This window comes from Populus nigra, chromosome 1 (assembly GCF_951802175.1).
Source record: "Populus nigra chromosome 1, ddPopNigr1.1, whole genome shotgun sequence".
In the NCBI taxonomy this organism is placed as follows: domain Eukaryota; kingdom Viridiplantae; phylum Streptophyta; class Magnoliopsida; order Malpighiales; family Salicaceae; genus Populus; species Populus nigra.
In genome coordinates, this window is record NC_084852.1 from 18,486,704 (window position 1) to 18,543,682 (window position 56,979).

The 56,979-nt window shown below is 31.9% G+C and overlaps 7 protein-coding genes and 1 non-coding gene across 9 annotated transcripts in view; 5 read left to right on the forward strand and 3 right to left on the reverse strand.

Annotated features, from left to right (window-relative positions):
• Window positions 1-198, forward strand: part of LOC133689230 (actin-7) — a 3,043-nt gene extending 2,845 nt beyond the window's left edge. The window contains exon 5 of the mRNA XM_062109022.1: window positions 1-198. This exon is cut by the window's left edge and continues 382 nt beyond it. The gene's annotated coding sequence lies outside the window, so the exon portion shown is untranslated.
• Window positions 199-7,966: 7,768 nt separating this feature from the next.
• On the forward strand, window positions 7,967-8,083 carry LOC133681215 (U5 spliceosomal RNA). Its single transcript, XR_009836464.1, has one exon. It is a non-coding gene; the product is annotated as a U5 spliceosomal RNA (small nuclear RNA).
• A 174-nt stretch (window positions 8,084-8,257) lies between these two features.
• On the reverse strand, window positions 8,258-10,336 carry LOC133681125 (fibrillin-5, chloroplastic). The gene is made up of 7 exons (XM_062104239.1): window positions 9,858-10,336; window positions 9,612-9,727; window positions 9,407-9,529; window positions 9,165-9,263; window positions 9,005-9,049; window positions 8,726-8,799; window positions 8,258-8,609 (listed from the first exon to the last, which is right to left on the reverse strand). The coding sequence occupies exons 1-7, from the start codon at window positions 10,150-10,152 to the stop codon at window positions 8,525-8,527; spliced, it is 837 nt and encodes a 278-aa protein (XP_061960223.1). The 5' UTR covers window positions 10,153-10,336; the 3' UTR covers window positions 8,258-8,524.
• A 4,735-nt stretch (window positions 10,337-15,071) lies between these two features.
• On the reverse strand, window positions 15,072-17,048 carry LOC133694714 (protein BOLA2). The gene is made up of 3 exons (XM_062116387.1): window positions 16,890-17,048; window positions 15,545-15,567; window positions 15,072-15,442 (listed from the first exon to the last, which is right to left on the reverse strand). Exons 1-3 carry the CDS (start codon window positions 16,950-16,952, stop codon window positions 15,247-15,249), a joined length of 282 nt encoding a protein of 93 aa, XP_061972371.1. The 5' UTR covers window positions 16,953-17,048; the 3' UTR covers window positions 15,072-15,246.
• Window positions 17,049-24,214: 7,166 nt separating this feature from the next.
• LOC133692318 (trihelix transcription factor DF1-like) lies at window positions 24,215-26,691 on the forward strand. Its single transcript, XM_062113183.1, has 2 exons — window positions 24,215-24,652; window positions 25,062-26,691. The coding sequence occupies exons 1-2, from the start codon at window positions 24,423-24,425 to the stop codon at window positions 26,338-26,340; spliced, it is 1,509 nt and encodes a 502-aa protein (XP_061969167.1). The 5' UTR covers window positions 24,215-24,422; the 3' UTR covers window positions 26,341-26,691.
• A 1,730-nt stretch (window positions 26,692-28,421) lies between these two features.
• Window positions 28,422-29,351, forward strand: LOC133680815 (uncharacterized). The gene has a single exon (XM_062103815.1). It carries the CDS (start codon window positions 28,522-28,524, stop codon window positions 29,122-29,124), a length of 603 nt encoding a protein of 200 aa, XP_061959799.1. The 5' UTR covers window positions 28,422-28,521; the 3' UTR covers window positions 29,125-29,351.
• Window positions 29,352-34,700: 5,349 nt separating this feature from the next.
• LOC133680901 (uncharacterized) lies at window positions 34,701-40,120 on the reverse strand. 2 transcript variants are annotated; one of them, XM_062103927.1, is made up of 7 exons: window positions 39,764-40,120; window positions 37,890-37,919; window positions 37,543-37,641; window positions 36,837-36,948; window positions 35,768-36,059; window positions 35,592-35,646; window positions 34,701-35,073 (listed from the first exon to the last, which is right to left on the reverse strand). In XM_062103927.1, exons 1-7 carry the CDS (start codon window positions 39,914-39,916, stop codon window positions 35,005-35,007), a joined length of 810 nt encoding a protein of 269 aa, XP_061959911.1. In that variant the 5' UTR covers window positions 39,917-40,120; the 3' UTR covers window positions 34,701-35,004. The 2 variants fall into 2 exon arrangements, with proteins under 2 accessions (XP_061959911.1, XP_061959912.1); XM_062103928.1 differs by having other exon boundaries at window positions 39,770-40,118.
• Window positions 40,121-45,845: 5,725 nt separating this feature from the next.
• LOC133694914 (uncharacterized) lies at window positions 45,846-49,473 on the forward strand. Its single transcript, XM_062116606.1, has 2 exons — window positions 45,846-46,550; window positions 48,682-49,473. The coding sequence occupies exons 1-2, from the start codon at window positions 46,299-46,301 to the stop codon at window positions 49,204-49,206; spliced, it is 777 nt and encodes a 258-aa protein (XP_061972590.1). The 5' UTR covers window positions 45,846-46,298; the 3' UTR covers window positions 49,207-49,473.
• Window positions 49,474-56,979: the final 7,506 nt, after the last annotated feature.

Here is a 56,979-nt window from a genome sequence, read left to right on the forward strand (position 1 = left end):
GATGCTTGTAGTCGGTGAGTGATTGTGATGATGCTTTTCTATTTTTATTTTTTTCCATCTCGACATTTGAAGGGTTTATTTTTTTTTCCTGGGAACATTAATGTTAATAGTTATTGTATGAGAAATTTTATGTTAGTGTCAATTTGCTTTCATAAACCCTATGGAAATCATATTTAATACTTTTGTTTGAACTTTGAATTGATCTTTCAGTCCTTTCTAGACCATCTTTTTGGGTGTTTGTTTTATGCCGCTGTTGTTTTCTTGAATGTTTCTTTCTGCCGTAGAATCTGCCTGCCCGCACGCCGCCTTCTTAAAAGACTTAATTAGCAGCATCTAAATTTAATATTGCTGAGAGTATTAAGTTATTCCCTCCCTTTAGGTATCATCTCGGGATAGAAGCGATGGAAAAATTATCTAATCCAAAAGTGTTAAAAGATTTGCTTTATATCTGTTCTTTGAACCAAACACGATTCTGTTTCTTTTTGGTCCTTTCTGTCTGTCATGGGACGATAATTGAGGAGGCCGAGAGAAGCTGGGATTGCGTGACTAGAATTTGAATACTGTTAATGTTCAAGGGTGGTCAAACTAAAGATTCTATGGTCTTCATGTTGAAGAAGTGGATTTAAATGAATAATTTATTTATTGTGATTAAACCACAAGGAGACGGAGAGGTGAGTGTTGTTGGTGGAGGAATAATTTGTTTATTGTGATTTGGTTGGTGGTGGCAGCAGGGTGATAGTGCTTTCCATTTTTTTTTTATTGTTGACTGGTCAAAATAAGGAACGCAAAACTAAAATAACATGGGATATTTTAATGCTAGCAAGGTGCTATGTACAAATCTTGAATCGATCCGCTCACGGGTCTTCCATAGATTGCATCGCTCTGGTCGCTGATGAAATATTTTGGATAAGCGTACCAATAGCATGGAGGGAAAAAAAGATTATTCAACTTAATTGGATTTCTCAAGATGATAAAAAAGTTTATTTAATGAAAAATATATATTTTAAATTGGAAGAATATGGAATGGACAGAGTTCAATTTTTTTTGGAACGGTTGCGGCAAAAATGATAATGAGAAAAACAATCAATTAGTTTGTTCCATAGTTATTAGACCCGGTTCAGACGTTGATTCTGCTATAAGACCGGGTTTTAAATTTTATGAGTTAATTTAGATTAACTTGGGTGAAACCGAAAAATAAATAGTAATTATTTATCACCCGCTGAAAGTTATCTGCTCTGAATCTGATCGCTGCCCATCCATCATGAGGAACTCCAGCTGTAGTCTCCTCAAGGTGGATCAACGAGATTATATCTTGAAGGATCCTTATTGGGGTCAAAATTCTCAGATCCCCATCCAACCACGTAAAAGCTATAGCCATGTAAATGGATGGGATGGTTATCAGCAGCTAATACATTTGTCCCTTGAAGAATGATCTCAACACTTGCAAATGTACTCCAAAACCCACCGGCTTGTTTTTTAATAAATTCGATTCAGTTCAGCCACCAAGTCGATTTTTTGGGCCGAATCGAGTTTAATAACTATAGTTTGTTCAACGACGTGAAATAAGTTGTGTATAACTCTTTTTAGTAACTTAGTTATGTAATCTGTGTTCCACCGCACGTTGAATAAAATATCTTTTGAGCAAAGTTAATCTGCAGGTTTGTATTCATGTTTCAAAGAGGAAAAACCAATGTCGAATAAGAAAAAAACAATATAGAATAATGAAATAAATAAAATAATTGAAAAAACAATGCTAATCTATTAAGCTTGCGATCCAAGCCATTTGACTAGAAACAATAAACTTAAAAAAAATTCTTAAAGTCTAATCTTCAATTAATTAAATATTAAATGATGATTCTTTTTTTAAAAATAAATCAAACATACAAACAAATAGCAATTATAAGCCAAAAAAACTTAAGCATGCTTGGGTCAACCCACTAAACCCACATGTCAAGTTATAAGATCAAAATAATCCTATTGATTGAAAGGAAAACAAGGAAAATCATGAACTCAATTAAAAAAAACCATTGTCGAATCATGAGAAGGAAAAAAAATAAGTCCTAAAAAAAACTGATATCATCCCTTTTCCCAGGTCATTTGATTGAAAGCATCAAAATATGGAAAAACCATGAAGGATCTTAACAAATTAAATATTGAAGAATGAATTTTTTGTTTTACAAAATCAATTTTCTTTGTCATAACCTTGATCTCATGCATATTGAAAAGAACATGTTTGAAAATATTTTCAACACGCTTATGGACGTGAAAGGAAAAACAAAGGACAACATCAAGACTATAATGAATATATGTGTGTTTGTCAAAGTAAAAATATAGAGTTGGTTTATGATGGGTCATGGGTCATAAAACTCAAAGTCAACTTTGCCTTAGATAAGAATGCACAATTATTTGTTTACCACTAGCTTAAGAGTCTGTATTTTCCTTATGGACATGCTTTGGACATGTCAAGGTTGGTGAATTTGAAGGATTGTAAATTGTATAGAATGAAGAGTTATGATTACCACATGTTTATGCAAACACTCATTCCACTAGATTACCAGGATTTATTGCCGAAGGGGATATGACATGCACTCATGGAGATCAATCACTTCTTTAGAGATATATACTCCAACAAGTTACAGACACAACACATGGAGAGACTTGAAACGAATATCGTCTAGAAAATTTACGAACTTGAGATGATATTGTCTCCATCATTCTTTGACTCAATGAAGCATTTAATATAGATAGATGTATCCATTCGAGAGGTTAGGGATTACACAACATCGTAGTTAAAATTCTATTGTTTTTTTTAATTCAAAATATTCATTTAATTTCATGCATGTAATTGTTCAACCTTAAGAGAAAAGTAAAAAAACAAGGTGCATGTTAAGGCTTTGATATGCGGGGCTTATATTGTTGAAGAGATCTTAACATTTATCTCGTACTATTTTGAGCCTCACTTGATAACAAGAATCAATCGCGTTCTACGACATGATGACAGTGAGGAAGTACCTTCGAGTGAGAACTTGTCAATATTCTCTCATCTTTAATGACCTTTACCAAAAAATACTATAGGAGAAGATATATGACAGAAATAAAATTTAGATAAACGTATAATTATGTGCTACTTTATTGTGATGAACTAAGACCTTTTAATCAGTAAGTATATATATAACAAGTCGTTACTTTTGAACAATTTATCTCTTATGCTAATATAAACTGATAGATTGTTGAATTCCTCGTAGGCAATATCATCAATTTTTATTGTCCCAACACCCATAACTGACTAAATCTCAAATATTTTGATTATAACATGAATAATTTTCCACGTGGTTCAGAACATATGTAAGGAATGTTTAATTAGGTATACTTAATTTCATTACATATTTCTCGTTAACTGTGATGAACATGTAATTCTTATTCCAGGTTTATCAATTGGAAGAGAATGTTGGTGTTACTTTGAATTTGCTAAACCCGGGTCCTAAAAAAAATATGAAATGCTATAAAAGGTATTTCATTAATGGACAAGTGTTTCTGTAACAGTCCGGCAGCGCCAAAGAAGCATGATCAAAGTTGAGGCCGGGGGAAGAAATGAAGGAGGCGTGTGGGAGAAGACTTACCTGCAGCAAAGAAATTAAGTGAGCAAATGTATGGTCAAGATCGGACAGGAAGCACTTACGTGGAGGGCTGAGATGAAGAGGCTCCTGCGGCTGACAGCTGGCAAGGGAGTAAGTTCAAAGAAAAACGGCACCGTTTGGGAGAAGAACAGAAGTCCAAATACGGCACAGTTTGGGAGAAGAAAAAAGAGTCCAAATATAACACTGATAAATAAAACAGCTGTCAATTCTATCTATTCTCAATTAACCGAGAGTGACAATAAAAGGGAGAGGGAGGGGCAGCAGATAGGCAGGAAATTGCTTTGAAGCAAATCTCATTCACCCAGGAGGCCCGGGCTACCTCGAAGCTGCCCAGAAATCTAGATTAGGGTTTATCAATTCAGCATTGTTCTTTCTATTCAGTTTCTTTAAGATATTTGTCTTCAACTTGTTATTTCAATTTTTCCCACTTACCTGTAAGCTCAGGTTAAAGAAAAGCCATAATAAGAATTCCAGTATTTTTTCCATTAAAACTACCAAGACCATTACAGTTTCATACTGAATAGTATGGTCAGGGTAGCAAGATATACAACAATTAGGTTTGTGTTAAGAGATCGACTTCCAATGAGTTTGAAGTTGACTATTATAAGAAGTTAAAAAATATCATTGAATTGCAATATCATAGCGAGTAGAATGAAGTCTTTTTATTCAATTGTTATTGGTATGATATCACTGGCAAAGGAATCAGAGTAGATTCTTATTATGGTTTGGTTGAAATTAAAACAAAGACTAAACTCTGCAACGTTGATGATGTCTTTTTTTTACCAATCAATGCCAACAAGTTTATTACACATACACTCCTTCCTTTAGAAAAGATTGTTCAAGAGTTGATTGATTTTTCGTACTAGAAACCAAAACCAATAGTCATATCTAGGTTGTTTAGGATGGCAACAATGAATTAACAGTGAGAGATGATGTCTTTCAACTTGATAAGTTAGTTGATCCATATTGAGTTGCTCTGTCTAATGACTTAGAAGAAAATTTGAATTTTCACATTATCGAGAATACTTTGGTTAATGTTGACGTTAACGAGTTCAATGATATTTTGAAAATCAATAGATATGCACAAGTTGATAAAGATGATGATAACGATGGATTCAACGTAGAAGATTGCGATGGAGATGACAAAGTTGAAGAGGAAGAAGAAGACAATTCTGATTAATTTGCACAACACGAATGTGTAATGCCATAAATTATAATGTAATGACAATAACATTAATTTATTATTAAATGAAAAGTAAAAATTAATTTCATATGATTTTAATATTGTGCTGTGATTTTAAGTATTTGTAGGATGGATATATAAGAAATACATATATAATTTGACAATAGAAACTGTTGTACACCATTGGAAATATCGATGGACTACAAAATACCAATAGATACATTAATGGATTAAGTCCTTTAATTTATGTATATGCCAAAAGGAAAGTCAATAGCACATTGTACGGACAATATCACTGCTAAATCTTCTAGCAGCGATTCTAATGACTATGAGTCGTTAGATGCTGACCAAAAAATAGCACATGAGACTCAGGCAGCCATGCTTGACATGGGCTCATCGAGTGCATTGCTACCATGTAGAGAGGTGATCCCTTCATAGCAAAATCTATTTTCCTGAAAGTATCGGGCTTAATGGAAGAATGACCCTTCAATGTAAGTTTGTTTTCCCTTTACAACGACATGTTAATAATTTTTCAAAAATTAATTTCAATTAACGAATGCAATTTCAGGTTTACAAACATAAGGCTGCCAAAACCATAACATCGATGATGAAATCGTCGATGAAATTTTATTATTTCAATAGAGTCAGATCTCCAAACATCCTAAATAAAAACTTATGATTGATACATGGTTCAGAAGGTTTAAGGTTAGTATTAATTTAAATATTTTTTTATGTTAATTTGGTTAGTTTATTAATTTTAATGAAAATTTTCTTTTACAAATTGTAATTGCAAGGAAAAATTTGAATGGGATAGAGCTGACAACTCCATTACAATGAGGGTTGGGGAGAATTACATTGCAGCTAGGTAAGATTAGAATCAAAATAAAGTTTTTTTTTTATCCTTTTATTCAATTTTATTTTTCATTTACTGACAGATAATTCCTTTGTAACATATAGGTTGCATGGGTTTTTTTGTACAAGGCATAAAAGAAAGCAAAAAAAAATGCCAAAAAAAAGGAGCTTCCAAGATGGAAGGATGTAATGATTTAGAAGGACGATTTCATATCGTCGTACTTCTCAGAGGATGTGTGGGAAAAATATATCTAGCATGTGACGTCCAAACATTTTTTGCGACGATCACACTCTGTATGAAGAACCAGGACCATCATGTTTACTGTTCTGTAACCACACACACCATCAGCTCCATTTCATTCATTTTGCATGCGAAGTGGATTGTAAGATTCTGTTTTAATTACATCCATTTTTTTATTTGTTGTTTTTTTTTATAAATATATTTAACTAACAATAATTTTCTCTTGCAAGCTACGATTCTTGGAGGCGAGCAAAGCCCGATGGAACTTTTTGTGGAAACACACGTGCGGATTGATGACCACCAATAAAGGGTGCATTAGCTTATGGATAGTCAAGCTCAACACTTTGTGGTATGTTGGTTTTGAATTATTTTCTTCTTAAGTTAATATTATTTTAAATTTGCAGACTTTTTTTTTAAGGATACATATAACACTCGATTGAAGGAGAGATATAGAGACAATCATTTTACTCATCTGGATCTCAATCTGAATTTGTGGTTGGAGGCAAGATCGTCTGGTGGACCCAAAAGAAATCGGGTGTACGATTTCTCTAACACTATGGTTGAGGACTTGCAGACAACCTATGGTGTTTCAACTATTAGGTTCTCTTAATCGGTTTCAAGCACTCAAACTCCAGAGTTCGAGGTGATTTTAGACCAACGAGTTCAAGCTCGGACGACCCATCTTGGTGCTAATTATAAACGACTCAGTGCTGAGACGACCGAACTTTGCTAGTTGATAATGGAGATGAGATCACATATAAGTGATACATGTTCTCCCTCTTATTGGCCCTACGGTCCCGGAGAAGACCTACCTCCTCCTCCTCATCCAGTACTTCTATTTTAAATTAATTGTATTTGAACTTATAAATGTTTAAATTTGTAATAAATATTTGATTTTTATATTAATTTATTTTCTACTTCTTTTTAATAGAATTTTTTTAAAAATATATATTTTTAAATTATTACTGACGGGGTCCTTCGCTATTTTACTCATTGACAGAATTAGAGACAGTTTTGTTTGATGGTTATATGTCAAATTCACTTAGGAGAATATTGATGGACAAAAAAAATCACCGATAGAAATACTGACAGAATGAAACGGATAAATTTTATTTTTTTACATGCTTTTGCCGTCAATAAATCCATCAATAAAATTATTACTGACAGACTTATTGATAAACAACAAATCACCAATGAGAGTTTTTTCAATGAAGTATTGTCATCCGTGAGCCCGTCAGTAAAATTCATGCTGATGGATTAATAATATAAATACTGACAAAAAAATCTAAAAATTCCAGTAGTAGTCATAGCAGGACTCATGGGAGAAATACACCATCAATATCTCGAACCGATCTTCGAAAGGATATTTTCCATTCTTTACACAAGTTGGAGGATCCTTTTAATTGTTTCTAGTTTGTAAAAAATGATGAATTCTAAGATTTTCGCTACGGTGTTTACCTCTGTCCTGGCTTACCTGGAGGCTGGCTTATCTGCTAAATAAAGAAATCCCTTCTACAAGCATCGTGCTAACATTGGAACGGAAGTTATACACGAACTTAATGTTCAAAAGACTCTTTATGACTAAATTAGCCAATGCAAGAGAATTTTTTTTTTTTTTTTCTTTTGCGAGAGGAGAGGAGAACTGTAAAAGAATGTCATAGCTTGAGGCTCAAGGTTACAAAATATGGCCTTATCCCATAGGGCTTGTTGTTTTCCTTGCTGCGGAGCGTCATGGTTTTTGGTCCAACTTGTTTAGTGTTGGGGTTTAAAGAGATGGATTGGACTCCTTTAGATGGGATCTCAAAATTGTTACGACTCATATTTAAACATGAAAGGGAATTCATTGCACATGATATCTGTCCCCTAGTCAATGGAAGTCGACAAAAAATGGTAATATTATCAAGAAAAAGATGATGGTATTACGATGGCAGAATATTGTAAAGCAAAGGCAAGAAAATATAAAGCTGTAGTCCCACATCGAGAAAAGAGACATACAAAAGCTAGCCCTCATTTCTATAAAATGAAGCATGTCGTTAATGGAAGAAACCATGGAGCCGTGTGGTGAGCACAGAGCGAACTGTTCTTTCGCCTTTTACTAAAGAATACCGTGTGCTCTCCATTGATAGCGGCATACCTCTATTTTTGAAGGGATTTTCCATTGCGAAGATCCCTAACAATTCAAGTTCGAAAACCTTGTTTCCAATATTTTAGTTCGTAAAAATCCATCCTTCTAGGTTTAAGAGAGAAGGTTGGGGTAAAACGCAGAAAGTCGTGGAACACTAGCTAAACAGAAAAATGAATTATCTTTCAATCTGACTATTTCATTCTTGAAAAGAAGATGCATGGGATAAGAACAACTGCATATATCAGCAATTCTTGCTGCATGTATAATGTAGCTGGACAGATTTTTGTAGACACAATGTTTTGCTTCAAAAACTTAACAGCGATGAATTTGGCTTTTGCCAATATGGTAAAGTATTACATGTGTTCTGTTTGCAATGAGTCAAAATTTTCAACTGAAATAATTGAAGAAATCAGCATAATTCTTGAAGATTGTATCACTAAAATAATGAATTTGCTGTCAGGAAGATCATAGCAGCAAATTGATCTTTAAGTTTCAGATTCTTGGGATCTCTCTAGTATGAAGATATTGCCACTGTCATCTCTCCCTATCCTCATGTTATCATCAACATATCTGTGTTAACCAAATCAAGGATCAAGTGCATTCTTCACAATTACCAAACTATGATATTAAAGTAAGTATGCTCTAAGCAAATTCATAATAATGAATTAGAATGCCGAAAAGGATACGTGATCTCGAGCCAACCATCCGGATTGAATATGCTAAGCAGAAGATCGTAGTTTTTTCGAAACAGGTTCATCAACTGTCGTTGTTTTTCCACACAACAAAACAAAGAAATTTTGAAGTTACTGAAACATTCAGGATCAATTTGTGTTGCAGTCCTAAATGAAATGTTCTGCAAGAAAACTATAGTCTGCAGTTGCAAAACTACAATCACAGATCGCAGTTTCGAAATGTTAGCAAACGCAGCAATATAATATTTCATTGCTCAATAGGTTTAGCTTTACCTGATCAGGGATGATAGTAGAACTTTCATAGTTTATATCAACTCTCTGAAAAAGATTAGATGAAGATTAGTACTCTGTCATCACTTGCAATTTCAATGAATTATGATAGTCATAATCAAAGAAAAAGCAGGAACAAGTGACCAAAATGTAAAGTGTTTACTGATTTAGACGCAGTCTTGAAGGATGCCTCAATTGTCAGCTGTCCATTTAACAAATTCAATCCTCTAACATTGAAATTGATCACATTAACTGCTTTGCCCTCCATTTTTGCATCAGTAAATGAGGAAACTTAGTCAAAGACCAACAAAAAAATGAAGTAGATAAATTGCTTTTGACAAACAACGTATTTGCTGAAAAGAATAGAACTCATCAATCTTACTATATGCAAGAGAAATCTGATACCTTAGCGACATCAATGTTCTGGAAAAAGTCTCCCAAGGTGATAAAATCTCTCAATCCTAGCTTTGTTCTCTTTGAACCCAGTATAGTGATTGTACTGTACACAAGCTTCCAGCAACCACCCACCTTTCCAATTATAGAAGCAACACTTTAACTACCAAGTTTTCATCGGCACATACACAACTTACATATAAGCTTATTGACTTACCTTCTCAAGATTTAGAGTAGGATCTGGTGTTGGATTTTGAGACTCTAATAGCTCCACCAAACCAAGAATTGCAGATTTCTTTGCAGATGGGACTCCAAAAATCCCTCTATTAATTACTTTGATCACATTTTAATGCCACCCCATTTCAGTATTCATTGCAGAATGCTCAACAAGCTCATTGTTGAGGGAATTAATGGCAGAATATTAGGCATATGAGACTGAAAATTCAGGGGGGGACAGACATACCTTGGACTGCCTGGTAAAGGTCTGCTTTAATCTGTTCAACTTCCCTGTTATCTTTGTCTTTTTCATTGATCTCCTTGTTATCATCAACTAATCCAGGGCTTTGTTCTGCAACTTTGATGGTGTGAATTGGCCTAACCCCATCAGCACTTTTTTCCCTCCTGGTCCATGGATGAATTATAGCTGGGACTGACCTGCTATGAGTTTTAAGCATCTTTCTCATTCTTGGTACTGGATGCCCCACTTGAGAAGCTGGATTTACAAGCTTAGAAGCCATAGAATCCAGTTTCAGAAACATGATAGGTGTTGCTTCTTTCTTGTTTAAGCCTGAAAGATAGAGCCAAGAAAATGGGATTTGCGGTATCTTTTTTTCCTAATGGGGTTTGCATCCTCCTAGTTTGTTGGTTTATGTGTCCATTTTAATTTTTTATTTCAACTTGTATACTTATTAAATAGTTGTATGAATTCTATGAAGAGCGGTGATTGATTAATAAGATTTAATTTTCTGCTTGTAAAAGCGTGGACACCGTCCCTTCCCTGCCGTTTTGAGTCATCTTTGGATAAGATGTGTCTATGCATACCTGTGGTTGAGAATCTGAAATGGAGATATTGATTTTTTAATGTGTTCTTTTTAACATATTAAAATATTTTTTATATTAATAAATTAAAATATTGATAAAAATATTAATTTGTAGCTAAATTTTTTTTAAAAGTTTCCAAAGCATATGTCTAACAGTTTGTAAGGGTCTATTTGGATTGCAGTGCATCGCATGTATAAACAAACACTACCAAATTGTTTGTCCTAGCAATGTATTTGCTAAAAAATTAATTTTTTTAAGTTTAAAATCAATGTTTTTGATGTTTTTAAATTTTTTTAACATATTAATATTAAAAATAAAGTTTTAAAAATATTATTTTAATATATTTTTATATAAAAAATATTTTAAAACCTAATAACTAGGACACCAATCAAAAACTAAAACTAAGTTTAGTATTACGGTTGCACATCAGTAAAAATCATGTTTTTACTGCAATGTAATCTACGGTGCTCTGCAATAATAATGTATTTTTTTTATTTGCATTTCAAAAGCATTTTAAAAAAAATATGATTTTTTTTGTTTCAAATTAATATATTTTTAGTGTTTTTCAATCATTTTAATGTGTTAATATTAAAAATAATTTTTAAAAAATAAAAAATATTATTTTAATATATTTCTGAATAAAAAACACTTTAAAAAATAACAGCAAATATATTTATAAACAAGCTATAAATAAAAACTAAAACACTGAACACGATCAAGTGATTTGCCTGGCCAGCATAGCATAATTAAAGAGCCTTGTGGAGATTAAAGTAATTTTTTGTATTATAGTAGTGATTAATTTTTAAAATATTTTTTATTTAGAAATATAATAAAATAATATATTTTTATTTATTTTGATATCAATATATTAAAATAATTTAAAATACAAAAAAAATAATTTAAAAAAAAAACAAATTAAAAAAAATTAAAAAACTCAATCTAACCGCAAAAACACACACTACCTAAATTAAATCCAGTTGTTTTCACAATTGAACCGTATGGTAAAAAGGTGGAAAGCAAACCTACTTGCAATCCTTGCCGACCCTAGAGGTTCATCCTAAATATGCTAATTTGGCTGATTGAAAAACTATGATCAAATAAGCAAATAAAATTTTGAACTAGATTTCTACTAAAAGATTTTTTTTTCTCGGATAGAAATAACAACCCTAACTTGTTTGCAGTTAAGGATGGTAATTTAACTTGAACACGATTGATATTTGATAAAAACAGATTTGAACCGACTTGAAAGAAAGAAAATTTTTTAGATAATTACTTTGCTTAATGAGAAATGAATAAAGTATTGTCTAACTTAACTCTTTTATATATATATATATATATATATATATATATATATAAAAGAGAAAGAATTGATAGGGAAAAACAACAATGCTCCTGGAGGGATAGATATTAATTAAGTATAAAAAAATGAGGGGTATTGAGGTAATATTTGCATATGAGTTGATAAATATAAATAAATAAAGAGAAAGATCAGCAATTAGAGAAAGAGAACTGGGAGGAGAGAGAAATGAAGAGAATTAAAAAAAAATAAGTTGTTAAGGTAAGATTTATACTTTAATATATATAAGGGTTGTTATTAGTTAAGATTTTGAATTTGTTAAAGATTAGGGTTTTAGGTATAATTGATGAGTTGATTGAAATGTTATGGATTAATTGTTATCTGTAATGGTTTAATTGGTTGAATTTTAGATGATTTTGTTAGGAATTATGATTTTGAGATTAATTGGTTAAATTGATGTGTTGGGTGTGAGAATATTGAATTGTGAAAAATCCTTGCTACAAATCTCGATAGTATGGTCTTGAGTTTGAAAATGATGAAATTTCATTTTAGTCTTTTAAATTTAGATATTTACAGTTTAGTCCTTGAACTTTGAAAAAAATACAGATTATTCCCTGGAGCATAATTCAATATTCTTGGCAGAATTGAGGATTTATTATGGGTAAAATTTCAGTATATTTTATGAATTTATGATATTTTTAGTTTGGTCTTCTAATTTAAAAAATTACAATTTAAACCCCTAAAAATTTGAGAAAATTTCAAAATGACCCTAGCTGTAATTCTAGTTTTTCATATTCGTTTAAGGAATAATTGAGGTTAATTAGTGAATAATAATCATGTTTTTTTATTTGTTTTCTTTTGAATTAGATTTCGGAAACCGTTTGATTTTTGAATTTTTGAAAAAATGACCAGTTTGGTTCATAAACATATAGGGTTATAAGTTAAACCTTAAGTTAAGTGTATTAAATAGATTGTATATTTTTTTAAGTTGTTTTTGAGTGTGTTTTCTTTTGCATTCAGATAATCCTAATATTCTACGGGACATCAATAGAATTGCCTTTGGTATCTGCTTTTGTGTTATTTCTACTTTTAAGTCAGGTGAGTGGATAATCTTTCATATGCTAGAATATTAGTATAAATACTTGAATTGTTTATGTGTTTGGTACTGTGGTAGATTTTGTAGTTGTGATTTGAAAAAAGTTGTTTTTTATAAAAAGTACTTTTAGTTGAGGTTGGTTTGGTATTTATATATGTTTGGTTAAAACTGTGGTTAAAATTGAGGTTGAATAAAAAGTAGTTTAATGTGTTTAGTTAAACATGCTTTTCAAATTGAGGATATAAAATAATTAAAAAAGATATATATTAATATTGATGGTTTTTAATTTAAATAGTGTAGATTTAACTACCATTGTTACATCATTAAATAAATAATATTTTATATCAAATATTTTTTTATTATTTCATTAACTTATCTACAATTTCATCACGTATGAAATTCATCTGATAAGGGCTATAGTTTTCATAGTTTTTTTAGCGTGCAAAAAAATCAGGTAAAATACCATCAAAAACAAAATTGGAATTGCGATCAAATTTCACAAATGTTATGTCATCATGCGATGTTCTTCTAATTTATGTAGTGTTATTAAATAATATTAAACACTAGTTTTTCAAGTAAAATACAATTTTTTTAAAAAAAATTTACCGGGTCGGACGCGATCCAATAAATAGTAAAGGCATTGTTCACGTTAACAGTGTCCAGGTGAATTATTCACCTGGCAGTCGCGAGAAAAGCAGCTCTCAGCTGTTGTGCAGAACCGGTGGTTTAAACCCAAAATACATGGTTGGGTGCTTTTTTTCGTTACCAAACATGATGTTTACACGGTTGGCTTTGAAAGCTAAAGTTACCGCGTAAATAAACACCTTCTAAGATATTAATCTGTCTGTATGATTATGATATGAACATATAGTATGACGGTTAGAATACTCATGCTAACATAGTAATTTTAGTCTTTATGCACATTGTATCTGGAGCCTAGTTGGTCGAGAGAGTCGCCAACCTGTAGCAACTGATAATTCCACATTATGCAACGTCATGCTTATTGCATTTGATTTTTTGATGAGCCTTACCTTATGATATTCTTGTTATAACCTATTTGAGAAACTTTCATGTAAGAACTTAAAGTCATGTTTGTGTATATATTTCTCATCGTCGTATTATCTCGTGCACGTATATTGAATATTATCTACCCACTAAAATGTTGAACTAACCCTCATGTTATTTATCATCTTCAGACTTATAGTTTATTAGTAGATCGTTTTTGTTGAACCTTTAAAACCTGTTTTTTTAGTTGTAATTAGCACTTTTTTTTTTGTGCTCTATAATTACAATATTTATATTAACTCTTGTATTAAGATACTCAATCTATATTATGAAGTTAGTTATATTATCATGTTATGTAGAATTTTATTTCGGTTATATAAAGAAAAATGTTTGTATGTGTACGTGTATATATATATATATATATGATTCGTATAAATATAAAAATTTATAGAAAAATTTTATCTATAATACTGGTCAAGGATCCGAAAACTGTGTCGAGGCATCTTCTCTCTCATTTTTTGCTCTCCTGTAAATATCCCTGGATGGATACTGCATTCTTCTGAAAACAGTTTTTCTTCCATGACTTTTAGGTCACCATGACTTTGGTCAAATTCATTCATTTATTTATTTTGTAACTGAATCACATAAACAAAAGCATTTTACTTGCCTTTTCGATGCAAAATAGGAAAGTCAACAGTGACTTGAAGTCGGTGTGACAGTCACCAACAATCGAGGGCAAGATGATTACAAGCCGGTGACCAAACCTATCCACATACTTAAATGTCTGTGGAAGCTCTCCGTTGTCATCATCTACCAGGCAGGAATCAAAAATATCAAGGTGAGACATGCTGCACACACAAATTCCAATGTCTTCCCAGACAAAATCAGAAATTAACCCTAAACTTATATCATATTAAACAATAGATAATAGCATAATAAGTTATATTTTTCACAATCTTGCGTTTTAATATATTTTTTTTCTCAATAGGTGTTGTTTGGGTTCTCCAAATTATAATCATCAACTAAAATTTAAAAGATGTGATAAATATAACATAAGAAATTTAATTGAGGTGGTTTGAATAACATGGATTTGAAGAATGAGGTGGCAAATGATTGATATCAAACAACTCACTTCAGCATTAAAATGACACGATAGATTTTTATATTATACTTGCCAGCTCTTCAGGTTTCACTTGATTGCCAGAATTTTAAAATTCCACACATCCATTTAAAAAAAAAAAAAAATGCTACCACACTCTATTATAAAATTCTCAAAATATACATACTTATTATCTTAGTATCTTAATATACATACTTCCATTAAAAAGCATTTTTATCCTTCTTCCCACACTCAGGTCGCTCATCGGCTACCAAATACACGTGAGTTCCAATAAATATTTTGAAAGCATTATCTTATGCAGCAGATGTAGATTGCTGGGTCTCTTGCTGTTGTTTCCACTGCGCAGGGGTCACAGCTTTCTTTATTGAGAGGGCATGGATCTCTTTCATCTCCTCTACCAGAGCAGCATTGACAAGTCGATGCCTCTCCAGCAGCCTCTTCCCCTCAAATTGTTCTGAGACAATCTCAATAGCAAAACTTGCACCACAACTGACAACCAGTAAAGTTTTATCAAAAAGAAAGACACAGAAGAGATGAATCAACACGTAAAGTTCCATTTTCAGACATATCTATTCGGGAGAAGGAACTCACCCTCCAGATGTATCAACCACTTCCTGAGATCACAAAAAAAAAAGAGAGAAAAAAAGAAGATGAATTAGTTTACAAAAAAGAAGAAGGAGAAGCATTACACTAATATGTTCGCCCTTAACAGGATTTGCGACAAAAAAGCCCTGAAACATCCTTAACAGGATGTTCTAGGACTACACTAGGGCACTGTAGTCATCAAACTCTAAGCTCATGAGAAACATCTAATTTTAACAATCCATCGCAAAGTTTATCCCTTTTTACCACCCTTTCTCACTGGAACCTTCCATGCCACTTCAGTTTACTATGTGTTGAACAGCATGAATTTATAGTATTCTGTATAAGTACAGTCTTCCAAAAATTTCACGTTGTCACTCCAATAGGGAACCTTGGTTCATATATATCATAGGAATACACTTGCATGAACTGGCTAATTCAGGAGTTCTCACCTAGACAAATACCAACGCTGACCAGAATATCACCAAATAATAATTTAAGCACCAAAGTATCCTCCGTGGTTTTATAGCTTATCCGACCAGCACTGTCATTCCATCAAGACGGTAATCACTGCACACTATTCAAAACACCTTCCTCCTTTCCAGTAATTTCATCAGAGTTTTCTAAAGGATAAATCACAGATTATTACCACTATGTAGGAGTCAGTTTCAATAAGGCCCTTAAACTTTCAATCACCATCCTACCCCTTTCATCTCACAAGAAGTCCCTCAACCTTTTTCTACATCGTACTTCAACATGAACTATAAATCATAGAAGAGGCAAACGAAATATGGAAGTTACTTCTAAATTCTAGTTTTACAACCATGAAAATATAACCCCGTTCCATGATGCTAGAACAGGCATAACCGAAACAGACTACCGTTGTGCAATGAGATTTTCATGTGTCAAACCCAAAATGAGTAGCAACCTTGTTTCCCTTTATCAAAGACTAAAATTTCATACAGCTCAACTTATCGACCTCCACAATGCTTAAAGAATCTACACGACATTGAGACTAGGTAACTGCTATAAAAACTCTACCATCAGACTATCAATAAAACATGAAGCAAAAGGCTGAAAGGACTAACAATGGACAAAGTTTAAGTGTTTAAGGATGATGTTTTCTATAAACAAAGAAGACCCACTTTCTAAAATCCAAAAACAAACACTAATAAAAGCCAAAACCCAAAAACAAAAACTGATCAATAGCAAATATAAACAGATCCGAGTAGCTTAAAATTGCTAATTAAGCTGAAAGTTAGTATCTTTTAGCATAATTACACAAAACAGAAGCACATACACAAAAATATTCAAAGGTAGGGATCGGAAATTAAAGAAACCAAATAGAGCTTACAAGATGTGAAGGATTCAATTTTGACTTTAGAGTAGACTCAACTTGTTCCTTTGTAACTCCCATCTCTTAACTTTTTGTGAGCTCCCTTTCTCTGTCTGATTCAGTTTTGTGCCCTAGAAATTTATGTGCTCTAAAGTTTTGTCCTTCCCTTGTTTATCTTCCATGTTTTTTGGTGGACTGAATTTTGAGGATTAAATTTGGGTGGACTGTATGGAAGGCCCACCTAATCCTACAAGCCCATATAGAAGTTTTTGTTTCTTGTGGAAATAATTTAAGGAATGCTGCTGAAAAAAATATAAAAACTTTGATTGAAAAAAGATTTTATTTATATTTAAAAATATATATTATTTTAGCTAATAGAATTTAATTGAGGGAAGAGATATAATCTGGATTGACATGTAAATTAAATAGTTTAAGAATACTCTTTGGCCCTCAAACAAAATTAATAATAGAATTAGTTGACTGTACAGTTATTTTAACAAAATATTTAATATCATCTTAAAATACCATTATTTTGTGATTCCATGATTGGTTAAGTTTTTCCAATTCATAAAATCATCTTAATACAGTAATTAGCATATCCGGCATTTCTATCATTTTTTCCCTTTCATTTATAGAGGAAATACCCTAAATTTACTATTGTATTTGTGTCAATTATTCATTTCTACTTTTGTATTTTTTTTCTTTTTTTTTTTCAATTAACCCTTGTATTTCTTAATACTATTCAACTAACCTAATATCTAATCTTTTGGAAGTCTCCACGTTTACTATGTCCATCAATTATGTAGCATTGTTAAATATTTTTATTTATGAGATAATTTTTAATATTTTTCATAGGATATATATAAATCACCTTAGAAGATATATTAAGAATTATTTTTCATAATCCCGAGGGATGTAATTTAACTGGTCAGATTCTAGATTTGTTTTTTAAAGGTCACCAGTTCGAGTCCTACAAATCTTAAGGTCATTATAGACTTACATGGTCATTAACTTTAGGAGTCGTTGGATTAATTGAGATGCACGCAAACTGACCTGAGTTTAATGGTTTAATAAAAAATAATAATTTTTTTTGATAAAAAAAAAACCCAAGATTAAACCATTTTTTCTTTTTTACTAGTCTTGCTTAGCTTGTTCAAAATTAATTTTCACCGATTCATATTGGGGAAAAAAAAATCACTCTCTGTTTCAAAATCAAGCTGACTTTTCGTATTTTTATTTTAGTTTTTCTTGCTTTTTCTCTCACCTTGTTATCTCAAGTCCACGTATATGTTATAACATATTACAAAAACAATAACAACCAAATTTAAAAGTAGGTAATATTGGGGCTTTCAGTTTAGAGAACTAGAAGGGTGATATTGAGAGATTCTAAACTATAGGGGTAGAATTGGAAGACTCGTAAATGTATAGGGACAAAATGAGGTTTACCCAGGATATAATTTGCAATCAAACATACATGACCTTTTTCCTGTAATTTGGGATTCATCACGCATGACACAACACTCCGAACAAAATTCTTCCATCGCCCAACCAATCGCTAGCCGACACACAACTACCTCCGATTGGCTCAGCCATCAAGGATTACCAGTTGACTCCACAGGCCTCGAGGGGTAGCCTTTTTCGTTTGCAGCCACAAAGTTTTCACATTCTAGCCAATGCTGAACTAGTTCCAATCATTGCTTTAAAACCGGATCGGTACGATGGACGGCCCTCGGACCTTGCTGATTCAAACTCCAGTTGATTTAGACTTGATTTAATCAAAATTAAATTAATTTTTTTTAATATTAAAATAATATTATTTTAATTTTCTCGAAACAAAATTATAAGATAAACCCTCTCGACTCAACTCATGACTCGCAACTTATCGTGTAAATTAACCCTGTAGAGGCAATAAGAGTGGATAGCCACAAAGACAAAGCTTTCACATTAATTTGATTACTTTTTCATATTCCATTCCATGTGGTCAATGATAGACATGCTTTTCACTCTCCATGGTAGAAATTTCAACTTGACCCACATGCAAGAGTTAGGTAAGCGAGCAAGCTGGATTCTTTCTTTTTTGCGAGAGAGGCAGCTGGCGTCCTTCCTTATCTGCCATGGAAAGCGACTCTCGGAGAAACTTTATTGCAGCTGCCACTAGCCCTGCAACGTCGCCGTTCTCCTTCACATCTTCATTCTTGTTTCTGAATTTTCCACTCAAAGCATCCAAAGAACCTCGCCGAACAACTTGGAAATTAATTTGGATTTATCGTCGAGGCTTAAAATTCTCTCTCCCCACGTGGCGGTGAAACAGTAAAAATAATAAATTTCAGCACGAGGTAAAAACAATTTGAAGAGAAAATGTTGAGAGATAATTTTTTAAAGGGCGGAGCATTAAAGGGGGTCAAAAGTGTACGACTGTGACAATGCTGGCGTCAATAAATATCGATCCCTTTTACATTATTAGTTTTGAATCTATTTATTTTTACTATAAAGAAATCTTTTATTTAAATCCAACGGTCTAATTTGAGGTAAATAAAACTCCATGATTTACATATAAAAATATTAATTACCATATATTTGTGGGTCTCAGAGGTGAGATCGAAGGGGGGAAAAAGGAAAGAAAACTGCAATTCTAGTGACCAGCCTTTGAATTGTTTTTATTATATGTCGGCACAGTAGTCAATATATCAACTAATATACAACCGTTTTATACTAACACGTGGCAAAGGTAGCTCTAAATTCAAGAAAAATACAAAATAAATAAAATATACACATATAGGAAAAGGGTGGTAGAAATTAAAAAATTAAAATTTTCTAATATCAATATTGCATCATCTGAGAATCCACATAGGTTATTAAGAGTTTTATGTGATTTTTTTTTGGTAGTGTTTGATATTATGGTAGTATTTATTTTTTAAAATATTTTTTGTTTAGAAATACATTAAAATAATTTTTTATTTTTTAATATTTATTTTTGATATTAGCAAATCAAAACAATTTAAAATATTAAAAATTTAATTAAAAAAATTTAAAAATACAATTTAACCACAAAAACAAAGTCTACTATCATTCCTCGTGTGCTTTCCTGACAAATAGCTCAAAAATCATTTTATTTCCTTGATTAATGGTTATACTCTAATTTAAAATATCTATGAAGACGTGTGATGAAACAACTTTTAGGGAAAATAAAATATTTTCCTTAATTATTTTTTATTTTAGAATTTTTATTTTTATTTTTCTATTCAGTAATACAAGATTTTTTTAGGTTTTCTATTTACTATTAATAAGGTTTTCTAGTTTTTCTCCCTTTTTTTTACACAAGAAGTTGTAATAATTTTTTGACAAGTGAAATTTAAATTAATAAAAATAAATATTTTAAATGTCTTTTTAAATTCATGGCCTTCTTAGTTTTTGAAGATTTTGACTTGTAATAAATTTTATTATCCTTCAATTTTCAGTTATGTTAATTGGTATTGGAATTCAACAATTTATAATGGTTAATTTTTATATGATATTATTGGGAATTCTAGTGGTGGGATTTATGATGGAACAATTCACACATAAAATGATTATTGATTCTCTATCTAGGAGGTTTTGTTTGGAAAAAAAAAAGTTTTCATTGTGGATGATAAATTTATACTAGGAAGGATATGCCCCGCGAATAATTTGAACTAAATTAAGAGTTCTTTCAAACCTACAAATTATGAGGTTAATCACTCCAATAGTTCAAACTACATCCATGGCTGTAGGATGGACTAATTTTTTTGTAATATACAAAATTATTTAAGATAACCCGAGTCAATTTGAAATAATCTAACTAATATATAATCTAAAATATAAAATTGAGATAACCTTGAGAAAGAAAAACTCTTACAGGTCTCAAAATCCAATAACATAATATCAAATAATAAAATTAAAAAATATATATCAATTTTTTTAAAAAAATTTATTTATCTAAATTAACCCATTATGTTTAATATGAGATCGAGATAAAAAAAAATCATACGAATAAAATGAAAAACACTTATAAAAGATAATAACACTAGTTTTCAAATTGAAAATTAACTCTTTTTTTTTTAAAAAAAAAAAAACAACAAAACACCTCTACAAAAGCTTAATATTCTTTTATTGTTTTGAAAATAATAAAAAGACTAAAAAAGTCTTTATTGTTTTGAAAATAATAAAAAGACCTAAAAGGCCTTTTTATTACGCTAGCCTAATTCTTTACAATCTTGGAATATCTCTAACCCCCTTTACCAAATTATTGATAATTTGAACTTCCTTGCACGAGAAGTAAGTGAAAATGTATTTTAATCGCAACTGTTAGCCACAATCAAATGCTAGACATACGTGCTCATCTAGAATAGAGTTACTTGAGACACTAACATTCGCATGTTACCATTATACTATCTTCCAATTTACTCATGAACATCAAATTTGACATTAGAAAATTTCCAGCAGGCATCCAAGTAGAGGACAAATGGTCTCAAAAATTAGTTCGTCAAGGTTTGGGTACTCTCGAGTAGAGTTATTAAACCCGATTTAAAAGTTGATCCATCCAGATTAATAAAAATAAAATTAAAACAATGTAATTTTTATAAAAAAAAAATTATTGGGTCAATCAAAGTTTTTGATTAGGTCAAAACGGTCCATTCTTTTTTTTTTTTAATAATTCTAGACCAATCTAAACCTTAAATTAATTGACCTGCTTCTAGATGGACATGTCAAGCAAATATAGGCTTTTAAAGCTATGCTTTAAAGCTACAATTTCACCACCTTAATCTATGGTTGAAAAAAAGGACTTTTATGAGCCGTTTCAAGTAGTTGCTTGCGTGGTAAATATGAAAAGACACCCATGATTTGGATTACGTAAACCATTTCAACACTCTTGCAAGGTAATAAAATTGATTACTTTTTACCTACTTTATATGATTAGGATGTTCAAATTCTATTCGATTTCCCTCATTTTTCTTGGTGTGAAAGTAGGTTCCTACCCAAAGTTGTTAGATTAATTTTAATTCTTTTTTAATAATCTTAATTAAGATCAACGTGACATTCATCTTATCTAGAAAACTTGACATGGAGCCTCGTCTAGATCATCGACAAGCATTTATTTTATTCCAATTTTTTCAAACTCTCTACGTGATTCCGTATTCTCTTCCCTTATTATATTAGATTGAAGTTTATCAGGTTATGCTCAAGGAGATTAGATTGGATATTGGGGTGTTTGTTTTTAAATTTTAATCCTTTTTTTTAAGTGTGTTTTATTTGAAAAAAAAAATTAAATTGGTATTTTTAAATGTTTCTAGATGATTTTAATATGCTAATGTTAAAAAAAAATACATATTATTTTGTTGTATTTTTAATTAAAAACACTTTTAAAAAACATCATATACCGTAATACCAAACACAAATAAAAGCTACATCAAAAAAATCAATAATCTACTTAACTTTGTGTTATTAATTACTTTTAAATAGAAAAATAAATAAAATATTAAGATTCGAACTCGTGATTATTTTATTAGTAAGGTTTTAATATTAAATAAAAAAACCAGCTTAACTCGTCATCTTGTTATGTTATTAGATAAGACTTTAGACATGGCTTTTATTATTTTTTAATATTTAATATGTCCAAATCGATAGTTGGAATCACACAACATCACAAATAGAATATACATATTTATAGACTATAAATAATAATTTCTAGATACAATATTTGCATTCAATTCTTATAACATAATATTATATCTATAAAAAATCACAACATATCAAATATATAATATAATCTTATTGCATATCATATCGAATCATCACGCACAAAAACATCCATATCATGAGGTCTCCATCTTCAACTTCCTAGAAAAAAAAAAGACAGTTAATTTTCAATTATTATGAATATCAATTTATTTTTTTTAAAAAACCATATCCTTGACTTACAATACAAGCCATGCACAACACTATCACTTTGAGAAAGCTTAGTGTAAATAAACAATTCGAATTATCTTGCTTTATACAATTGTTTAAATTCGTAACATGTCACGTGATTTGAAGTTAGAGGTGGAATTGACCAAATAATATTGCATGGCTTTAAATAATCAGCCAGGCAAAAATATAATTACAGATGAGTTTGTTACTCACGTTATCATTTAAGATTTAAATTATATAAAAAAATGATTTTTTATAAAATCATTTAGATTATGTGAATGACTGGCTTAATATTTGATCAATTCAAAATTTTATTTTAATATATAAAATTTTATGAAAAAAAAATCCCTCGTACAATTATCTATATATAAAACCCCTTTTCTCATTTTTTTAAATTTTGTTTTTCAATTTTATTCTTCAACATTTAATTAATTTTAAATTGATTTTCATAAATTATTATGAGGTTATCACAGTCTCAAATAAATATTTCATCATTTAATTTTATTTTTTATGAAGTTATAACAACTTCGAATAAATATCTTTTTATTTGATTGATGTTTAATTCTATAAGTATTTATTTAAGTTATTATATCATTAAATAAAAATGTAATTTTTAAAAAATTATTAAACCAATTAGAGTTCAAGATTCAATAATAAGTTTAACAGGTTAAGCCGTGAAATCTAAGTCGACTCAATATACAACCATCTCAATATTAAAATAATAATATTTTGATTTTTTAAAAAAATCATATCATTTTTTTTTCTACTTCGGTTGTTTTTAGATATGTTAAGTCAATTATGTTATATTAAAATAATTTTACTATCAATTAATTTTAAATACAGTAGAGATAAAAAATAAATTCAAGAAACCTTAAGATTAAGATTGGAACGAATCCAAATTGTTCCCTGCGTCATGAATATTTTTCTTGATTTCAACCCACCATCAACGAAGCACAAGCCAACCAGTGTGTGTGTGTCTAAAAATATTCATTGTTCCCGAGAAGAACCGAATTCAATATTGTGCTTCAATTTTACAAGAACTCGCATAATATGGCCGTAAACTAACCAATTTAGGAATGGAACCCAAATCTCAATGTGAAATGAAGGCAAACGGTGGGGCTCATCACGATTGGAAAGTAAAAGCTTAGCCATGGCTGTGGACCTGTGGTGGTTCAAACATGGCTAAGCTTTTACTTTCCAATCTTACCCTTCCAGTTACTTTCTTACAGCCTCCTATTTTTGACCAAAAGTCAATCCCCAACCCCATCCATCTCACTTAACCCTAAGATAATTCCAAAATTGACATGTCAAAAGTATCAAGCTTGTATTTGTTTTTTTGGGCGCCCCCCACTTGATCACGCCTCACCAACTTTATCCCGCTATAAAAAAACAAAAACCCTAATTTCACCTTGCTTGTATTTAACACTGCCACTTGGAGAATTGTAGATTTGTAGCAGTAGTTGTGAGAGAGAAGCTAAAAACTTGAAAAGGGACTAAAATTCTAAAACCCCATTTTCATATTCTTTTTTTTTTTTTTTGAAAAGAAAAACCCAAAATTTAACCCAAACCCTACAAATTATTCACCCTTCTTATCGAAAGCTGTAACTTTTTCTCTCTCTCAGAACCATGGAAACTTCAACAACTTTCCCGGAAAATTCAAACGCCGCCACCGGTATCCGGGATGGTGATGAAGGCGATGAAGAGATGAGAGTGAAAGCTGAAGAGGGTGACCAGCACTCAACAGGGAACAGGTGGCCAAAGCAAGAGACTTTAGCTTTGTTGAAGATAAGGTCTGATATGGATGTTGCATTTAAAGACTCTGGTCTTAAAGCTCCTCTATGGGAAGAGGTTTCAAAGTGAGTTCTGAGCTTTTTCTCGAGAAAGTTTGATAGAAAATGAAGAAAGCCTTGATCTTTATTATTTTGGATGTCATTTTCTGTTTGTTTGCTGAGAAAATGTTGGGAGAAAAGCTTGTTTTTATCAAATTCTTGCATGAATAATCAATACTTGAGGCACCCCTGTGAGCAAAATTGTTAAATTACTGTTCTGCTCGGTCTACTCTGCTCATTTTGTGTAGTCCAAGTTGATTAGCATTGATTTTGGTGTATTGAGTCAAAAGGGATGGCTTTTTAACTCTAATTACTGCATGTTTTAATTTTTTTAGTTATTTAATCATGCTGGACATTATTGATTAGTTTATTCAAAGTTTAAACAGTTAACGAGAACATGGAATTTGTTTTTTTCTATTGAAACTGTTGCTATCAGGAAATTGAATGAGCTTGGGTATAACAGAAGTGCCAAGAAATGCAAAGAGAAGTTTGAGAATATTTACAAGTATCATAGAAGAACCAAGGAAGGCCGGTCCGGTAGGCCAAATGGCAAGACATATAGGTTTTTTGAACAATTACAAGCTTTAGATAACACTGAGGTATTACTGCCACCTCCATCGTCAGATAAAGTTCATACTTCTATGGCCGCAGCCTTGGTGAACCCAGTAAGTTTCATTCCAAATGCTGTTCCTTGTTCTATCCAAAGCCCTGGTATGAATTTTGTCGACACCACCTCTACTTCAACTGCATCTACTTCAAGTGAAGAAGAGGAAGGAACGAGAAAGAAGAAGCAGAAATTAACAGGTTTTTTTGAGAGGTTGATGAAGGAAGTGATTGAGAAGCAAGAGAATTTGCAAAATAAGTTTCTAGAAGCAATAGAGAAATGCGAGCAAGAAAGGATAGCTAGAGAAGAAGCATGGAAGATGCAAGAATTGGATAGGATTAAGAGAGAAAGGGAGCTTTTAGTTCGAGAAAGAGCGATTGCAGCTGCAAAAGATGCAGCCGTGCTTGCATTCTTACAGAAGTTCTCTGAGCAAGGTATCTCGGTGCAATTGCCTGACAATCCTATAGTTCCGATGAAATTTCCTGACAATCAAACAGTTCCAGTGCCATCGTCTGCTCCAGTGCAATTGCCCAAGAACCAAGCAGTTCCAGTGGAGAATATTGTGAAGACTCGTGAAAATAGCAGTATTGAGAGTTTTGTTAATATTAGCCCATCAAGATGGCCTAAAGAAGAAATTGAAGCTTTGATCGGGCTAAGAACTAAGCTTGAATTCCAGTATGAAGAAAATGGACCAAAAGGGCCACTGTGGGAGGAGATATCAGCTTCAATGAAAAAGCTTGGTTATGATAGGAGTGCAAAGAGATGCAAAGAGAAATGGGAGAATATGAACAAGTACTTCAAGAGGGTGAAGGAGAGCAATAAAAGAAGACCTGGGGATTCAAAAACTTGTCCTTATTTCCAACAGCTTGATGCTCTATACAGAGAGAAGAATAGGAGGGTTGATGGTTCAGGTTTTGAGTTGAAGCCTGAAGAACTTTTAATGCATATGATGGGTGGCCAAGGAGATCAACAACAGCCGGAATCTGCCACCACAGAAGACAGAGAAAGTGAAAATATTGATCAGAATCAAGAAAACTACAGAGACAAGGAAGACGGGGACGGCGATCGAATTGTAGCTAATGATCCTTCTTCAATGGAAATTATGGAGTGAATTTGACAAAATTATATTTCTTTTCTACAGTTGAACTTAGTGTGCCTCATTTTGAGATGTGGAGGAAAGTCATTATGGAGTTCGATTACTCGAATCGGGGTTTCGAAGGCCTCATCACGAACCAAATGGGAAGGCATCTCATGGAAAGCGGCATCTTTGCATATGTATATGGTCATCGTTTGTTGAATAAACATGTCAAGAGAGAGAGGTTGGGATTAGAAGTAGGTTAATGTGTACTAATATAGTTTACACTTTACTTTTTTAGATTTTGAAAGGTCACACACATGTGTGTAAAAGTGGGAAAATGTTTGTTTATTTTTGTATCAATCAATGTTTACATAAGCAATGCAGTCTAGCATCACTTTTTGGGATAAGAAAGTGCAAATATTTTGGTTATTTTTGTGTTGGAGGGACCAGATTCATGGAGCAGGTAAAGGGGATAAAACCATAGGAGAAGAAAATATGCAGACTGGCCTCGTAACTAAATCCTACATTTAAAGTGATTTGTTCACTTTTTGATAAGTGGCTATCATTATCACCCGTGCACAAGCCAATCTGTTGTGCTCGACAAAAGGAGAACTTTTTGACATTTTACCCTCCCTTTTCGCTTGTCTTGGCAGGCCTCCAATCCTGGAATTCGGAAGAAAAACGCTTTTACACTTTAGTGTCTTACGTAAGCCATATGTGTGTACCATTCTTGATTTTCGAAAGCTTCACTGCTGCATATTGTTGCTGCTGTGATGAAGCAGGTTAGAGAAAATGGACGGACCCCCTTTTCAATATGGTAGATTTCCAGACTGGTCATGAAGATGAGCATTGCTGATCTTTTAAACAGCAGTCGATTATCAAATATTGAGAAGATAGATTTATTTTTATATTTTTATCTGTATTTCCTTCAACCACACACTGATACCATGTTGAAAAACAAAGCCAAAAACACATCAACTTGATGATGTCAAAATCAAAGCTCAGAAGAAGAAGAATGATTAAGACTGAAATTTGCAACCCTCTGCTTAAGATCTAACCCAATAAAAAACTACAGTTATACAGAAGAGGTCACATACATAACAACAAGAAAGTGAATTTTAATGGGAAAATATTTTAATCAGGATAAGCCAACTATAACGATACATAATAAAGAATTCCAGGCCTGCCTTTCCCATGTGATTATGTGAATAATAACAGTTTTCTTGGGATTAGATTTCAGCATTCCAAAGATTACAAGCAGGCCATGGACAGAGCTTGATTTATATCATAAAGGTGGGCAGTGCCCTGATAAATTACTATTTTTTTTAAAAATGTTTTGAGAAAATGTTAGATTACTAAGATCAAATTGAGTCCTTGAATCCATGGATTATCAGAATTTCTTTATAATAATAATAATAATAATAATAATAATCAGTCAGCATGTTAACACTTACTTGAAACGAAAGTCTAAGCTCCACTTCAAGATTTTATAGATTTGAGGAAATAAATAAGTACTTGAGTTGGAGATGGTTAACAGTTTAAAAATAGATTTTAAATGGTCTTAATTCACTAATATAATCTTCTATAACCCCCCCCCCTCTCTCTATATATATTCAACCAAAATACAAGTTTTTTAATTTTCTCAAAAAATAGATGTTTATTTTTTAATAAATATGAATTAGTTTAACTTATATTTTTCAATAAGAAACATCATTTCATTAATTTTCTCAATTCATTAAATAAAATCTTATATAATTTATCTATAAAAGTGTATTTTATTTAAAATACATGTTTTTTTAAACAATTCTTTTAGAGTTTTCTCAACAAACATGTGTTTGATTTAATATATTTAATTTTACTATTTATTCTTTTTAATAATCTACATCATTATAAAAAAAACACATTCTTTTAGAGTTTTTTCGTGTTTAATTTTTAAAAAATAAAAGATATATTTTTTTAAGGTAGTCACTAAAAAATAACTTTATAAAATTTAATTATTATTTTATCTAACATGCTTATATATAATATTAATTTGTTTTTTGTTTTTTTTAGAGTTATATTTTGAAACCGTCAACTAGTTATTATGACCGTTGATGGGTTACAAGAACTGCTTTCTCTTGAGATGAGAGCCACTATAAAAATATTGCAGGTTCCCCTTTTCACAGCCCCCCGAAACCCTCCCCTGCCACATACAACAGGGAGTCTCTCTCTACAATGGCAGGCTATGAAACCCACCACCAGAGCCACCACCATCATCACCAGCAGCAACAAATCCCTAAAGAGACAGCTTTTCAAGCCATAAACACCATAATCCAGCTCCACTTTGAAAAAACCCTTGAAAAGAAAAGAGCTATAGACCTCCAAAAGAAAGAACTTCACAAACTCTTCCTTCTCTTCTTCATCTTTCTTTCTCTCATTTTCATGGCTGAAGCTCAACCTAATCGCCTTCAATGCCGCCATTGCTGGGCACCCATTACTCTCCTCTCTTTATCACACCTCATCTTCTATGTCTCAGTGGCTCAAACCCTTAGGTGCATCAATGGATTCAAGTACCAAAGAAGGTGTCACAAGCTCACTCTTGGTTTAGCTACTGAGAAGTTAAGGGAGTTGAAGACGAGATTAGCTAGCGGTGGTAGTGACCAGTATGGCCATGAGCTAGTTGTTGTTAGTGATGAGGGTGAACTTGAGATTCATTATCAAGAACCACCTGAGAGTTACTTTGGTAAGTTTAAGAGGAACTGGGCTTTGCATTTTGGGTTCTTGATCTTGATCTACAGCTTCATGGTATCTTCTTCCGTTGTTCTTCTTTGTTATTAGCTAGCTTTCCTGGGCTTGGAAAAGAAGTCTAGGTGCTTAGTTGAAGACCGGTTTCTAGTAGTCTTAGCTTAGTCTGAGGATGTTGTCCAAGAGATTAGCCTCAACTTTCAAGAATTTGATGTAAGAAAGAATTTGTTTTCATGTGTGAAAATGAAATTCTTGATTTCAATGTCAATCTGGATCTCCTCTTTATTTATAACAATCTAATAGTGTAAAATTCTGGGAAATCTTATTGGTTTCATATTTTATATTGATTCAACTTTCAAGGATTTATCTTTTTTATGCAAAAAAAAAAACAAGAGAGGTCCTAGTGCCAAAGTCATTAAACCCGACTTTGTGTTAATAAAGTGATCAAAATGGTGTTTTAATTTATTTAAAAAAAAAACTAAAAGAGTTGTTGTTCTGAAAAGGAAAAAAAAAAGAAAATATTTAGACCTGATCATCAAATTGTGTAGGGTTTAATTAGTTAGATTCTCATTTGGTTTTCTTAAAACCCAATCCGAGCTGGATCTTGAATCAACTCGCTCAAACTACGATATTTACTGTGCTAACCTTGCAATTAATTAATTAATTTATTGACATTCAAAGATGCTAGGAGGTCGTTCCTGGGCTTTTTGACCACCTTCATAGGTATACTATGAATACTTTTGCAACATTTTCTTACTCCCCTTTTGATGTAAAATGAAGAAGACGAAAGTCTTTGACTTTTTCCTGGATTGCTGAACATTGTCAGAGAAAATAAGATACAGTAAAATGTACGAAACTCATTAGTTTATCTATGAATATGCAGTTGTATTGATTTATATTATATTTGGTGTTTTTCGATTTTGAAATTTGAATGGAAGAGGAAAACTACCCGTTCAAAATCAAGTGCAGTGAATTTGATTTTGTTTTAAATTATTTTTTATATTTATTATTGTTTTAACATAGTAATATTAAAAATAAATTTTAAAAAATAAAAAATAATATTTTGATATATCATTTTTATGTAAATTTTTTCTGAAGATAAAATTTTGTTTGTTTTTGTGTTTTCAAAACACTTTAAAAAAATAAATTTTTTTTATTTTAAATTAATGTTGTTTTAAGATTATTTTAATATGCTGATATAGAAAATAATTTTTAAAAAATAAAATAAATATTATTTTGATATATTTTTGAGAGAAAAACACTTTAAAAAGCAATTGCATCCACACTCTAACATTACAGTGATTTTAAAAATTTTGATTTTTTTAATTTTTAATTATTTTTTTATATGTTTTATTGTGTTTAAATATGATATTAAAAATAAATTTTAAAAAATAAAAAATATTATTTTAATATTTTAAAATAAAAAAAATATTTAAAAAAAGAACGTATTTAACTATTGTTTGTTGTGCATTTCTTTTTGGGGTTTTTTTGAACTACCAATACAAAGTTACTTGGACACTTGAGAATAAATAAAATCTCCATCAGTATCCTCAAATTTTAATTTATTTTTCCAACTACCAATACAAATTTCTATATAAAGCTGGTGAGGCACGTCAATGCTGGTAAAATCTTCATTCATATCAGCCAGCAACTATCCTCAAAAACTCGGAGTCGAGTCCTCCTGTTTCAACTATTCTTTTCTTTTGCTCTTATAATAATCCTCCTGTTACAATATTCTGCCTGGTTTAGGTCTTGGTCTAGGCTAGATTAGAGAAAATAATTGGGTTTTTTTTTTTTGTCTCAAATAACATCTTTTTAGGGTTTATATATATATATATATATATATATATATATATATATATAATCAAATATCCCGCATGGGACAGGTTATAAAACAAAGTAATGTAGTGTTAAAATCACAATAATGTTCCAGATAATCCTCAACTAATATGTACACTTTCATGCATCAGCCCCTTTTTAGTTTTTGAAGAAGAATTGAAGATTTTGTTATTTTTAAAAGATAATCTTCAATTTTAAACCAAATCCAAATAATATCGAATAATGTAGTGTTTTATTTTTTAGTGACCCACTGCATTTGGTAAAGATTAAGTATTTTTAGACTTCTAATAGATAATTACTAGCATTATGCTGCAGATCGGATCAAATTTTTCTAGATCAAGTTTTTTTAGATGTAAATAAAATATTTAAATGTTGTGAATGTATTTTTAACCAGGAAAAAAAAATCTAAACTATATTAGGATTGACTTGATGTAACCTAATTAACTCGGTAGACCCAAAAACAACTCGGATGATTAGTAAAAATATAGTTTGACTAAAAAAAATCAAGACAATATCTCTTTTTAAATATTAAAACAACAATATAATAAATTAACTCAGATCAATTCAGGTTAATTTGCCAAACCTACTAATAAGGTCACGAGACCCTGATAACTCTATAAAAATCAAATAAAAAATAATTATTAAACTCTATTCTTAATTAACCTAATATTGATTAATAAAATTCAACTAAAAAAACCAGTCTAGTCAACTCGAGTTAACATGTTATACCCGGGTCATGAGATGACGATAAACTCATAAAAAAATAAATTGAAACAAATTATGAAACTCAATTCCAAATCAACCCAATATTGAAGGATGAAATTAAAAAAGTAATATAGAAAACCACCCAAGTCACCGCGAATCGACCAACCAAACCTGTGACCCAAGTTATGAGATCGAAATAACCTCATAGAATGCAAACCAAAACATATTACGAAGTCTAATTCTCAATCAACCCAATATTGAATGATGAATTTGAAAACAAAATCACAAAAAAGAAAAAAAATGAGTCAACTGGCCTAACCCGCGTCAGGTCATAAGACTGTGATAACTATATAAAAAGCAAATAAAAATAAATATGAATTTCAATTATCAATTAACTTAGTATTGAAAGATTAAATTAAAAAAATAAATAAAAAGAACAAAACAACAGGCCGAAATATACCAAAGTAAAACTATCAAACTCGAGTTAAGAGTTTGGGATAACTTCATAGAAAGTAAATAAAAAAATATAAAGTCAAATCCCCAATCAACCTAATGTTGAAGGATGAAATTGAAAAAAAATATATTTAATTAAGAAAAGAAAAAAAAATGAGTCAACCTGACAAACCAACAAAACTCGCAATCCGGATCATGAGATCGCGATAACTCCATATAAATTAAATAAGAAAACAATTATAAATCCCAATTTTGAATCGACCTAATATCGAAGGATGAAGTTAAGAAAGAAATTAATTATAAAAATGATAAAAAAAAATAACCTAAGTCAATACGGCTAACTCACAAAACTTGCGACTCGGGTCATGGGACCAGGATAACTCTATAAAAAAAAATCAAAACAAATTATAAAGTTAAATGTCCAAATACCTGATAAATCCAATGTTAGGAGGATGAAATAAATAAAAAGTAAAAAAAAAATTCTAAAAAATATCAAGGGCTTTTTCACTTTTTAAGGACCAAAGTGAAAAAGTCTTTAGTATTTCATTGTTCATTGCTGCATGGGCTTTTTCACTCTTTAAGGATCAAAGTGAAAAAGTCTTTAGTATTTCATTGTTCATTGCTGCATTAAAGTGTCAAGGATTTTTAGTATATATTAAATTGGTGGCCCATACAATGCCGTGAGCCTGACTAAACTTCTTTTCAACCTGAAAAAACAAGTTCAGGAGACAAATATATTTTTAAAGAAGTAGGAGAAATTCAATAATTGGGTTAAACCTTGATTATTTCATAATATGATAAAAATAAGACAATAACAACAAAATAAATTTATTAAAAAATTGAATGGAGCAAAGCTAGGTTAACATGTGAAATTCATGACCAGACACACGAGATCGTGATAATTGTATTGAAGAACGGTACCAACAAAAATCAATTATAAAAAAGGGTCTGAAAAAAAAAATCTAAACTAACCCGATTCAATCTTTCAAACCTGTGACCGGAAAGGTTAACAAAATTCCAATCAATAAAATGCTAAGGGATGAAACCGAAAAGAAAAGTTCCAATAAAAAAAATAAATAGCAATAAAAAAATAAAGACCAAATTTAGCATGAATAAAATAAACTAAATATTGAAGGAGACGCAATTATAAAAAATATCCAATTAAGAGAATGATATAAAATATTAAGGGATGTAATTGAAAAGATAATTTAATTAAAAGAATATTTTTTTTTAAAAATCAAAATCAAAATAAAAAAAAAGTAAGGACCAAATCTGAAAGTTGAAAAAAGCAAATGATGATTAAATTGAAAGAAATTTTTAATTTTATTGATAATCTAAAATAAAATAAATACCAATAAAAAAATATGAATTAAATTTAAAAAATAAATAAATTGAAAAACTACTTTAAAAATATACAAGAGTTGACTATAGAATCAAGAAAAAGAGGAGAGAAGAACCCAACATATTTTTGTCACACACTGCCTAGGAATGACAGCAGGAATTAAAATAATCTGGAGTTTGTCATCCAAAAAATATGGGAGAACTCACGCTCACCCAGCTTTTCTTGTTAAATAATATTTTATTCATATTAAAATACTAAATTACCCCTGATTAAAATCGATAGTTACAAAAACAAAACCTACTAAAAGACAAAAAAAAATAAAAAATAATCCTTGTCCTTAAGCAAAGACAATTTTCATTTAAGGGTTTTGTGGTAATTTTTCATTCCAAATAAAAAGTAAAAGGCAAAATTTTACCACTGCCCGCCAGTGTATAATTATAATAATTATTTTTTTTTGTCTCTAGGAGCATATTATTTATTTTATTGTTCAAAACATGACAAAAAACTATTATATATTTGCTTTCAAGGCTAATTGTGTTACATTTATAGAGATAAAATTATCATTTTACTGATCGAATCCAGGTAACGAGTCTATATGTACAGTAATAAATTAAAAGTGAGAGCCATTTCAGTCTATTTTAATGTTAATAAAATGAATCTTCAAGATTTTTTTCTAGGAAACATATCATCCACTAATCTATTAATTTTACCCGCTTCATCCCAAATTTATATATTTCAACTACGGTCGTAGTATACAATATTGTGTCATGCAAGGTAGATCAGAGCACGAGCATGAAAGCCTAGGCTGAACAATCTAGTTAACTTGAAATTGAGTTACTCAAGATTCATTGATGGTCCCTATTAAAAATCCTTCAAGCGCTGCCAGATACTGGAGAAAGAAAGCATTTTAAGAGGAGGGCTTGAAAAACTTAAGCTACCGTGACTTTTGCATGCTTGGATGGTTGAAAACAGTTCTACAATACAATGATACTTGTGTCTCGATACTTGTCTCCTTAATGACCAAGATTTGCATGTGTTTAGCACTATATCTGGCTTGAAAATAGGACATGACTGAAACTCTCAAGTTCTACTTTAGTTCCCATTTACAGAGCATGTGATCCAGGGCAGAAGCAATTTTTGGGCACAGCTGGCAAACTTTCACGGATACTTATGTTTCACGCCTAAACATTCAAACTATTATAGTGCTCATTTCAGGGGGGATTTGTGAATTATCTCCAAACCAAACCAGTTATAACTACTCTTGCTCAATAGTAGATAAATGAATAAATTTCCCACAGCTTTTTGAACTGCAGGAACTAGCAAAAGAAAATGATATGAAAAGATGTTAGTTTCATTGTATATTTAAGTTATTTTAAACAGTGTAATGTCCAATCTGGTCCAAGCAATCCAAACCCAACCTTTTTTTTTTTATAATGGATTAAAGTAAAACCAAAACCCACCAGCATCCACTAATCTAATGCGATGAAATCTCAAATAGAACCCTTACTATTGAAAAAGGGTCAAGGAATTGATCAGTAGAGTGAAAAAAAGAGAGGATTTAGTGCCATATTGTGAAAAAAAGTATAAATAAATGATATATAGTACGGATTCCAGTAGCAGCCTGGTGCTTTAACTCAGGCGAGAGCTTCACATATTGATTTGTATGCGTCAACACAAAGTTTGAATTTCTCTTCAGCTACTGCCTGCAAATATTCATGAAAAGAAATGTGCTCAAGGGAAAAAAAACATGAGAAAAAAGAAACCAATGTTTTAAGCGAACAAATAACAGTCATGGTTGAGCCAGATACACGTTTCAAGATGTTCCAAAAATTTGGCTCTCTGCAAACTGTCTTGCTAGGTTGATGATATAGCATGTTTTTGTTTGATTACTGGCTAATTCAATAACTTTTGAGGAGAACCCGAAAAAGAGAGAAATGAAAACAACTGAGCCTGGAGGCATTTAATGTTATTCTATTTTCAATTTGAGAAACTCGAACCTTCCTAGTTTTTCTTCTTTTTTTATAAAAATAAAACCCCTAGCATTTCTAAACACACGACATATAAATCAAAATAATAAATAAAGGTGTGCCTTATAATCATCAGAAAGTGGGGTGATGAGGATATGATAACATATCCTGCTTCTAGATGGGCAATGATCCTGCTTGATCAAGAAACGACAAGGTGTAATGGGGGACAAAAACTAAACATGAATTCAACTGACCAGTGAAGTATCTTGATGCTTATCAGGATGCCATTTTAAAGCTGAGAGGCGGAAACTGCAAACATAATTAAAAAGATATAAATGATCAATAATGATGCAATGAAGAAAACTTGCTGAAAATCAAATATCGAAAGGATGATTCCTTTTATGGTCAAGAAAAGCACTGAAGCACTCACGCATTCTTAACATCTTCAATCTTTAGAGGTCCAGTTGGAGGCAGACCAAGTATTGTTCTGTCAGGATGTGATCCTACAGAATATGAAGTATTGTCATACTCTGTTTCACTAGTAGCATCCCATCCTTTGTATCTTCGATTCTTCCACTTCGGAGGCTCTCTCCACTCAAATCCAGATGGTTCACTTCCGAAAGACTTATTAGACCTTTTATACTGTTTGTTTTTGAATGTAGCTCGAGAAATTGTCTCGGGGTCACCAAAGTCATCTGAGAAACTCTCTCTTCTTAGCTTACCTGAACATTTGATGAAGTCAGCAGTCCAGTTTGTAAAATGCATATGCAGGAAAAAGCCATAATTCTGTGCGTAACTAACACATTGAACCTATAACAGCTCGGTTTCAACTGTTTCAACCATGATCTTCTCCATTGCCTGGTCTCACCTCAAGGACTAGAAGGATTAAACGAGAAACGTAACATGAATTTCCAGTCTGTATTTTCCCATTTATACAAAAATATAAACTTTTGAATGCCCATAATCATGGTAAATAGTCTAGGCTGTGCATACAGGTGAAGATCAAACTTTAGTATTAGATCTAATAAACTACAATGATATTCACAAATGCAGAATGCAACCAGGTAAGCTCAACCAAATCAATTTGTTTCATTACAGTCCACGAGGGTTGTGGATGGATGAATCATGAATCCTAAGATGATCAAAAACCAACAAAGGTTTTAATGCAAATCTTAACTGACGTCATGAAAATTTGCAACTTTTTAGTCATATTAAATTACAATATAAAACTCCTGTATGCTTACTTCAGATAGTTCACCACAGGATGATTTGGGCATTTTGGTAAGTATTTTCTTCATTCTCCAATTTATATGAGGCCAGTTAGAACTTCCATGTGGTAACATAAAAGGAATGGAAGAGTGACAGCATTTGATAAGTATTTGGGAGAACACTGCCCACTTTCCTTCTCATCCTTCTGTGACAAGCGTGGAAGTCACATTATACTATGGCTACAAATAATAAACAAAAGGAAAAAAGTAAAAGAATGAGAAAAGGCTCACTTCTCATTCTGTCTTGGTGATATTTCTTAGCACGTTGAGCATTAGCCTTCAATTTCTTTTTTCTGGAACCAACTGATGGCTCTGCATCAAATGACTGTATTGGTTCTATATGCTGGATAAAAACGCAAATCAGTGAGTGTATCCCTTCCAAAATAACTAAATTGAAACTTTTGACCAGCAAAATAGAGAACAAAATGTGAATTAAAGGTTGAAGTACATGCCCCCATCTCAGTGAAAATGCATATGCTTTAAAACTAAATGAACAGGGAACATTTCATGGCTTTTGTTTCTGGTCAAGAATAACGGAGAATCAGATTCATGATTTGGCTTGTCATTCCAACAAAACATACCAATAGGATAATGCCGCACCTTTCATTAACTGACTAGGTGAATTTGAGTTAGACTTAGATGTGAAACTAGAAAAGCAGGTCCATAGAAACGAGGCGTTGATCATATCCATCCACTTGTTGTCAAATTATCAAGTAAAATCCTTTCAGCAAATCCATTAACTGGATGCAATATACAGTCAGACCAAAGACTTCTTAGAACAATCTAGGCTAACTGTGGAAACTAAGTTATTGAGATTGATTGAATGTATGTTTATAGAGTTTTTAACTAAGATACTGCATAGGAAGTCAATGCAATAATGTTGTTTGCACCGAGGAGTTGTATTAATTCAGTAAAAGCAACAATTTTTTATTTTTACCTGAAATGAACTTCTAGAAACTCCACTATTGTACAGAAGGCCTTGCAATGCTCTCTTTGCAGCAGAGGGTTTTTGGCGTATTGAATATCTTATGTAAGCCTGAGGTTATATTTGCATGTCACAAACTTTATTTTTCAAAAAGAGCAGTAAATGTATAAACAATAAACTGATGGGGGATGGGGAGTGCATAAAAAGTAAAAAGCAAATCTTGTTAAGATAGGAGACAATGGAAAGGTTTTATGACCTTCGAAATTTATGTAAAATGTAAACTTAAAATATCTAGATATTTTTGTTGGGAAATTAAAGGTAACATATGTTGTTAACCAGATGTGGCAAACAAGTTTCACCTTAGATGGTTGTTGAGATCCTCTTTCATCCTGGGCAAGGAAAAATGTTAGTCTTTCTCATCAGCAAACATTAGTATCCAGAGAGCTGTAAGAAAATAAACAATAGGATATGAAAAAATTATTGACAAAACAATGGTGAATCTCTAACTTACATCTAATAAAGAAATTAAATACAAAGAGAAATAGTACACCAAAAACTAATCATCTCTCTGTTTCATGTGGGCCAATATGTTCACAAAACTAGAAAAGGAACATTCTGATTTAAAATGGTTTCTCATACAAAATGTTTGTTTTGTCCAGCTGATGCTCCCTAACTAGAGAAACCTAAATATACTTCTAGCAGCTTATTAGAGGCATGGGCAACTCTCATAACTTCCACGGGGAAAAATAAGAACACACTATGTATCTTTCATGGGGATTAACATATCTCTTGAAACAGTTATCTAAAGTATGCATGATGAAAGACTTGCGCTATTGAAATCCGTGCAACAAGTGGAAGTCGTGGCAACAGTTATTGTTGGAGAGCAGAATGTTGCTAAACAATTGTCAACATCTCACAACAATCCATTGGAATTCTGGAAATTTCATTCAAGTCTAAAGTAGCTGAAGAGTTCAAGATTTATTTTTTGAGTGCAAGTTAGCACTGCTAGAAATTTTTCCGCCTTAGATAATCAACTCAAAGAAAATTCTGTACTGCTAGAAATTTTCCACTAAATCAAATACAACTCAAGGAAAACTTTTCATTTCCAAATTTCAACTCAAGGTCATAAGTCATATACGATTCCTTTTATTGAATTGCCAAACTTCATTTTTTCTCCCCACCCAATGATGTGTGGTTCAGACTTCAGAGGCTATTATACAAGAGCAAATCTAACCTCTCATGTATCACTTTTCTTAGAATATAATCTAACCTCATCCAATTAGAAAATTATCTAGTACTCTCTGGCACTATATGTTAGTTTTAGAAAAGCAACTTTCCTCACAGCCAATTAAAAAAATTAAAGCTTGCTTATGGTTGTTGCAGTTGCTTGCTCCAAACTCTGCAAACATCCCTTGGTTGCTATATTTGAAAAATGTTTTCTAGTTCTTTTGGTACTAAATCGGAAAAGGTAACTCGGAAAAGGAAAAAAGACATCTCTGTTGCACTTAATAATTCTTTCAGAGCATCGTGTTGCCTCCATCTGCAATTAGCCAAAGCATCAAATGGGGGTCCTTTCAACCAAAAAGAAAAAACAAAACAGCCATAGATCATGGCTAATACGGCTTAACAATAACAAGACACTACAAGTCTGTTGCGCTTGATAATTCTTTTACAATATCGGTACAGGTTCAAGAAGCATAATCCCACGTAACCCTCCTTACTATTAATCCCTTCAATACCAGTGAATGCCATACCTTGAAGTAGCTTCATCTCTTTTTTATTCCTCCTCAATCTCAGACTCTAACTTTCCTCTCATTTCACCTCTTTAAATCCAAATAAAAAGAGCAACACTTTATAGAATGGGACATAGAACAAGACGACTTGTATCATGATAACCTTTCTGCAGTCCCATAGCTCCCAAATTCCAACGTTCAAGACATTGGTTCACAATACAACAAAGATGGGTTCTAATCCAATACAAATAGGTGTCTATCAGTAGAATTCAGCTAAACCATTATGAATTGTGAGTAAAAAGCGACAAGCTAAACATAAAGTCTCAATCTTGAAATTCAGAAAAGGCACAAAAACTAACACCATGTAGCTCATCATTCATCATCATCACAGCTAACCTTTACTTGAATCACAAAAACACACAAAAAATTCCCACCATTCATTGAAAAATCTAAACTTTTATCGTATAGAAGCAAAGCAGCAAAAAAGAAAAGAAATTTACACTCACACCGTCCCGTTTGCTCTTCCGTTTATCACATGTAATAGGTGTAGAATGAATTGAAGCAAAATGGGTCTTTGTAGTTATTGATTGTGATAAAGCTGGCACCAATGAATTCTTGAGAATCAACACGTTTCTCCATCTGGGTATTTGCATAATTAAAGAAAAATAGACAACTCTTTGACCGAAAACAAGAATTGAATACTTTTCTAAATCTTATTTGTAGCTTTGTTGTGCAGAGGAAAGTGTTGCTCTTTTGGCACGCAGAAAGAATCCGGAGAGAGAGAGCGAGTTTGTGGCCAGTGACGAAGGAGGGAAGTGAGGGCTTCTTTTCCTCTGTGTGTAGTTTAGGGTTAAGGTGTTCTTACCACAGTTAAATTAAACTTGGACCGGCTCGGTATGTTAACAGACAGGTTGACCCGATCAATACTAGATTAAAAAAAAAACATAAATTAATTCAGAGCTATACAATTAAAGAAATAAGTGGAGATACATGGTTTCAAATAGAAAAATAAAAATAATTTTTTTATTAAAAAAACAGAGAAATGGATACTCTAATATAAAAAATAAAAGTAAAAACACTTGATTAAAGGTTTGTATAAGTACATGCATTAAGTTTTTTTTGTTTAAGAAATACAAACGGGAATATGAAAAATAAAATTTTATCTTTCTAAAACAAGAACTATAGAAAAAACACGACTCATGTTCAGTCCACACAACATTGTTCCCAACTTAATTGCAGTATAAATCCCAACTGATAATGTTCTTGAAGGATTTGGTGTAGCCCAATAGCTTTTCATTGGGCACATCTAGCTCAACAATGGAGTCCTTTCCCCTAAATAAATGTAGTTTCATGTTAACAGACCCAGAAGAAAGTAGTGGTGGAAATGATAAGGAGGGAGGCCACAAGGCCTCACCATATGAAATCATCATAGCTCAATCTTTATCAAATTACTATATGACTTAATTTAGCTCCTTAATTCACAATTTCAAGTACAAAAACATCTGCTTTTTTTTTCTCAGCAATTAATTAGGTAATTCCACGTTCATTGCATGTGTTCATAAAGGTTAAAATCTGTAAGAACACTTTTGCATTACATATATGACCCACCTTATATTAAATTCGATCCAATTCGTATTTTACATTAAAGTTTTTGTGATTTATATTATCATAATTTTATAAGATTAAATGGACATTGTTTTTTATTACCCTACACCTTTACATTGCTGAGGAGAAATGCGTGCATCATTACTTGGTATGCATCTAAGTAATGAAATGGATGAAACCTAGCTGGAACTAATTGATGATACGGGTTAAATGTTAAATTTAATTAAATAATAAGAGGATTGCTGGTGTTCATCAGAATACAATAATTGCACGTATGTGCACAAGGAAAAAGAAAATAGTTTTGGCAATCAATTATAGAATTTAGACTCTGGAAAAGATGCAAACAAAATATCGAGGCAGTTTTTCTATGTCAAGATTAAAAATCTCTTGTTTTCATTTTGTTTAAACTTTAAACCAGGTGAAAAAAAAATTAAATAACTAACTAATTAAATCGAGAAAAAATAATAATAAAAAACCCAAATAGATCAATTAGAAAATTAAAAAAAAATTGGTCTAGTTTGGTTTTGGTTTCAAAATTATAAAACCGATTGAACCAAATCGAACAAAAATAATTCAATCAAAATAAAACTTTATTTTAAAAATAAAAACAAGTATAAAACTGATTGAACTGAATTGAACTAAAATAATTCAACCAAAATAAAACCATACACAAACCCTTACTCTTAAATCATTCAAACACAACCCTCTTGTGATCTCTCTCCACTAAAACATCTTCTTCACCACAAATCAGCCAAACCAACTTCCTTCATACGATAACAACTTCTCTTTTCTCCTTATATGCACAGAAACCTAACTCCCAAGTAGTTCAAATGTAAAGTCAGCTAGGCATTAATTGATGTTCCTCAAGTCAATAATGTTAGGCACCAATTTAGTGCTGCTTGCAGTTCCAATTCAGTTAATGTCTCGTGTCTTTTGCAAGACAAATACACAGATGTCTGTCTATAAATAGATAGTGCATCCAAACTTTAAGATGCACCATAAAAGAGAAATAAGAGGAGAGAAAAAAGAAAAGTAATTCCACAAAGTTGTGAGGAATATGTGAGAGAGTAAGTGAAGTATTTTCTTTTATTAATAGAGAGATTTCTAATTGTTCTTCTATTAATAGAGAGAGATTGTAATTCCCACATTACTTAGTAAAATCTTTCTATACTTACCTGTGAATGTAACTAAATTTGAATGAACCAAGTAAATTCTTGTGTCTTATTTTTCATTTTATTATTTCCCTTACCTTTTTTTTTTGTTGGGTTTACATACTAGTATCCTAACATCAAAGTCACCACTCTTGATCTCCCTGTGCTCTGCTTCTCTTGGTCTCCCTGCTCTTTGTTAATCTCTATTCACAAAACCCAACAACACAGCCCCCAACTATTCTTCTCCACATTCTCAGTCGAACACAACACCTCAAGTCCTCACAAATCAACCATTGTGGATCTCTCTCCATGAAACCCAATTTTAAGATGATTGTGGTTTGATTTTGGAAAATTCATTCATTAAAGTTTTCAATTTATTGTTTTTTAGATTGTACAAATTGAACACCTGAATTTAGCCATAAAAAGCCCAATAAATCCCATATATAGATCCTGCTAGTTTTTGTTTTAAAAAAATGAACCATACCAAATTGAAATTGATTGGTTTGAATCCATTTTTGGTTATTATATAAAAATCAATTTGATTAGTTTTTTTATTAAAAAGTAAACCGAATAAAAAATACCTACTCCTAGTTTAAACAACTCATCTACAATTGATTTTTTTTCATTCAAAGTTGGTAGTGTATAGTTCAATCGAGACAAGTTATTTTTTGAATGATTTTAAATGTATATTTTTTATATAAACGTGGTATATTTTAAAAAACATTAATAATTTTTTAAAGTACTTATTCCAAAACTTGAACTTAAAAAATAAAATAAAAAACTTTCCTGATCAGACAAAGGTTGCCTTAGCAGGATTAATTTCAAGAACTTCTTTTAAAACCAGCATAGTAAATTACAACTAACCTTTGACAAGAGTAAGAATTAATGGACTTTTTAAAAATATTATTGTTGTTGTTTTTTAAAATATTTTTTATACTAAAATATATTAATATATTAAAATAATCCAAAACATATTAAAAAAATTAATTTTTCATAAATTTTTTTTGAAACACTATTTGATTTAGGAACACTCCCAAATCATTTTAAATGCCCAAAAGTGCAAGAATTAAATTAATTTAAGTAAACTAATAAACAATATATTTGGAGTTACGATCCAAGCAATTCCAAAGTGCGGTCATGTCATGTGTGGAGATGAAAACATCACCTCCATTGTCTTGAAGCTTTCTCTCGTTTAATAAACTGTGATGGACCCAAAGAGCAAGCTATGATTGCTTGGAAGGATATTCTAAAGACACCATTAATCTCAAAACTTGCAATATACTTCTTATATTTTTCTATAATGGCCAGCACGATCAAATTATTTGGGCACCACAACTTCCCTTCTTAAGCATACATCTATCCATGAAATACAGAAATAGACCCCCCCCCCCCCTCTCTCTCTCTCTATATATATATATATATATATATATATATATTATGTTTCTGGATGATATGTTAATATTAAAAAATAAAAAAAATTATTTTAAAAAATAATAATTATTAAAATATTAAATATTTCCGTGATCTGTCAGAGGCAGCCCCAGAACTAAACAGCTTCGCCTAGATTCTGGCTTTCTCTAGTTCTTCCACCTCTCATATTCTCCAAGAAAATGAATAATGTGCCCTCCTCTCACTACTAATTTGATTAAGATAGGCTAATCTTGGTACTTCAACAGGATGCTGAATTTGAAGCACCAAATTATTAAAAAAATAAATAAAATTATATAGAGGGATCATAATTAGTTTGCAAAAAGTAATCTTCAAAAGCTGACCTCCCCACACCCCCCCCAAAAGAAATATAAAGAAAAAGGCAATCAAAGAGAGAGATATGCATGTTACCAATATATTTATTCAGGTGTGATTAGACATCTAATTGAATTTAATGACCTTAATGTCCTTTACCAAAATATAAATTAATGTTCTTATGTGAATTTGAGGTACATTGTAACTGTGGGTTTTATATGCAAAAGAAAACAAATTCATATTTTGGGTTTGTTTTTTTTTTTATAAATTTGATATATATAAGATCCGTTCAAATATACATTAAGATGAAAAAAAAATAGTGTTTTTTGAAATTTAATATAAACATAATTGGAAACATCTTTTTTTTTTAATGAATTTTCTCTTATTTTTTAATAAAGTCTATCTTTTTATTAAGTGTCCGTTTGTGATTGTGGCTTAAATAAAAATCAGTTAAAATTTATTTTTTTTGCTGAAAATTATTTTTTTTGCTTAGATAGTTTTGATATAATGATGTAAAAATTATTTTTTAAAAAATAAAAAAATATTATTTTAATATATTTTTAAGCGAAAAATATTTTGAAAAGTAACCGCTTTTACATTTCAAAATACCTTCTAAATTAGTGAGATGTCTTCAATAAAGGGCATTATTTTTTATCTTTTAGTTTAATAATCTTGGAGACGATAGTATAAATATGATTTTTTTAATTCTATAATTTATGTATTTTATTTTTTTACTCGTTATGATTTTTTTTATTTGTGCATGTTCCTTCTCTTTGTGTGAGTTTGTAATGCCGCAAGGGAGAATTTTTAAGGATGTTGGTGATTAATGTCTAGATTTTGAGGATAGAAAATAATAGAAATTGAAAGATTATCGGAGTAAAATACATGTCCCTTCCTCTTAATTATAGTATAATTTTAAATTCTGAGAAACTTGTTTTTCTCCAAATTTGGCATTGTGTTTTAGTTTTCTTTTATATGTTTTAGACGTCGATAAATGACATTAAAGCCTTTATTATTCTCTACTAGTAGAAAATAGTTCTTTACATCACCTTCAATCGATCATGATATTAAAAGTCTTCAGAAAATTTTTATCTTTGGCAATATATATATATATATATATATATATATATAAGAAATAGAAATTCGAATGTAATATTCCAAAGAGTTGGATGTTTGTACCTTCCAAAAATATCCACAATCAAATTTTGGCACTACTTTCTTTATCTTGCTCCTTCCCAATTTTCTCGCATGACATAATTATCTCTTAATTAATAGCATTTGTTTAAAACATTTATTTACATAAATGATACGATAGATATACATTGTAATCATATTTTATAATTTCTATATATATATATATATATATATTTGACCATGTTTTTCTTAATTTTAATGACAATTGTGGTGTATGTTTATCACCATTGGATATAAAGACATTTGTTTTCAAATATTGTCGTTAAATTCTAATGGCATTTGAAACAAATGCCAATAGTTTCTAATAATGCCATTATGCCATACAATTACAATGAATTTTACTCTAATAATGGTATAACTATGGAACAATTTATACTGAAATTCTATTTTGTAGTAGAGTTTTCTTTATTTTATCATTTTTTTTACTATTTTCTTCTTCAAATTCCCTTCTCTTCTTAATTTTGAATTTTCAGGTAGACAATGAACCTGATTTTCTCTTTTCTCTAGCAAATAATCACACACTATTAGCTTATTTTCCTTTTGAAATTTATAAAACATATAATCAATAAATCCTGTATAAAATTCTATAAAAACAAAAAAAAAACTTAATTATTTAAGTGTAGGTTTTATTATGTGAAATCAATAGTGTCATTAGGCCAACCTGGAATTAGGACCCACATTACCATAGCCAACTCAATTGCCCCATTTCCTTGCTGTAAATTACGGGAGAAATTAATTGAAAAAAAGAAAAAAAGAAAAGAAGAAACAGACAACACACACAAATTTACACACATAAACCAATAAATAAATAAAATAAATAAATAAACAAATACAAGAAAAACCTCTCGAATTCCCCGCTTAAACAAAAGCCATCCATTTTCCTTCCTTCTCCCTCTCTTCTCCTCCCCTTAAATTTCCTAGCCTGCTCAAAACCTCTCCTAATCTCTCTCGTACAGCCTGTGACACCTGTTTTAACATAATCCCAATTAATTAAGACATTAAAAATATTACACAAGCATCACACTTCCATAAAAACATTGCAACTCTTCCAAACTCTGTTTTTCTTGTCTCTCTGTCTCTGCCTCTCTCTCTCATATATATATAGACACACATATATATCACTTCCCTTCACCACAGAGTGATTGTCGGAACCAAAAAATTAGCACCCCACACTTTTATGATTGATCCTTCTTCTTCTTCTTCTATTTATATTTGAGTTTCCCATATTTTCTTTCCGTGTCTTTGTCCTTCTATATTGTTCTTGAGCCTTTCTTCAAGTTTCTTTAACGTGTAAAGGTATCCCAAAAGCATTTAGAAAAGTTTTTGGGATTAAATAATTAATATGGGAGCCTGTGCCACCAAGCCGAAGGTGTTGAAGGAGGGGGAGACTCCTGAGCCGGTCAAGGAGGAAGTTGTGGTGGCAACAGGTGGTGGTGATGAGGTTGTAGACAAGGGTGTTGCTGTGGAGGAAGAGGAGAAGAAGGTTGTCAATGTTGAGATAGATACTGGTGATGTTGGTGCTGATAATAAGGTGGAGGCTGAGATTGTTGATGATAGCAGTAAGAGACGATCTCTAAGTAATTTGTTCAAGGAGGTAATGATTTTTTTTTAAAAAAATTGTTTAATGTATTAATTCTTTCTACACAATCTTATATCTTGGGCACAAAAAGGAAAGATTTTGATTTTATTATATGTTTAAAACGTGCTTAAAAAAATATTTCTTCAGTTTGTGTTAATTTTGATTTTATTTTTTTTATATCTGGAAAGAGTCTTGATTAAATATAATTTTTCTTATTTAATATTAAATCTTGGGTTACATAAATTAGTTGATCGATCGATTTCTACGTTTTTGCTCTGTGATAAACTGTAACAGATGATGGTTGCTCTTTCTTCTAATTATTTCTCTTATTACAAATAAATTATTTAACCTCCTAATTTCATGTGGTTAATTAGTGTCCATTGATGTGATTTGTCTTCAAACTTCAATGGTCAAACTTGTCCCTTTCAAATCTTTTTCTTATAATCTGACGTTCGATTTTTTTTTCTTGGTGAGATTTCTCTGCTGGTGTTCTAGGAGGAGGTCAAGAATAAGAAACGAAATTGAAAATTCTCTTGTATACATGCATGGTTCTTCTTGTTATGGTGTCCATAAAATTAACACAAACAACCCAATTAATTGTCAATGTTTTGACAAAATAATTAAAGAATATACCTGGTTTATATAATAATTATTTCAATTGCAAATGAATTGATATTCAATCCCACTTGTGAAATATTACAGGGTCTATATCTAACATTAGTGACATGATTGTGTTGAGTGCGTGTACACAACTTTATAATAATTTCTCAAGCATTACAATTATATATTTTAATTTCCTAAAATTTATTTAATCAGTCCCAAATGTCTTTATGTTTGTCTATATTGTTGTGTCGGCATGAATAATTAATTTACCTTACGTGTTTTTTTTTTCAAAAAACTTTTTCCCTCAAAGACCTCTTTCTCTGTGTAAAACTTGAGTTTGCAGCTACTTGTACCATGCTTATTTGTTTTCTGGGATATGGTAAGCAATAAAGTTAAAAGCTTTAGATTCTTTGAACTGGAAAGCCTGTGTGAGGTTTCTTCAACTTTGTTATTTCGCATTTCATTTGATGTCTTGCAAAAAAAAATCTTGTTTGAGGACCCACTTGTTGTTTGGTTCCTCCAAGTTTTTTCTCCATATTTTGTGTGGTTTCATTTTCATAACCTTGGGAGTGATGAAAAGTTTTTAACAGCTGCCCCCTGATTTTTCTTTTTTCTTTTTAATATATATTTCCCCTCGAAGACGATAAAGATAGAGAAGAAAGACATGTTTTCTGTATTTTTTATTTTGAAAGTATATAAATTAACTAAAAAATCTATCACATATTTATTTTATATTTTTATCTTTGTTTTTTCAATTAAGCATGTTTTTGGCTTTTTTTATATAAAAATACTTTTATTTTAAACATTTTCTGATACCAACGGATTTTGGTATATAAAGGATAAATGCAGGCAGTAATTGAAAGCAAACTGTTGAGCAGCAGAGGTCGGATATGCATGAATGTCCCTAGTCAATGGTGCCGGAATTGAGGGTTTTAGCTGGATGCAGTAAACATCCATCAAAGAATATATAGCTGTACTAGTTGTTGGGGCTTGGATTATTCTGATAAATTGTTTCCAACCAATTCGATTAGCTGTGTCAGATTGTTGGTGATCTTAGTTAAATTTTGGAACGTGCCTTTCAGCCTCTTTGCTATGCTCCTTGCACTCCATTGACTTGCTGTGCTAGTCTATAGATACAATTACATTTGCATCGCCAAGTTTACATAACAATTAACTGGATTGGTTATTATTCAGCCTCATGGCTGACAAAAGACTGGTGTTAGTTGTGTGTTCTGGCACGGCCCTGTCCCAAGCCGTGGAGGATCAGTTGTGGTGTCCCATTGGGATTTGTGGATCTACTAGTAAATATGTATAAAGTGTTTCAGGATGGAAGGAGCAGAAACATGTCTCCTCTATCTCCACTGTTTCTGTTTTTTCTGTCTTGAGACAATAACCAAACACTACGTACTAAAGGACTCAAACGCGATCCCTTTTCTTGCTTTGAAAGGCTATCTTAAGCTACATGGCTATTAGTAAAATCTGCATGTCTATTGGATTCTGAATCTTCTGAGATATCTTATGGTTGAAATGGTATTCTATGCAGAATGAAGCAGGGAAGGAGCCAACAGAAAGTGACAAAGCACCAGCAGAACCAGAGAAATCAGAAACATCAGAAAGTAGTGAAAAACCTACCGAGTCTGCAGTGGCTAAAGAAGAACCATTAACAGTAAAGGAACAATCTGTGGAAAAGCCCGAGGAGCCAGTAAAACAAGAAAAAGTAGTAACCGAAGCACCCGAGAAATTAGAAACATCAAAAAGCACTAATAAACCTACTGAGCCAGCAGTGGCAAAGGAGGAACCATTAGCAGTGAAGGAACAATCTGTGGAAAAGCCTGAGGAGCCTATTAAACAAGAAAAAGTAGTAACTAAAGAACCTGTTGTGGTGCCTGGACAAGAAACTGTGAAATCTGAAATTCCAGCTGAACCAGTGCCAGTTTCAGGAACTGTCAATGCTCCTGTAAAGGCAGACACAGAGAAAGTAACAAGTGAAGTCACACCAGGAGCAGCAGCAGAAAAGACTAAAATTACTGAAACAATAGAGGAGAAAAAACCAGAAGAGACTAAGTGAGGTCTTGACAGTAATGTCTAAAGTGTGTTTTTAGCTGTAGATGACTTTGAGATCGACACCACTCAGCAGTCATCAGGCATAAGGCTGTGACGAGGTGGTTACCAACTAGCCAGTACTTTTGCTGGTTCTTTCGTGAGCTTGTTTCTCTTGTTTTCTCACATATCAATATTTCTTTTTCTTTTGGGCTTGTTTGACATCTCCATATCCTTGAGGACGGATGGATTTTTTTTTTAGATTATATATGAGCATAGATTGTTTTATGCACAATTTTTTTGGTTTTTTTTTGCTTGCATTTTGTGGTTTATGTCCTATTCATACTCTTGCTTCTTGATTTTTATTTTTGAATCATTTAAATGGACATTAAAGAAAGAAATTGTTCATCGAAAGGTTCATCAGCAACATATCCCAAGATCTCAATCCATATTTGGATTTGAAAACGAGATATTTTGGTGGAAATCCCAAATCATTTAACTTTCATTTGACGAGAATTAACATAACTGCCAATATGAACACAAATCCTGAAGACATGTATAAATTAAAATGAGATATGAGCTCCAGATGCTTGATTAATCATACAACTTAATTTAGGATCAACACCTCCAAGCCAAAGACTAGTGCCAGCCTGCCAGGGAATTGTGAGCAGAGAAGTCCAAGCAAGCTGCCATGTGGAACTGGAAATACAGAAGGGTATCCTTTCAAAAATGGTGACAGGCAAGGACCTTCTATTCCTATGGTGTTTCCCTTTTGTGTATCTTTGAAAAAAAAGGCCTTTGCATGTCCCATGTCAGCTTGGTGTAGGACAAGAAAGTGGAGGGTGCCTTCTTCTTGAAGGGGCGTGAACCCATAAATATATCAGTCCACACGTTAAACTATGGCTTAGAGGTTTTCTAGTAGAAGTATGGGCTTTTATATAACCCCATCTTACAAGTCTGTTTTATCAAGCTTATTGGGTTAGTAGGAATTAATCTTGGCTCTATGTAGCTTGGCCTCCGCAAGACTTGCTTGAATATCCCATGAACCCTATGTAGCCTGGCATTCTGGATATCATTAAAAGCAGCTTACTATTCCTATACCACAAAAACCACCCTCGCTTCATCTTTCCCAGAAAGAAAAGATGCATCAGAGTTGAAATTTACTTGGCCATGCATTGGCAGCTTCCAAGTGACTGACGATACAAGGATCGATCTTCTCTTTCTGGCCTATCCCTGTTGTGGGTCATATACGGCAAAACACATTCCTGAATTTCTCTTTGGGTCAGGAGATTTTCCTTTAAAGACAAAATCATTCCTTGTTTTCTATGAGCAGCTAACATAAAAGAGCAATTTGGCACCGGATATTCACGAAGTATCCTTTAAAAAGTTGGCTGAAAAGGAGCAAAAATGTTTTGCTGTGCAGCCTTTGGATACCATGGATTTTTTGGCTTCGGCTGTGTGTGGTGGGGGCACATATGGAGCTCTCACGCTATAATTAGACAATCTTGTTGATATTATCGAGGCATTGAACATATAGGTATGGTAATTTTCAAGCCACGGGAATGCGACATGCGAGTCCGGGACCAGCTTTAAAACGAAATGCAACATATAGAATGGCAAATTGACAATATTTATTTTTTAAATTTATTGTTAATATTAATATATTAAAAATTTAAAAACATAAAATAAAATTAATTTAAAACCAACTTTTAATATTAATGCAAGATCTTGGGAAAGATTTGAGTCCTCATTTGTTTGTTGTTGATGAAGATAAGTAGATAACAATATCCTAAGAAAATAATTCAATTTCAAGGTGGTCATCGTGTTTTGGAAGATTCATGCATTATTTTACTTCGTTGTCAATACCATATAGTTATTAAAAATAATTTTTTTTATATAATATCAACTATTTGCAAACTATACAATTAAAAATTTAAATTCTACAACCATCTAGATGGTGGTCAAATGATAAGAGTTTGAGATCAAGAGATTTGCTTCCTCTGTAGTATGAGGTTCGAGCCCTGTGATTACTCATATGATTGCCACTAGAAACTTACATGGTCGTTAACTTCAGGGCTCATAGGATTAGTCGAGGTACGCGCAAGCTATCCCAGCTACCTACGTTAAACTAAAAAAAAATTTAAATTCTACGGTCTCCACTTCCTTTTTTAATTAAATTAAATAACCAAGCTAAATGTGTATTTATACAAGCTTGAAAAATATATTTGATATTCAAGATAAAACGACCCTTTGCGAATCTTAAGTTTAAAAAAACCTAAAATTGAAAGAAATATTAATAATTAATATAAAATTATCCTGAAATTTCATCCAATAATTTAAAATTCTGAATTAAAATATTATTTATACAGATAACTTTACATCATTTCACGCGCGTAAACACACAAACACATCAAACCCATCTCAATATCAAAAGATCTTATAGCCATGGTGTTTAAAAAAGTAGGAGGCTCACTTGAGTGGTCGCTCCTCCAAGCCACCAAAATTGAACTAGGCAAGAGTATAAGGCTATTTTCAAAACTAGCTACATTCACACATGATAACAAAGACAAGACTATCAAATTTTGATGGGTGTAATTTAAATTAAATTTTAAATTTATTATTTAGAAATTATAAATTCAAGTGCTATAAATTTTAAGATTATTAAATTATCTGATTATTAATTTTAAAATCTTAAAAAATTAATCGAGATACATCCAAGCTAATTTGAATACTCATTATTACAAAAAAAAAGAAAAAAAGAAAAAAAAGACAAGGCAACCAAGATTTTAAGTCCTGCCCTACCTTTGCTATTCCACTCTACACTATATATATTCCCACATTTTGGCATACCTTAGTGTTGCGATGTCGCGGTCGCACAAATTAATTACCCTAGCTTCAAACACAACACACAAGATAGTATAGAGCAAGCAAGGGGTCGATCCCACGAGGAAGATTCAAGTCAGATTTTTATGCTAGATGATATGCAATTTTGGGGGGGGGGGGTTGGACGTTATCTAGGCTAAAGCAAAAGAAAACAGAAAACTATCAAACTAAATTTAATAAAATCAGAAAATTATCAAGAGAACAAACCTTGGTCACAAGCACACATCCACCTACAGAAATCAGAACTGATCATGGAAACGAAACATCAATTTATATTCTGAATATTTATCTCTTCTTAACATTGGTTAGTTAACGGATCCGCCGTATAACTAGCCCTAACCATCAAACAACCACAGTGTCCGCACTAGTAATTTAATTCAATGGCAGCCTTAAGAACTAGATAAGTTGATAAATCAAGAAAACATAACTGTCCGCAGTCTATGTTTGATTTGATTGAATGTTCTCCCTAAGATTAATAACGTAGATCCGCCACAATTATTAAACTCAGTTGCTTCACAAGTTCATATACCACAACTCCGGTTTTGATATCAAACTTAACAATAGATTGTCTACAATAATAACTTAGAGTCCGCTCTAGCAATTAAAATAAACAATCATAGGAAAAATAAGCATAGGAGAACAAACATATTCATCATATAAACTGAAAATAAAAGGTAAAATAAATCTCACAGTTCTTGAAATCCGAAGGTTTCCGTGTCCTTGCAACCAAGAAAAAGTGTTTAGCCTTGCATGTTTGTTGAACAACTAATCAAAAAGAAGAAAGAATGCATAATTTAGGGTTTCTTAGAGGAAGGGGGCGTTTTTCTCTCCTTGGCTGGCTGCTCCCCTTCTCTTCTCTCATTCTTTTTATATCCTAGGAAACCCTAGGTCTCTATTTTACAAAATAGTCCTCCATTAAGTAGACTGTTTACATTTAAGTACTTCAATAACTATTTTCCTAAAAAGGAGAAATAGCCTTGCATGAAATCTTCAAGCTTTGATTTAGAGAAGCTAAATTGCTGAAATAAAAACTTGGATATCGGTTTAAATGCTTCGGAATGTCATTTGGACTCGTTTCTTCACGAAACCTGTTTGCTGGCAGAATTCAGATGTCATCTTTGAAAAATCATATCTCCCTCATATGACATCGTTTTTGGCTGCAATTTTGAGCGTTTATATAACTTTGAGTCATGAATCCAAAACAATTGAGTTTGCACCAATTGGACTTCTGTAGCTCCAGATATTCAAGTTGGAATGGCCAAAGGTCAACACTGGCAGATTGCGAGATTTGACTTTGAAGGCTGCGATTTCCATGCTCTTCCTTATTTTATTTTCTTGCCTTAGATGTCCAGAAAGGTATGGATGTTACCTTTTTAATTCCACTGGAATCACTTTATTTCAACCTCTAGAGCTCACGCTCTGCACAAAACATCGACTGAAGGTTAAATCTGCCAATTATCTCCAATTTACTCCTTTTTGCATCTTTCATCCAAAAGTGCCTTCAAAACATAAAACAAAGAATATCAAGGCATTTTATATATAAAACATAGGCAAAACACTAGTTAAATGTGGGTGAAACTATTGAATAATATGGTTGCATCAAATACCCCCACACTTACCTCTTGCTCGTCCTCGAGAAAGGATAGGTAAAACCAAATTGAAGTTAAATTAAATGAAATCACTATGACTAATCTTCTAATCTCCCATCAATATCCAAGAATATATGTATTATAAACAAGAACACAATTAAGAAGGATAAAGAGTATAAATTTTCATGAATTTATTTACATGCAAACTTCAAAACTTAATTAATCGTCGGGATTTAAATGAAATCTATGCCATGCCAAAGTGATAGGTCCTCTCATTGATATACACTCCAACACTCACGTGTTTAGGGCTTATGTGTTTAAATCTCTCAAATTCAATCAATGAATATGTTCTACTATAAGCTTGCTCTTCAATCTCATCTCCATTAATAACATATTACAAACAATGCATGAATCAAAAGGTCTTATTTTCTGGTTGTAATGGGGCTAAGGTAAAGGTGAGGTAAAAGAGAGTAAAAGAAAAAGGTTCAAACCAAAGAAAGTAGAGCATTCTGAAAAATGATATTTCAAACAAGATATTCCATCGAAGCACATAAATTTTCCATCTTTAATCACCAATGCTTAACTTCTTTTGATTTCAAGCTTTTTCAATATAAAATCTTAAGAACATAAAGGAACACTTTTTTCTTTTTCTTTTTCTTTTTTCTGTTTTTTTTTTTTTTACCTTTGGCAACTTTGCCCATCTTTTCATCAAACATCACTTCTTCTTTCTTTTCACATAATTTCCAACCATAATTCCATGAAATATCACTAGTATATGCTCTACTAATCCTTGGCCAAGGGAAAAGGAAAACATATATAAAGTTAAGGCTTATACATAGATAAAGCAAAGAAAAGATAAACAAGCTCAAAAGGGGTTTACTAAGGATAATATGCTTTAGGTTGGCTTTTTGGCTCAAATGGTTAAAATTCCTAATGCCTTTATCATCTTCATGTATGTATGTAATATGAATATAATCTCAACAAGATATGAAGCAAGTTCTAAAGATATATATCATTGAAAGAAGGCACAATCAAAGAATATAATGTTGAAGGCTCAAAAGCTTGCATTGGTATAACACTATAAAGTCAACATGGCATATTCTCAAAGTCAATCCCTAAACCAATTAAACCTTAAAACTTGCATGCACACTCCTTCATTCGATTTATATCTTCATCTATCTCAACTAATTCTCATACATAATACTCATATTCTCAAAAACCAATGGGAGTTCAAAAGATCAAACATAATTTTTTTTTATTTTGAAAAATAACAAAGAAAACCAAAATTAGAAAACCAACATTCTCCCAATACCCCCACACTTAAAACATAACATTGTCCTCAATGTTAAAATAAAAGAAAAGGAATATTGGAGAATGACAAAAATAAAGTAAAATGCGAAAAATAAAAGACAAGGGAAAAAGAAAGCAAATCTGTTTTTTTTTTGTGCTGGGTTGCCTCCCAGTAAGCGCTTTTGTTTTATGTCATTGGCTCGACATGTTGCATGCTTATTCTTCATAGATTGGTTCAGCTAACTCCGCAGAAGCGGTGAGTTCTGTCGTCCAACCTTCATAGAAAGGTTTCAAGCGATGCCCATTGACCTTGAGTACTTTGTTGGTTTCTAAACTTGTAATTTCAACTGCACCATAAGAAAAAACATTAGAAACAACAAATGGTCCAATCCAACGAGAGCGTAACTTTCCAGGAAAAAGTTTCAAACGCGAATGATAAAGAAGGACTTTGTCTCCAACATTAAACTCTTTTCTTGTAATCATTCGGTCATGGAGACTCTTAGTCTTTTCTTTATAAATCCTTGCATTCTCGTAAGCATCATTTCGAATCTCTTCCAACTCTTGCAATTGCAACTTTCTTGCAATCCCAGCAGCATCATAATCCATGTTACATTTTTTAATGGCCCAAAAAGCTTTGTGTTCAAGCTCCACCGGTAGATGACATGCTTTTCCATAAATCATCCTATAAGGTGACATTCCTATAGGTGATTTGTAAGCAGTCCGATAAGCCCAAAGTGCATCACCAAGTCGTAGACTCCAATCTCGCCGGTTAGGTTGCACTGTCTTCTCCAAAATGGACTTGATTTCTCGATTTGAAATTTCAGCTTGGCCATTCGTTTGAGGATGGTATGCTGTGGAAGTTCGATGAGTCACATGATATTTGCGTAACAATGCTTCCATTGAACGATTGCAAAAATGAGTGCCACGATCACTAATGATAGCTTTAGGGATTCCAAACCTGTCAACTATGTGAGTCATGACAAAATCTAAAACAACCTTAGCATCGTTAGTTCGTGTGGCTTTCGCCTCAATCCATTTGGACACATAATCAACAGCAAGAAGGATATAAAGATTGCCAAAAGAAGAAGGAAATGGACCCATAAAATCAATACCCCAAACATCAAAAATTTCACTCACAAGAATATTTGTTAAAGGCATTTGATTCTTGTGAGTGATATTACCTGTTTTTTGGCATTTTTCATGTGATTTGCAAAAATGATATGCATCCTTAAAAATAGAAGGCCAATAAAAACCACTTTCAAGTACCTTGTGGGCCGTTCTTTTTGCTCCAAAATGCCCACCACAAGAATGAGAATGACAAAAGGTAAGAATGGAATGAAATTCATCTTGTGGTACACATCTCCTAACTACTTGATCCACACAAAATTTCCACAGATAAGGAGTATCCCAAAAATAATATTTAGCATCAGCTCGTAACTTGTCTTTTTGGGATGTAGACAAACCTGGAGGGAATTCTTTGGTGACTAAATAGTTCACCAAATCAGCATACCATGGTCTTGTAGAGGAATGTAACACATACAACTGCTCATCGGGGAATGTCTCTCTTATTGTTTCGGTTTGTATATCCTCAGTCCTTAGTCGGCTCAAGTGATCAGCCACATGATTTTCGGCACCTTTTTTGTCTTTGATCTCAAGATCAAATTCTTGTAAAAGCAAGATCCACCTAATCAATCTTGGTTTGGACTCTTTTTTCTTCAAAAGATACCTTAAAGCTGCATGATCAGTAAAAACAATGACTTTTGTACCAAGTAGATATGACCTAAATTTTTCAAGAGCAAACACCACTGCAAAAAGTTCCTTCTCAGTTGTATGGTAATTGCATTGTGCACCGTCCAACATGCGGGAAGCATAGGCGATAACATGCAAATTCTTCCCAATTCTTTGCCCAAGGACAGCCCCTACCGCATAGTCACTTGCATCACACATTATCTCAAAAGGCTCATCCCAATTTGGTGGTTGGATGATAGGGGCAGATGTGACACGCCTCTTAAGCTCATCATGAGCATCTTTACATGCTT

Excerpts from the sequence above, each read along its gene's own strand:
- LOC133680901 (XM_062103927.1), bottom strand. The coding sequence starts at position 39,916 with ATGCAAATACCCAGATGGAGAAACGTGTTGATTCTCAAGAATTCATTG. Across the intron at positions 35,647-35,767 it reads ATTGAAGATGTTAAGAATGC|TTTCCGCCTCTCAGCTTTAA; the intron begins GTGAGTGCTTCA and ends TTATGTTTGCAG. Across the intron at positions 35,074-35,591 it reads AGCATCAAGATACTTCACTG|GCAGTAGCTGAAGAGAAATT; the intron begins GTCAGTTGAATT and ends GAATATTTGCAG.
- LOC133692318 (XM_062113183.1), top strand. The coding sequence starts at position 24,423 with ATGGAAACTTCAACAACTTTCCCGGAAAATTCAAACGCCGCCACCGGT. Across the intron at positions 24,653-25,061 it reads CTATGGGAAGAGGTTTCAAA|GAAATTGAATGAGCTTGGGT; the intron begins GTGAGTTCTGAG and ends TGTTGCTATCAG.
- LOC133680815 (XM_062103815.1), top strand. The coding sequence starts at position 28,522 with ATGGCAGGCTATGAAACCCACCACCAGAGCCACCACCATCATCACCAG.
- LOC133694714 (XM_062116387.1), bottom strand. The coding sequence starts at position 16,952 with ATGGGAGTTACAAAGGAACAAGTTGAGTCTACTCTAAAGTCAAAATTG. Across the intron at positions 15,568-16,889 it reads AATTGAATCCTTCACATCTT|GAAGTGGTTGATACATCTGG; the intron begins GTAAGCTCTATT and ends TTGTGATCTCAG. Across the intron at positions 15,443-15,544 it reads GTGGTTGATACATCTGGAGG|TTGTGGTGCAAGTTTTGCTA; the intron begins GTGAGTTCCTTC and ends ACTGGTTGTCAG.
- LOC133694914 (XM_062116606.1), top strand. The coding sequence starts at position 46,299 with ATGGGAGCCTGTGCCACCAAGCCGAAGGTGTTGAAGGAGGGGGAGACT. Across the intron at positions 46,551-48,681 it reads TAAGTAATTTGTTCAAGGAG|AATGAAGCAGGGAAGGAGCC; the intron begins GTAATGATTTTT and ends TATTCTATGCAG.
- LOC133681125 (XM_062104239.1), bottom strand. The coding sequence starts at position 10,152 with ATGTTTCTGAAACTGGATTCTATGGCTTCTAAGCTTGTAAATCCAGCT. Across the intron at positions 9,264-9,406 it reads AGAACATTGATGTCGCTAAG|GGCAAAGCAGTTAATGTGAT; the intron begins GTATCAGATTTC and ends GCAAAAATGGAG. Across the intron at positions 9,050-9,164 it reads TCAAGACTGCGTCTAAATCA|AGAGTTGATATAAACTATGA; the intron begins GTAAACACTTTA and ends AATCTTTTTCAG.